Source organism: Sphaeramia orbicularis, chromosome 4, assembly GCF_902148855.1.
Source record: "Sphaeramia orbicularis chromosome 4, fSphaOr1.1, whole genome shotgun sequence".
Classification (NCBI taxonomy): Eukaryota; Metazoa; Chordata; class Actinopteri; order Kurtiformes; family Apogonidae; genus Sphaeramia; species Sphaeramia orbicularis.
Genome location: NC_043960.1, coordinates 15,938,997 through 16,011,085, shown reverse-complemented (window position 1 = coordinate 16,011,085; position 72,089 = coordinate 15,938,997). Strand labels below are relative to the sequence as shown.

The 72,089-nt window shown below is 36.2% G+C and overlaps 1 protein-coding gene across 1 annotated transcript; it reads left to right on the top strand.

Moving 5' to 3' along the window:
* Positions 1–42,430: 42,430 nt before the first annotated feature.
* Positions 42,431–64,252, top strand: LOC115417490 (regulator of G-protein signaling 21-like). Its single transcript, XM_030131441.1, has 5 exons — positions 42,431–42,456; positions 52,608–52,689; positions 58,511–58,566; positions 62,994–63,160; positions 63,430–64,252. The coding sequence occupies exons 1-5, from the start codon at positions 42,432–42,434 to the stop codon at positions 63,598–63,600; spliced, it is 501 nt and encodes a 166-aa protein (XP_029987301.1). The 5' UTR covers position 42,431; the 3' UTR covers positions 63,601–64,252.
* The last annotated feature ends 7,837 nt before the right edge of the window (positions 64,253–72,089 follow it).

The window sequence follows — 72,089 nt, the reverse complement described above, 5'->3', positions numbered from 1 at the left end:
CTGATTTTCACCGAAAAAATGCAAAATACAGAGAATAATATTACACTAAATGGTGAGAAATCAGTTAAGAAAGGTTTAAAAGAGAAAAATTTAATTGGGAACTACCACAAATGTAACAATGGGTCATTATGGGTTAAAAATGAGTGTGGGCCATGTACAGTAAACAAACATATCATCACGGTCAAAAAGATGTTGAACTGGGGAGACTCCGAGATCTGCGAGCTGCTGTCACTTCGGGCGGAGGACTCTATCCATGCTAACATTTGTGGAACGGTGAAATGTTGGCAAAATGCCTATTCTGGATTCCGCTATGCTTGAGGTATTTCCGATGTGGAAGTTATACGTCACGCTATACTCTGCGCTGTGTCACCGCCCCTTTGATTCCGGAACGCAGGGCCGCTGTGTAAAAGTCCAGGCTGTCTCACCTCTGTTACTCCTTTGGCTTGGCTGTGGAAATCGGTCAATGGTGGCAAAAAGGTGGGATCACCATCGCACCTTTTTTCTGGGATCTCTGTGTAGAAGCGGTTTATGACTACTCAGCTGTAACCACTGTATCCAGATTTCATTAACCCTTTCATGCACGAATTATGAGAAACTTAGTCAAGATTTTTTTCCTGAGTGTTTTTATTCCTTTTTAGGCACGAAATAACAATGCAATTGAATTTTTTTATGAACCTATTTTTCATGGAGTTCCAAAAATGTCCTCTCAGCTGGACACCATGTGTTTAATTTTTGAAGCAAAGAAACATGTATTTAAAACACAAGATCAGAAAGTGATATACTGTGTGAAAACTATGAAATAAAAACATTTTTAATGCAGCGAATCTGATGTTTTCTCACATTTTATCATATTTCCAATTTTTATAGCAATTTATTTACACTCAAACATGTTACTGCAGATCAGGTTTATCCAGAACAGCAAAGTTACAGTAATGGTATGAATGTCAGTGTATGGGATGACGCATGAGCGTCCACTGTTTTGGCTGGTATGGAACTACAGTCTACTCTCGTTAAACCGCCCGCCGTTATACCGCCATTTCCGCTTATCGCCATCCGCCAGCCCAGTTCCATGCACAAACAACACTTATACCATTGATTGCCCGACCGTTATACCGCCAGCGGTGCGGCGCGGCACCTCCGAGGTGCGCCACCGTGGCACCTCCGAGGTGCGGCACCCAGTGTTGTCTTTTCCGTGGAAACCGGGTCGAAATGGCTCTTTGAGTGTTAAAGGTTGCCGATCCCTGCCGTACAACATAACAGAATCAAGATTTATTTAGAAACGTAATTAGAACGGGTTAACGGAGGCAGCATAGACATCATATAGTAAAGACATGCACATTATGGACGCAACCCGTTGTAACGCCATTTTTGCTATACCGCCAATTTGGCCGTGAACGGAAGTTGGCAGTATAACGAGAGTAGACTGTAAAACAACAAAACCCATGAATATATAAGAGAACAGCTGTAGAATAACTGTCCACTGTGGTGACCACTATGCATGAAAGGGTTAAAAAAGCCAGTGAAGCCCAAAGTGAAGGATTATGGTTTAGCACCAGGACTAACTCAGCACAGATACTACGAATAATTTATTTAGATTGGGAAAGGTCAGAGAAACGGTTACGATTACCATTTTCACCTACTTGGCCATTTCAGCTTACATGACAAATATATTTTGCTCACTTAAAACTCACAATGCTGACTGCTTCACTTTTTTATCAGTGAAAACAGCTAAAGTAATTGGTATTCACCCTAACATGCCCTTCCCATGTAACTCTGTTTGTAAAACTAAATGAAGTTACCTGAGGGTTTACATCGTATTCCATAATGTGTTCGTATATTTTCATACCTCTTGTAGCTTGTTTGCTGATTTGCTTCACAGAAATTGACTTCTGGCATATGTATACATATAAATGACATGTTTCAGGACATTTGGGATATTTTCATTAATGAAGACAGCAGGGTGTGAGTTAGCAAATCTTGTAGCCAGCATATCTGAGGGAGTTAGGCAATCACTCTCCTATCAGGGGGTGATCTAGCCACTGTGACCAGATTACACGGGGGGAACCCAAGAGGCTCCCTTTATAATTACTTTGCTGATTGGAAAAATAAGAACCCTCTAACAAGCTCTGTCAATCAAGCATGTACGGTTTTCCACAACAATTATGTGGAGAAAAATGTTGAGCCTTTTCCCCATTATTATACAGCCTGCAGATCTTGTCAAATACCTACAGGTTGGCCAATTTACCAATTTCACAAACAAAACAATGGAAATACATAAACCCTGCACATTCATAAACATGAGTTTCAGCTTCAGTGAGTCCATCAGCCAACACACATGTGGAGGCGAGTGGATGAAATTGTGTTTGTCAGTGTATGTGTGCATGTTTGTGTGGGAATATAATCATGGGTGCATGGGTATTTGGGCATGTGCGTCCAACACAGTCTAAACTAAATCCAACAGAAAGTGTTTGTTTATTTGTGTTTCTCCCATTGTGGTTTTCGCTCATACTAATCCCTATCTGAGGACTTTTTTTTCTGGTCTGTTGTTTGGGGTGAGACTCAACTTGATAGCAAAGCTTGGCAGGAAGGAAGGAAGCCTCTTGCGCTCCTGCTGTCGTGTCATTGATGCATGCCATTAAGCGCCATGTGTCACATTCTTCAAACTAGCACATGCAGCTTTTAGAACGACACCAAACAATGCAGTGCAAATAGGGGCCAACCTGGAGGATGGTGTTCGGGGAAGATAATAAGGAAAACCAGATGCTCGCTGTGTAAGTGCCGGAGCTCTATCTGCAATTCACAAAGGATGAAGTTTGATGACGAACTTTACCACATTGTTGTGTTCAACATTCATCCGGCCAGCTGTGAACATGTAATTTGTCAAAGTAAGAATGACACCAGTACTTACAGTAATTATTACATATAGAGTTAAGAGTCACAGATAAGCCATGTTGAACTAAATATGAGTGGGTTTTACATGTATTTAACACAGAAAAGAAAATTACAGTTCCAGTCACTAGAAAACAAAATAATTGTATGGACATTGTACATAATGTTGCACATATGTGTAAGCGCAATGTGTGTGAACGTACCAACATTATATACACAATATTTCAGGTTTTTATACATGTGTCAAGACACTTAACCTTTTATAGGGCTTTTATAGAAATACTCTGAAATTAGAGGCGATTACTTTGAGACAAGAAGCTGAACTTCCCTTAACATTTCAGGAAATTAATGGCCACAATTGCACTGTTGAATTTACATAAATATACAAATGTCTTTTACATTAAAGGAGTGCAAGCATGTATTTAATTTTATGGCTACATCGTTCTGGTCAGCTGTTTATCGTTTGCTTTCTGACACGAATTCCTTGACACATTCTCCTATCAGTCGCCTACACTGTTGAATTGTCTATGAGGCAGCACCGAGCTGTTTTTTTTTTCCACTGCAGGGGAGCATAGAGGTCATTAGCCAAATGCATAAAATCATCCCACCTAAAACCCTCCCACGGACGTTCAGCGTCCCTGGGGGTGAATGGGTCAGTAGGTGGGCCAGGACGCTGGACTTTTGAAAGTTGGATTAGATAAACTGTTCGAAAGAGTAGGTATTGGTACTGAACCTGTTTTGACTGATAGCAATGTTGAAACATACCGACATCAGAGCCCGTTTGAGCTCAGTCTTATGTGGATATCAGTGGAAGAGATCGTTTGACAAAGTGCAGTGACTACATCAAGAGAAAAAAGGTCAAGTCATACACCTGCATGTGTGTGTTGCTGTGGGTTTATGGTATTGATCAAGGCTTTTCAACCTTTTTTGAACCAAGCCCCACTAACGGCATCATCAGCCTACCGGACCGGGGTGTGTGTGTGTGTGTGTGTGTGTGTGTGGGGGGGGGGGGCTATTTCTACAAGTACCACAACAGACCTATATGTGGAGAATATGGTGGGTTATAAAGCTGTGAGTAGGGATGCACCGATACCGATACGAGTATCGGCATCGGCTCCGATACTCAGTGTGTGTACTCGTACTCGTAAAAGTAATCTGATACAAATGCAACGATACCACTTACGGCTGTTTGGCATTCACAGTTCAGTGCAGCAGGTACGCGGCGGTGGAATAATGTGTGACAAGTGTGGAGATTTTTCAAAATAAATGACGGTGATAAAAGTAACGCTGACTGACAGTAATGTTAAAGACACAGACAGATACGGACGCAGCGTTCTGTCCGTCTTCTGCATACATTCCATCCATTTTCCAGGTGCTGCCGAATGCGTACCCAGACAGAGAATACCAGCGGGAGTACGGAGCGGTGCGGACCCCCGCAAGCAGAAGTGAAAATGAAACTTATCACTCATTTCTGTTTTCTCTACCTGCTGAAGCTTCACTTTTAATACTTACAATATTAGTATCACATTAGTGTTACCTCTGTCGTCTCCATGTTTGTTATTACTGACTTTCTTCTTCTTCTTCTCAAAAAGCTTTCCTCTTCTTCGTGGTATTTGTCCAGTATGGTTAATTCAGAGCGACGCCCCCTGGTGGATTAATTGAGAAACGCTCATTCCAACACATTAAATGTCAGTAGCAGCACTTTGTTCCAGTCAGACGAACGACAACGACAATTAAGCACATTTACAAAAGGAACTAAGAACTGGAATGGGATTATTAAGTACTCGTGTCAGTACTCAGTATCGGCAAGTACTCAAATGTAAGTACTTGTACTCGGTCTGGAAAAAAGTGGTATCGGTGCATCCCTAGTTGTGAGAAAGTGAAAGTGAGCCCACCTCACCTTATCATTGACAACCGGCTGGCCCCTGAACCCAAATCTCTAACCGGGGACAAATACACACACAATGTGCTGAACAATTTTCTCCTGTTACATTCAGTTTCCAGCACCCAGAATTTTTTTTTTTAAATACAGGGTTGTACTGTACATGTCTTGGCACTCTGTTCTCAATATTAAAATCAGACGTCAATCTTTTCAAAAGTTATTTAATTTTTCTGAGTTGTGTGTGGACAATGCAGGGATACAAATATCCTCAGATGACTCCTGAACTGATATGCACTTGTTTTGTGCCTCTGGACTTATGAAAAAAAAGTGACGCATTGTGTGATTGCGCCGTATGATAAATGATGATAAAAAGAAAATCAATATTTCCTAAATCTAACCAAAGCTCCGTCATTGCCTAAACCTAAAAACGTATTGATTTTTATATTCACTGTCCATGAAAAAAAAAAGACACAGAGCAGGTAAAACACTAAAATGTGGATTTATTTTTGTAAAAATGTTAATATGAAATAACGTTTTAGATCACAAATGTTACCTTTCCTGTATATATACAAATGTTCCTTCTTGTTGTGTTTTTTTTTTTTTCTCTTTTTTTTCCTCCATGAAATTATCCATCAATTCCAAAAAATACCCCCTAAAGTACACAATCACAGGCTAACACTCGCTAATACCCCTCCTCTGATGGGCTATAAATAGCAGCGCAAGGATGCTATACCCTTGGAAAAGTGAGGAAAGTGACAAAAAGAAGAAAAAAAGAAATCAGCTTTCTTCAGATGTGGGAAAGCATTGGAAGTAACATGGCCGCTCTGCAAAATTCATATTGTTTTTCACGCTGGCATATAAACAAATCAAAAGAACACAAAATAAGTGGCTGTGATGAAATTGGGCTGCAATGACATGTAATTTAGCCCGAGCAGAGCAACCAGAGATATGGAAGGGAGTGCTCAGCCTTTCGTTTTCATCCTCTGAGACAGCCGTTACTGCTGCTGCTGGAGCTACTGCTGCAGTGCTTATACTCTGGGCAGTTGGGAGTATAAAAAAAAAAAAAAAAGAAGAAGAAGAGAATAGCTGCACTATGGAGACTTCTTGTATTATTCATAGACACCTCTCAATTACTGTGAATGAGAATCAGAAGACATTCAGCATATAAAAAAAATAAAATGAAGATTTCCCTTTTGTATCTACCAAACACTGACTGGCATTATTATAGCAGCTTGAATAGCAAAAGACAGGAGCTTCACTTTCTTCAAATGAGGTGTAGTTTGAGTTGTGTGTCTCGGTGTGATTTGTGCAGAAGGACAATTTATAGTAACATGAGATACAGCTAAAAAAAAAAAAAAAAAAAAAAAAAAAAGCAGTGTTTGTCGAAATGTAGGTACTAGCAGTCATAAAGAGGTTGTCAGTCCTGCCAGTAGCACCAGTAAATGTACAGAAGGGAATGCACGGATATTACCAAACATCCATTTGTTAACGCTAAAATTGAACATCGAAGACAGATATGTATGTATGAGATGGGTTATTACAGGTGGAATGAGAGTACTTTTACCCAAGTATTCCGCTGTGTCTGACATATTTGTGCTTTACTTGGGTAGTGCCATTTTAAGCAACTTTATATTTGTGCTCAACTACATCCCAGAGACAAATATAGGATTTTTTTTACTCACCTACATTTGTCTGATAGCTTTAATTATGTCCTAATTCTCAGATTACACTTTTGCATTGCCTTTCCATCAACAGAAGAAGCAAATATCTTCAAATGTTTGCGATAAACTGACGGATTAAGTGTTCCTTAAAGGACTGAGAAAATTCCACTTAACTTCTTAAGCTCAGTAAACTCTTCAGAAACCCTCTTGGATTCGATGGAAAATGATTTGTCACAAAAACTGCTAACAGGCCTGTGTGATTCTGAAGAGCTGCACAAGACAGCAATGCTACAAACATTTGATGATCTGTATGTGTAGTTACCTGTAGTTAACCCTCGAAGACCTAAAAGACCAAAAGCATCTACTGATTTAAAATGTTTAATGACTTTCAAACCATACAGGGTGGGGAAGCAAAATTTACAATGAACATTTAGTTATTTTTTCTCAGCAGGCACTACGTCAATTGTTTTGAAACCAAACATATATTGATGTCATAATCATACCTAACACTATTATCCATACCTTTTCAGAAACTTTTGCCCATATGAGTAATCAGGAAAGCAAACGACAGTGTGTGATTTGCTGAATGCACTCGTCACACCAAAGGAGATTTCAAAAATAGTTGGAGTGTCCATAAAGACTGTTTATAATGTAAAGAAGAGAATGACTATGAGCAAAACTATTACGAGAAAGTCTGGAAGTAGAGGAAGCAACACAAAATGTACCAAAGCTTTTATTAAAGCTCTCAAATCCAAAATCCTAAAGGATCCAACCAAATCCATGAGGAAAATGGCAATTGAACTTGAGGTAGACAACAAGACCGTTAGAAATGCAGTAAAATATGATTTGAAGTTAAAATCTTACACAAGAACACCAAAACACTTGTTGACAACAGCAACAAATCCAACTTTAGCAGTTTTTGGGAATCATGTTTATGGCCGCCTTCTAGCCCAGATCTAAACCCTCTGGATTATGCTATTTGGGGCGTTTTAGAACATGCTACCAATAGAACATCACACAGCAATGTCGACTTTCTTAAAGATACTATTAAAGAAGACTGGGAGAAGTTGTCACCCGAATATTTGAGGAACACTTGCGCAAGTTTCAGGAAGCGTGTGAAGGCAGTTATTGAGAAAGGAGGAGGACACATAGAATAAAAACATTTTCTATTATGTAAATTTTCTTGTGGCAAATAAATTCTCATGACTTTCAATAAACTAATTGGTCATACACTGTCTTTCAATCCCTGCCTCAAAATATTGTAAATTTTGCTTCCCCACCCTGTAAATCCTGCCAATATATTGAAATAATTCAGGTAAAATTCAGTTTCATCATTAATAATGACTCATTTGGATGCTCAGAGGCTCCATAAAGAACATAGAAACACTGTCATATTCTGCAACATTTATCACCATGTAGTTTGACAAAAACTATGGTTGTTTTTATTTATATATTTTTCTGAAAAAAGTCACTTTTTCTTCAGTTTACTCTGTGTTAGTATAATCACCCTTGACTTTTCCTCTGAGCTCTTGTAAATATCTACATAATCAATAACTCAGTAGAGGAAAATACATGATTTGAACTGGAAAAAAAGCAAAATGCTGAGAATAAATGGTAATAAATCACATAGGAAAAGATGAATATAAGCCTATAGAGAAATTAATTTGTAAATTGCCACAAGAATAGTTCTATGTGTCTATGGTTGTAATTACAAATTGGTTAATGCAATACTTTTGAGATTGTAAATGCTTGCCTTTACATTCATTACAGACAAAAATAAAGACATAAAAAATAACTATTTATGAAGATCTACATAGTGAGTAAATGAAAAATAGGATATAGGGTGTAGTCACTAAAAAAATAAATCTAGGTCTTTTTTTTATTAACTTTCTTTAATGGAAGCAGTTTCACAGGCAAGAGCATGACAATGCAATGTGATAGAAAGGACATTCATTGTTTCATTTTTCTTTTTTTTTTTTTTTTATCCCTGGAACAAACTACAAAAAGACCTGAAACTTAAAGATCTGGTTTTGCTGGACACTTTCAAGAGGATGTTAGATGACTTAGAGGAGACATTTGGCTGCAGATGTTTTGTTTGATGCACTTTGTCTTCATCTCATGAGCATTTTTAGCAAAGTTGACTTTGGAAGGTTTGAGTTGATGTTGTGTTTTTTATGTACTGAAAACTTTTTACATTTTTATGTATGAAAGTTTGTGTCTGTAACTATTTAATGTACTGCTGCCCGTCTTGGCCAGGACACTCTTGAAAAAAAGATTTTTAATCTCAATGAGGTTTTCGTAGTTAAATAAAGGTAAATAAATAAATAAATAAATAAATAAATTCTCCCACAATCCCACCCTACCTGAAAAAAAGACAATTGTTAATGTAAATCCAATACTGACATGTGATCAGTACAGACTACATACAACAACTGTCTAATTAAGAAAAATAAGTAAATAAAATATGATAGAATTAAAAAAAAAAAAAGAAATTAAAAAAAAAGGGGGGGGGGGGGGGACTCAGTCATCACAATCAGGCAGAAATGTCAAGGTTTCAGTATAATTTAAGAGAGGTGAAATGACTTTAAGGAGCCGTTGAGGGAAAATCTAAGCTTTTCACGTCTAATGGACAGAATCAGCTCTTTGACCCACCTGTTATGAGATGGAGGTTGAGGGCGTTTCCAGTCGAGGAGTATGAGAGAGTATGAGGTCTTTTTGGTAAAATAAACATACATTGTAATACGGCAGTAACAAGAATTCAAAAACAACACTTTTACTGCACGGTGACTACAGCAGTTTTGACTGTACTTTTAATTACATGAGTATCTGAATATTTCTTCCACTACTGGAGGCAAAGCCTGAGACTGAATACATAAGAAGAAGCTTTGACTGAAAAATGTAAAACAACTGAAACAGAAGTTAAAAAAGACTGTTGTTACACATGCAAGATTTTATTTTATTTCATTTTTTTTTTTTTTTTTTTTTTAATCTCTTTAACAATTTTCTCAAACAAACTCTAAATAATTCAAAAACAGCAAAATCAACCTGGAGCATTGTCTTTTGGAAGCTGACTTTCACCTGTTATTGTTTCCCCACTTAAGCGCCACAAAATGAAAGATGAAGCAGTGCATTAGTCCGTTTGTTTATGACACGCTCATTCATCGATATCTGCATCCAGTATACGAACCAGAACACTGAAGCTCACATTGTAACTGGATGTGCCAAACTACTAACTGAGCATAATGAGAAAACAATTCAATACAACAATAAGCTCCATTTATTATATAGGATTTTCTTTGTTAACATGAGCAGCTCAAGGCATTAATTTGAAATTAAAGTGCACAGAGCATTTCTGAATATGCATGCCCGTAAATGTATCTACTGTGTTTTTAATGAGAAAGCCTGGAATTGAAATACAGTTCACATTTGGGAGCTCTGTATTCTGATGACCTCCATTAGGAAGGAGGAGTTCAATGCATTGGGATGAATTAAAAAATGGAAGTTTTTTTGTTTTTTCAGGCAAGATTCAGTGTGTGATCTTATGAGTCTTGAAAAATCTCAATTTCCTAAAGCGAGTCATGTATTCTGGGGTGAAATATTTCCGCAACAAACTTTATGTAGGTTTTGAAGAATAGCCATTTGCTAAAATCTTTATAAGTAAACCTAAAAAATAATTTATTTAGACATGCATACATATTTGTACTGTTCATTTGTGTTTCTGTTGTGTTTGTTTTGACACTTTGATATGTGTATGTGTATTATTGTTAAGAGATGGATGGAGTTTATATTTGGTTTTTAATATGTGTATTATTGTCATTGAATGGACAGAGTTTATTTTTGGTTTTTAATATGTGTATTATTGTCATTAAATGGACAGAGTTTATTTTTGGTTTTTAATATGTGTATTATTGTCATTAAATGGACAGAGTTTATTTTTGGTTTTTAGTATGTGTATTATTGTTGTTATGAAATGGACAGAGTGTATTTTTGGTTTTTAGTATGTGTATTATTGTTGTTATGAAATGGACAGAGTGTATTTTTGTTTTAATATGTGTATTATTGTTATGAAATGGACAGTTTATTTTTGATTTTTAATATGTGTATTATTGTTATGAAAAGGACAGAGTTTATTTTTGGTTTTTAGTATGTATAATTGTCATGAAAGGGACAGTTTATTTTTGGTTTTTAATATGTGTATTATTGTCATGAAAAGGACAGTTTATTTTTGGTTTTTAATATGTGTATTATTCTTATGAAATGGACAGAGTTTTTTGTTTTTAATATGTGTATTATTGTTATGAAAAGGACAGAGTTTATTTTTGGTTTTTAATATGTGTATTATTGTTATGAAAAGGACAGAGTTTGTTTGTTTTTTAATGTGTATTATTGTTATGAAATGGCCACAGTTTATTTTTGGTTTTTAATATGTGTATTATTCTTATGAAATAGACAGAGTTTTTTGGTTTTTAATGTGTGTATTATTCTTATGAAATGGACAGAGTTTTTTGGTTTTAATATGTGTATTGTTGTTATGAAAAGGACAGAGTTTATTTTTGGTTTTTAATATGTGTATTATTGTTATGAAAAGGACAGAGTTTGTTTGTTTTTTAATGTGTATTATTGTTATGAAATGGCCACAGTTTATTTTTGGTTTTTAATATGTGTATTATTGTCATGAAATGGACAGAGTTTTTTGGTTTTAATATGTGTATTATTGTTATGAAAAGGACAGAGTTTATTTTTGGTTTTTAATATGTGTATTATTCTTATGAAATAGACAGAGTTTTTTGTTTTTAATATGTGTATTATTGTTATGAAAAGGACAGATTATTTTTGGTTTTCAATATGTGTATTATTCTTATGACATGGACAGAGTTTATTTTTGGTTTTTAATATGTGTATTATTCTTATGAAATGGACAGAGTTTACTTTAATGTGAAATGCTGCTGCAAAATGGTCAGTCTATCTTTGATATGTATAGCAATTTTGTGTTTTGTGTAGGAATTTAGGGTCGGTTGACGGATGGGATAAGGGGGCGGGACATTATGAATTAAACTTTATCCCACTCCTTTTTGAATGTTGGACTTTTTTTTATATAATCCTTTTGTTGTTTAGTTTTAATGCAAATTCGAAATAAACAAACAAACAAACAAACTGGTCTCAGAAATATCCAGCAATCAAATCACGTTGCAACCCCTGAAGGTTTACGCCATAAACTCTCAGAATAATTCACGGCAGAAAAAGCACAATATGAGCATAACATCATCATAATTACTCATCGGTATTGCATCATTAATTAATTTTATGCACTTGCCTGCGTATTCCTTGTCTTGTGTCTTTCTAGTCAGAGTTTTTGTTATGCATTCTAGGTCGGTGCTAAGCTATAGCTTTCAGAATAATGGCCTTGCCTTCTCCCTGTTCAGTTGTTACTGAACTAATTTTCTATTCACACACTCAAGAAAGTCTTATCAGGGGAAAGTTGTAGGATCGTAGTGTAGTACAAAAGTTTTAATGATGAAAGTGCCAGCAGCAAATTGCGACATGATTCACTGGAGTCTGCGTGAGGCTTTTTGACAGATGAGACAACCATAAAAGAAAAAAAAATAAATAAAATAGACAAAATAGGCCGATTCAAGTCAGGCAACAGATTTGTACAGAAGGAAAGGAGAAATAAATGATGGTGGCAACTTATTAAATAAACTGCAAGGCAACTTAATTTTAGCCTTTAATAATTGTGGAGATGTGGGTTTTTGGTGAGTTACACAAAAAAAAAAAAAAAAAAAAAAAAAAAAAAAACACATGCAAAAATATATCCCTCTCTTTTTGACTTTCTAAATCCTCCATAAGGATGTTCTATTTATGCCACTCTATTATTTATGTGCCTGTTAATGGAATTAGTTTCTTTAATGCAGAGTCAGGGCTTTTTCTATAGACATCCATCAAACTCATGCAGATGATGTGAAAGACAAATGGACGCGCTGGCATTAACTATACATACACACCTACGACTAATATTTACACGTGGCAATGTTAGATAAACAGTTGCCTAATTGCACTATTCCACAGCTCATAAAGACTCTCGGTATCCATTAACGTGAGGTAATTAGTTGTAATTTGCATCATTAAAGACAAAACAATAGCATAATCGTTTATGAATACTCAATCAGAGGATAATTACTTAGTCTTGATGTGCATCTTCAGGCTGGAGAGATGCAAAAAAAACACCCAAAAGACAATGGGGAGTCTTTGTTGTTTGACTAAAAGAACAGCGACCTGCCCCCTTTTCTCTCTCCGCTGCCTCCACCCACCCACCAAACACTTCTTCTTCTTTAACAAACCCCGGAATTTGGCTATTTAATTGCTGTTGGCCTATTTTCTTTCCACTTCTTTCTGATCCATCGAGGGGGAAAAAAGGAAAGTGCACAACAAAGTCGGTGCTTTTGTCTTGTGTTTTAGCCTGTAAGACTTTGCAGAATGGCATTCCTCTTTGCTGCGTGTGGAAAGTGCGGATCATTAGCTGCTGAGAAGACATAATGAGGGGAGCGCTGCTACAGAGGAGTGCATGTCTGTGTGTGTACGTGGACATTCACTGATTGAATGCTAAGTATCACTGCATGTTAGCATTTTCTTTCACACAATCTCTATCTTTATCGTAGAGTAGATTGTATTTCAGCATGAAATGAATGAATACGTCTGGATTTTGTGGTTACTTCTTAATGCATTTGATGTTTTTGGGAGCTTTACATTAGTGATTCTCAACTGGTGGGCTGCCACCCGGACTCATGTAGTGAAAATGTTAAGAAAAAATCCTGTGCTATTAGTTTGAAGGTTTTTTTTTTTTTTTTTAACTCATAAGGACCCAGTCTGACTTTTGTGGCATTTCCCAAATGATTTTTTTCTGTCTATTTAACCTTTCCTACGTGATTTATCACCACTTATTCGAATATTATCCTCTGAATATTGCTTTTTTTTCGGTGAAAATCATCTGTTTTCCTATGTTTAATTGACTGATGGGCGACACAGTGGTTAGCACTCGTGCCTCACAGCAAGAAGGTCTTGGGTTCGATTCCAACACCAGTCGACAGGGGGTGGGACCTTTCTGTGTGGAGTTTACATGTTCTCCCCGTGTCTGTGTGGGTTCTCTCCGGATACTCCGGCTTCCTCCCACCACCCAAAGACATGCACTAATAGGTTAATTGGTTAATCTAAATTGCCCATAGGTGTGAATGTGAGAGTGACTGTTTGTCTCTATATGTTCAGCCCTGCGATGAACTGGCGACTTGTCCAGGGTGTACCCCGCCTTCGCCCTTATGTAGCTGGGATAGGCTCCAAGCGACTCCCGTGACCCTAGTGACGATAAAGTGAATTCAGAAAATGAATGAATGAATAATTGACTGATCTTGAAGATGTTCGTAAAAGCTCAGAGTAAAGTCAAAGGTTATTATAACAGAACAGAAAAATCTGAAGAAAAGGTGACTTTTTCAGTAAAATCTAGCTTTAACTGGACATAATACATGACATGAGAGACAGGCTCAGTCGCTGCCTGTCTTTAAATCACATCTAAAAACGTACTTTTTCTCACTGGCTTTTAATCAATGAATGAGATGTTTGTTTTTTTTGTTTTGTTTTCTATATTTCTTATGCTGTTTTTACCAGATTTTACTTTGTCTTTGTTTTTATGATGGTTGTATTTTGTTGTTCTTAGCCCACCTTGCACCCTGTGTTATCACTGTTTTTACTTATTTATTTCCTGGTTTTATGATTCATGTACAGCACTTTGGCCAGCTGTAAAGTTCTTTAAGTGCTTTATAAACTACAAAAGCACTTGGAGAGCACAGACCTCCACCAAGGCAGATCAGCCCCCCCGATCAACACCAAAATGTAATATTTGTTCCTTGTGCCAGAATCAACATTTCCTGAAAATTTCATCAAAACACCCCACCACCACCAGGAAAAACCCAATCACTTTTTAATTTCGTACGAGACAGAGGGGTATTATATAATAACTAGAAAAGTACCCAGAGAGTGCAGACCTCCGCCAAGGCAGATCAGCCCCCCCCCGATCACCACCAAAATTTAATACTTTATTCCTTGTGCCAGTATCAACATTTCCTGAAAATTTCACCCAAATCCATCCATAATTTTTTGAGTTATCTTGCTAACAGACAGACAAACCAACAAAAAATCCCCCCCATTCGCCACAAAAATTTTATTATTTTTTCCTTATGCCAGTATCAACATCTCCTGAAAATTTCCTGAAAATCCATGCATAACGTTTCGAGTTATCTTGGTAACAAACAGACAGACAAACCCCGATGGAAACATAACCTCCGCCATTTCACTTGGCGGAGGTAATAAAGTTGGTACGTTACAGTATGGTATGGTATGGTATTGTATTGTATTGTATAAACCAAGTGTGTCCATCCACTGTCATTGATCCAACTCCACTGGTTTTACTGGTGAATCAATGTTATAAAAGATGACAGTGTTTCCACGGTAACTATGGAGCCTCTCAACGTCCAAATGGGTCATATCTGCTGACCACGAAAAGATGACAAACTGTATTTTACACCAATTATTTACATGGATTGATAGGATTAGTGGATAAACAGTTTAGATCCATAGATGCTTTGGGTCTTTATGGGTTAATGCAGCAGAGTGCCATCTATTCACACTAATTAACAATAGGTGGTGATAATGCCATTATGCAAATTGACACCTGCCATTTTACAGCAAAGAAGAAGTCACTCAACCTTTGTTTTCATATGTTAATAGCGAAATGCAAGTACGACACTGATTACATGAGATATGGATTTTCTTACATTGAGGACAAAGGACAAAAACCTCCATGTGTTTTTTGCACGTCAAAGCTTGAAGGTGTCAAAACTGACGCAGCATTTGGAAACAAAACACCCCTCTCTCAAACAAGTGTGTATTCACTGATGCAGGATTATCACGGCTACTGTTACATTAATATTCATGAAACCCTGTGTCCATAAGATTCACTTTTTGGTTTTAATTAAAATGCAGCTAATTGAGTGTAAAGGGAATGTCTCCCTCTCTAGCATTGCCACCCACTGGTTGTTTTGGTTTCATCTAACTTGATTTTTTTTTTTTTTGTGCCTGTGTGTGTGCGTGCATTGGCTTATTGGAATATTCTGTACTATCTCAGGTTCAAATTGCATCATATTTTGATTAAATAAAATTGAGAATAATTTCATCGATTGGGGTCAGGGCTTGTCATTAATGAGTGATGATGTATCTCGAAGCCAGGCCAGTAGAGAACAGCTGCTTTATATATTTCAAAGGAGTGATATTTTGCTATTTTTTAAATGGAATTATGCATTTTAAAACATTTCCCTGTGGTCTACATGAACTGTAAATACTATACTTTGGTCTGGATTCTTCATTAATTCAACTCCACAGGTCCATCTTCAACAATATCTCTAAGTAATGACACCAGAAAGGTCATTTTGAGCGCTGGCCCTTTAAATGTAAATGAGCCACTTCACATATCACCTCCTCCAGGTTGTTGACTGTGCTGCTCTGTCCCGTTCAACCAACAACTGAATATTTTAGGTAATTGGCTTGAAATTTGGACATATTTTCAGTTTTTACTACAACCGCTGCTGCTGACAAACGATTATGTCATACTCTGAGAAATGTTCGTCAGAAGTCTTGACCTTATATGTGCAAATGTCGTGACGTAACTAGTTATAGACGTAACAAATTAAGCAGGAATTGAAGTTGTAGAAATCTACAAAATTTTTGCCAAAATGAATATGAAGATAGCTTTGCATTACCTGGAGGGTTTGAATTCAAAGTTTATGAACTGTTAGGGTCCAAATACACAAATAAGTGAACCAAAGACATATAAAAGTGGGTTTGGCAAAATATGACCCATTTAAGGCTTTGTAAGCCCAGTTTGAGGCCACAGCCAGTTCCAACTGGGTTACCATGGTAATGCTAGCACTGCCGAACTTCAGTCTGTCAGTATTGTCTGAAATATCGTGGACCAAATCTGTGGAATAATCTAAGACCTGAACTTCAATCAACATCTACTTTATCTTTGTTTAAAAAGCATCTGAAAAGGACCTTAATTCATGAAAAAATATAAGGCTGTATATCACTGGATTTATATTTGATGATTTGTAATGTGGATTACATTTTTATTGTTTTTACTTCAGTTTATTATTTCAGTTATATTGTATTTTTTAATTGTTTTTTGTGTATAGTTCATTTCGGGGGAGGTATTCATATAAGCCTTCTTTTCTGGCTTCTAACCTCTCCTGCACAATTTTGTTACTTGTTTGAATGTTGTTTTTTTTCCCATTGCTGTTTTTATTTTGTGCAAACAAATAAATAAAATAATGCAATGCAATGTTTGTATCAATGTACACATTCTATGTATACATCCAGAGGAACATCAGCTAAAAGCTAGTCAAAACCAATTATCGGACAACTGAACACAACTCAAATAAGCACATAAAATCAACAAAAATGCAAAACTATTCCGAGACCAGCGTGACGATGTCATCAAACATCAGATCAATGCGACAGACTTTGCACCGCTACGCTAACACTAAGCAGATCCAACACTGCAATTATTATTTCTTTACTGTTAAAACTCATTGCATGAGTGCAAAAAGTACAAAAACAAAAGGTTGCATTATGATGAGATGATTCTTACCTTTTGTTTTCCAATTATAGTTTGGTTTTACAGGAATGAAACATCAACCAACAGCTACTCCATTGTTTTTTGTTATATTGGAATGATTCTGACTACAAACAAGTGGTCCAGAGTTTAACAGGTTAACTCCAGATTTGCTACGGAGCCTGTGAAAATGTTGCACTTAAAGGGTTTCGCTCCCTATTATTATCACTGTATTCTGTGTGTTTATTGGAATGCACTTTGGTAACTTTTGAAAGGTTATACATAAATATTTATTAGGTTATTAAGTCTGAATTTCTCTATTTGACATCTCACAGGTATCACACTTTGGGTTGAGCATTATGAATTTCACAAAACTGTGCGTTGCAAAGTTAGAGCAAAAGACAATAGAGATGCACTACAGCTGGAACCAAATTAGAGATAAAAAAGTAGGGGTATCTCAGCATGTTTGTTTTTAATTTCAGATTCCTAGGGCGCTCTTCTAACTGCCTCACTCAGATGTTTACTTTTGACGCCCCCAAAATAAGCCTGTTCGAAAACCATACGCATTCTGCTTCCAACATCCACATCCTAAATTAACAACTGGCTTTCATTTTCAGCATTTAGTCATAATTCTTCAAGTCATGCATTGTTTTTGTATTCCTTTTCTCTTTGTTCTGATTATGAAATATGAGTTTTTGTGTATTCTATGGTAATTTATTATAAAATATGGGTTTTTAACACATTGAAAACAATTTCTGCCTAGAGACTGGCATTGTTTTTACTGAGAGTTTATATGACATTATGAGAAGGAGGATATTAAATCATGCACAACTACAAAAATGCCAAGCGTGACATGATAATGTCTAAGACTTATTTCTACTGTCTAGAGGTTTGTCTTAAAATTAGATGCTGTAATTGTAGGCCTGGTACTTAAACACGATCATTCATCTTAGTAAACCAGACAAAAACACTCCTTACTCATAAAAACTGCATGCCGTGCAGCTGCTGATCTGGAGCTACAGTACCATTTTTTTTTCCTGCTTTATCCCATTTCGAGGGCTGCCCACAGAGAAGAGGATCACTGCATATGCATAAAGTCCAACAGAGAGATTACCCCCAACACACACATAGTTATATACTCCAACTACCTCTGTACACATCTGTGCAGTGTGAACTCACTTTAAAACCCTTCAGATGAACATGAACTCCAGGTGGCGTTTCAGGTGTAAGTTCAGGACTTCACCCATAGTATGACTTTCACACATGGAGCAAAGGACAGGAAATGGATCCATGTGAGTCCAGTTGTACGGGGTAAAAATGGTCAGGGCAGTTGAAGCATAAAAGAAGGGTAACAAGATGCGCTATCACAGTAGTCGCTTTTTCATTGGACAAAACTTTACCGATATTTACTAAATGTCAAAAAAAAACAGAAGTGCGTAATGTCGTTTTTTCCATTAAATCACAAATGCGATGATTTGTTTATTTATTATTGCAATACGACATGAGAAGTCATTCCATAAACATGGCGACAAACGTAAATATGGTGTTGATTTACAGATACAGGGTGGGGAAGCAAAATTTACAATGCACATTTAGTTGTTTTTTCTCAGCAGGCACTACGTCAATTGTTTTGAAACCAAACATATATTGATGTCATAATCATACCTAACACTATTATCCATACCTTTTCAGAAACTTTTGCCCATATGAGTAATCAGGAAAGCAAACGTCAAAGAGTGTGTGATTTGCTGAATGCACTCGTCACACCAAAGGAGATTTCAAAAATAGTTGGAGTGTCCATATAGACTGTTTATAATGGAAAGAAGAGAATGACTATGAGCAAAACTATTACGAGAAAGTCTGGAAGATACTATTAAAGAAGAATGGGAGAAGTTGTCACCCGAATATTTGAGGAACACTTGCACAAGTTTCAGGAAGCGTGTGAAGGCAGTTATTGAGAAAGAAGGAGGACACATAGAATAAAAACATTTTCTATTGTGTAAATTTTCTTGTGGCAAATAAATTCTCATGACTTTCAATAAACTAATTGGTCATACACTGTCTTTCAATCCCTGCCTCAAAATATTGTAAATTTTGCTTCCCCACCCTGTATATTCATTATTATTATTATTATTATTATTATTATTATTATTATTATTATTATTATCATCATTATCATCATTATTATTATTATTATTATCATTATCATCATTATTATTATTATTATATATTACCCCTCTATCCTGTACTAAATTAGAAAATGATTGGGTTTCCTGATGTGTCCACACATACCGCGGCATGTTTCTTCTTCTTCTTTGCTTGTTGTAACGTACGTCAACATCCGTTTTTTTTAATTCACCTGACTCTAGTTGCAAAAAAACGGTCTTTCCATTACAGTTTTGCGTGTCATACCATTCATGCTACACCTGATAAACCACCTCTTGCCAGCACAAAAACGTTTAGTCTAAAAATGAGACTTTTGGCCAAATTGTTGTCTTTCCATTAGGTAAATTTTTATGTACAAGTCATATTTGCGCAATTTGAGGGTCAATGGAAAAGCAGCTACTGACAACTCACTTGGATTGCCATGACTAGTCCCTCTAACAAGTCCTTATGCTGTAAAGTATCAAGCATCAGTCGATTTTCACCCAAAAAAAGCTAGGTCATGACTTAGATTTAACTTAGCAAATAGTTCAGATCCTTCGATTGGACAATTTCTGCAGAAATGACAATGTTTCAGCTGGAACAGGTTCTTCAACCCTTGAACTGATGCAGTGGGTAGCTTCTCATTTCATAAACAACCATCAGTTTACTAGACTGGACTGTGTTTCAACAGAAACAGGTCATGTGATCTGATGAGTCCAGTGACCCTGTTCCAGAGTGATTGGTGCATCAGGGTGAGAAGACACGTCTATGAAGTGATTACCCATCTTGCCTTGTGCCCACAGTACGAGCCTGTGGGGGCAGTTTTAAGGCTCATTTATGTTTGATTTATGTATGTAAATAGATACGTCTGTTTCTAACGTTGTCAAGCGTCACTGCCTTCATACTTCCATGCGTCCAATGTGTTGGAATGAGTGTTTCTCAATTAATCCACCTGCTTGGAATTACCATACTGGCCAAATACCACGAAGAAGAGTACAGTTTTTGAGAACAAGAAGAGAGTCAATAATAACAAACATGGCGATGATAGAGGAGGTTTTACTAATGTTGATAATCAGAAGGGTAGTTGTCATAAATATGTTTGTAGTTTTTTATTAACTCACAGTCACTCTTTGAAAAGTTCCGCTATTTCTGGAAATTATTCGCTTCAAATCTCAACACTGTCTCCGCGGTTCCCAGTGGTACTGCTCCGTATTTTCCATCTGGGTATGCTTCTGCAAGCTCCCGGAAAATGGACAGAATTACATACGGATTGTACGCAGAGGATCTGTTTGCATCTTTAACATAGAGCATAAATGAGCCCTTATGATCTAAGGTTGCTTCACTTCTAGATTCTAATGTTATGCGTCCATAAAATTAGGTCAGCTGACTACCTGAATATACTGAATCAACATCAGTGGATTTTTTTTTCTTCCCTGATGACACAGACATATTCCAATATGACAATGCCAGGATTCATCAGGATCAGATTGTGAATTCAGCTTGTGGTTCGGGGACTGAGAGACATAATTTTGACCATTAGAGAGTCCAGACCTGAACCCCATTGAGAATTTTTGGGATGAACTTCAAGACTTCAAATAGGGGTCTGACTCCCCCATGATCACTTTCTTTTGCCTGTGCAGTGTACCTTTACTTGGGTTTGTTGTCAGGAAAAATGCTAAATGAATAAGCTAAGAATAATAAAAGGTTTAAGAAAAACACAAAAACTTGTCTGCAATGTTCGGTGTTCCACCATATCCCACCCCAACCACCTCCTTCTCTTGTTTACAAAAGCAATTGGCATATATCACCTTTTTTTTTTTAATCCTTGCACATATTCATATGACTGTAATAGTTATGCAAACGTGTTGGTTGAAGCCTTAAATAGAAAATAAATTTATTGATCTATGACTCATTCATCTATATTTGGCTTTTATTTAAGATCAGTACACTGTGCATACTTTTCTTAACATCAACATCAAGGTGTGATATCATTAATTTCACTCACTTGTGCAGAAAGAAAAAGTTGTTGAAGGCAACAGCCATAAAACAAAACAGTTAATTAATTTCCCAATCTATCTGCGCACTAAAATTTTGTCGTCAGAGTAGAGAAATTGTCCCCAAGAGAGTCGCAGAGGTGCCAGAGCCTGTCGCAGTTACCAAAAGGCAAAGTATGACACACCCTGGATATGTCACCAGTTCATCGCAGGCCTGACATATAGACGAACAACCATTCACGCTCACATTCACACTGATGTACAATTAATTTGACCAATTATCCTGTTAAAGTGCATGGGAGAACATGCAAACTCATACAGAAAGAACCCTTCTGATTGAACCCAGGACCCCTTGCTGTGAGGCGACAGTGCAAACCAATGCACCACTGAGCACAGATATGTCAAAATGAAAACATGTTAGACTGTGCACACCAACTGACATGCCTCTGAGATGCTGGAAGGTGCACAGCAAAAGCAGTTTTCTTGTTATCATTATTCATATTCTTGTTAATTAGAATAATGAGAAATCAAAGCTAAACCAAGTGTGTCATCAATGTTGAATCTGTTGTTTCTGAAAAAAAAAAAAAAACAAAAAAAAACAGTGGTGGTGGTCTGAGACACTACTTAGCTAAAACCTATACCACCATTTTAAACAACATTCCCATATAGTTTTTGACTAACAACCCTCCACACCTAGACTCACCTGAAAACTACCTCCCTGAAGAACCTGGACAATGATAGAATAGAGAATAGAATAGAATAGGCTTTATTGTCATTGTACTCCATGTTACAATGAAATTGGTTCAGGATGCGATCCACCCCTTCCTCAACAATCCTCAAACTCACACACAATACCCACTAATGACCTTGACCCCCAGAGCCACACCCTGTCTACAACCTAACACTTAAATTCCTTAGGATATGGATTAACACCTACACAGACCACTCCCCTTAATGGTTTATAAATCCAAATTTCCCTACCAGCTATTATAACTGAAGAAGTCTCTTGGATGAGAAACAAAACGTTTTCAAAGAGCTAAACCAGTCCAGTTGAACCTAGAAGAAACACCAAGAAGAACAATGACCTGGTCAAATGAGAATTTACACTCAACTGCCCCAAAAGCTGTGGTAAAGTACAATCTCCTGTTCCTTTTCATATGTGAGCTCACCTGGATGTTAGGGAGCGTCCAGGCTAATGTCCAGGTCCACTTCTGCAGAAATCTTCCGCCTGTGCCTGTCCACACATACTAATGACTTGTGCAATGTTCGGAGAATGTCCAAGGTTCAGGATAGCTGAATCACTGCCCTGAATCATGCCCACAGATTAAAAATCAATATGCAAGCATACATAGTTACACAAATGGCCACCGCCTACACACTATGACTCTCACCACTTCTTGTGCATCTCCCCATCCATCATCTTTGCATTTCCTTCAAACTGGACCACCATATTTGCTTCTACCCTCCGACACCACCCAAAAAAAACACTACCGATGCTAAATAACAGCACCTTACTATGGGTCATAAAAGGCCGGTTGTTCCAACAACCTGCGACCAGGTTTTCCACAGGAGGACAAGCTTTCTTCCCCCCTACGCACACACTCACACATATACACACACCTCCCCCTCCTAACCCAGATGGTCCGTCTAAGCCACAGAGCTGTGAAACACTGAGACCACAGAGCATCAGTCCAAGGGATTCTGGCTTCCCAGCTGAGCTTTTAACATGAGCAACAACGGCCCAGAGCCGCTGCATATGACACTATGTGCCAGGAAGAGACAGAGACAAAAAGACGGAAAGAAAGACAGAGAACCGAGGAGACACAGAGCAGACACAGAGACACAGCTCCCCACAGTGGAGCTGGATAGCACAGTCTACAAAACACTCTGGAAGCATTACAAAAAATGATAATGCTCCGACACAAATACACAAAAATAATACAGACGTCACCTACATCTCATACTCTCACTCCTGCTCTGCTGCAGCTGCTGTACTTGACTAGGATCCTCTTTTAATGCTCTGCACATGCATTATTCATCACATTACAAAAGATCGGCTCATGTATTACTACTAAAAAGGGGAGAAAAAAAAAGTGGGACATGTATGGACCCTTGAGATGCACTTTCAGAGCCTGCAGTATCAAGATCCCCCCCCCAAAAAAGTAGCTCATCCATTTAAATATCTAACCTATCTGTGTTGCTTCCTGTTTTTGTCACTGACTCGACTGACTTTTAATAACAAATCAAATGCTTCGTGCGTGGGTGGTATATTTACAATTCAGTAATGAGTGGCACAGTCCTGTGAGCATTTTGTCAAATGAAATGTAATTAGAGAATAGGGTCAACGGAGGCAAACAGGGGTGAAGGAGGCTAATCAACTCTCAGAGTCAGTCTCCATCAGTAATCAGAGGGACAGCAACAGAGAGCAGCAAGGAGATTAAGTAGATTAGAAATTGAAATCCCCAACCAGCTATGTTATAAGTGAAGTCAATTACAGTCAAATCAATAATTCAATTAAAATTTTGCATTCAGTTACACAGTTCATAAATATATTTCATTTTCTTGACCTTATTTATGAAGAAACATGCATATACAGTACGTAACAAACAATGTGTGGGTCTGCATGAACATGTGTTATGAATATACTAGAGGGAATAAATATGCCGTTTACTTTTATACAAGGTTCAGAATTTCTCATTCTATCGTATTTGCCAAGTTACAGTCACATAAAACGGTATTTAACTGTATGTAATATTAATTCCGACACATATAGGTACACATTCACCATCCTCATCCTTTTTAACTCATTTTAATCATGCGCATAACTTATTGATACAATTCCCCAAAGACAACTTAATGTGAATCTTTATGACAACAGACTGGTCAACTGCTCTGTAGGTTTGCATGAACATCCGGCATTTATTAATAATTTATTAATCATTTACATATAGCTGTCCCCATGGGTATGCTACACAGAAAAGTGTGTATTTAATCCTACAGATGGGACAGGCATAGTCAGAGTAATGGCAAAGAATGGTCTATTTATTTAAGAGGTGATTGGCTGTGTTTAATCCCACAGAGGGAATGAGCAAAGTCAGACCAATGAGACCAATTGCGGAGAATAGTCAATCATCTATTAAGTATGCATGAAGTGCATTAGTATGATTCAAATGAGATCAGCCTGAGGTGAAAATCCAGTAAACTAACTTGTTTCAGGCTGTCTGTTAACAATTCTAATACTCATGAATTAGTCGTATCATACCAGATCTTTTTATAACTCCGTCTTGAGGTTGATGAAGCATTGTTGGTTTATCACATAAGGTGTTGTTTGTTGCAGTGGAATCAGGGCTTAAAGCTTAATGTTGGATCCAGAACCTATTTCATTGGATCTGGCACCTCTATGAAGAAATGGCCCAAATGAGAAAAAAAAAAAAAAGAAAAAAAAAGAAAAAGTTTGTTGTTATCTGTTGTGTTAATCTTTATTCCCTATCGAAGTTACACAAAAATCTCATGTTCAAATGTATTTTAAGGTAAATTTTAAAGGGGTCATATTTTGCTAAACCCACTTTTATTAGTCTTTGGTTCATTTATTTGTGTATTTGGACCCTAATAGTTCAAAAAGTTTGAATTTGAACCCTCCAGGTGCTGCAAAGCTATCTTTATATTCATTCCGGCAAAAATCGAGTGGATTTCTACAACCTGTTTTAATTCTTTCTTAATTTGTTACATCTATAACTAGTTATGTCACAACTTTTGCACATATAAGGTCAAGACTTATGATGAATGTTTCTCTGAGTACAACATAATTGTTTATCAGCAGCATAGGCTGTGGTAAAAAATGGGAAAATATGTCCAAACTTCGAGGCGATTACCTAAAATGTTCAGTTGTTGGTTGTAGTAACGAACACAAGTTGTCGAATGCAACAAAGCAGCGCAGTCAGCAACCTGGAGGGGGTGGGGTCATGTGCATTTAAAGGGCCAGCGCTCAAAACAACCTTTCTGGTGTCATTACTCAGAAATAGGGTACAAGATGGACCTGTGGAGTTGAATTAATGAAGAATTCAGACCCAAGCATAGCATTTACAGTTTATGTAGACCACAGGGAAATGTTTTAAGATGCATAATTCCATTTAAAAAAGCAAAATATCACTCCTTTAAGGGAAACACGGACGTAATGGGGACAGCTTAATGTAAAAAACCTTAATGTCTAAAAACAAACAGTTATCACCAAATTCCGTGTGGACATGCTCACTTTCACCTCTCCTAAAATAAAAAAAAAAAACACTTATGGATGCTATATGCATTAAATGTTTTTCTCTCCATAGGTGTACATTATATTTAAAAAAAAGTTTAACGTAGCTTAATGTCCAAAAACAGTGATCAGTCATCGCCAAATTATGCATGGACATCTCTAACCATGTCCATTTTCACCTCTGCAAAAATAAAAACAAAAACCCCCATATTGTGGATGCTATCTGTGTTAAGCCTTATTTTTGTGTTAATAAAACACTTTCCCTTCAACACTGCACGTTTGAGTCCAGTCATTCACTCCACCTTGACAATTTGTATACGAGAGAGACAGACAATTTATTAAATCGATTTGGTGATGATTGATCGCAGTTTTCGGACATTAAGCTACATTAAGCTTTTTTTCATTAAGCGATTTACCTCCACCCCTGTTTTGAGTCACCAGATCCACCCCCTCTCTGTGTTCTGGCACCTCCCACTTTTACTAATTAAGAACTGAGTTGAATAGACAGAAACATTTTCCATTGATTGTATTCTCAAATTCTTTCAAATGGAGAAAACAATGTACTTTTGCTATTTAGACTTCAAATCAGTATAAAATATAGGTTCATATTTACTATTCAGAACATCATGCAGATAAGTCAACATGAAGAAGTGCATTAGAAAATGCAACCTCTCTTAATGTTGCTTTTACATAAATACTTCATGTAGTTTAATTATCAAGGTCTTAGGCAAAGGTGAGTCACAGAAAAGACCTTCATGTATATTGTCTAAACAGATGTTTTCCACATACACAACTGCAGTATTAAATCCCCAATGTGCTGTGTGGGTCTCACAGGCACTTTGAGGGAAAATGTCCTTCGGCAGCTCTTACAAGCTCACAGGAAAAAAAAAAAAAAAAAAAAAAAAAATTAGGTATAATCTCTAATAAAGCTGACAACAATGCAAACAATGAGAATTAAGGTTATGGTTGTTCCTAAAATGTGACTTACACATGCGTGCACTATATGTAAAGCTGTCAAGGTTATACACAGCTGCACAGATTACATGTACACAACTTACACATGTGTATAGGAAATGGTTGGAGTCGCTACTGTAAGGATTTTTCGTGCTCGTTGATTGGAAGGTCGTTGCTTATTGGGTTTTGAACAGCTGCTTTAAAATCATGCGATCACGTTTTCAATCAACCAGTCAAAGTTTATTTCTATAGCACTTCACAACAACACGAAGAAGACCAAAGTGCTTTACATCTAAAAACATGATTAAATTATAATAGTATATCTATTATAATTATTATTATATTGTCTTCTATAATAGGCCATTCAGTGTTGCCGATGGACTTCATTCATTCCATGAAGTGAACACTGTTAGCATTATTAGCATAGTGCAATTTCTCCTTACTTTTTGTCTGTGACATCTTTCTTCTTCCACAAGACGAAGCCCGAGAGCTGACAATGCCAGTATCTTCTTATTACTAGCCATCCATTAAACGAATACAACAACAACCCTTCTTGACTACTCAACACTCTCTGCTGACAACAATGACTGACAGCGAGCTTTGTGTTTTGGTCTAGAGAGATGTTCCGTCATTTTCCAGTTTTACATCTTGTGCAAGCGCAGAACATATGCTCAAGTCGGTAGTCCATTTGGTGTGTTCTTCACACTTTTTGACCGTGTTGGGGAGATGGGAGCTGACTGATCAACTGGTCTACGTTTTCTGGCGACGATCGGCCGTCAGGTTGGTGTGCCTTCACCTTAAGAGTGTCTCGGTGCTGAGGGTTAAAAGCCAGTCTGATCAGGTGTGTCTTTAACCTGGACTTAAACAAGGACAGGTCAGGAGGCATTGAGTTCCACAGTTCTGGAGCAGCAACAGCAAAGGAACGATCACCCCGCTGTTTATATCAGGACCTGGGGATGTGTTGGCCTGTTGATAAATCCTAGCTTACCAGCCGCTGTAAAACTATAAACTTCATCAAACATTTGCATAAAATCATTTGACAGTTTAGTTAGTGTAGCCTATTAGCCACAAGTACCTTTGAGATTTCTATCAAGAAAAATAGATTTTACTCACTAAAGTCTGACACAGCAGGTAAATGAGCTGTTGTACACACCTCATTAGAGCCCTCTATTGGCCCTAAACTCTTATGAACACAGTAATAATTTAGAAAAAGAACCACCAGTACACCTACCAGAGGGTCCAAATTTAACAAGATCAGAATAACTGTAAAACAAAAGGTTTCTGCAAAGACGTTCATTGGCTGTATATGAGAAATAGGTGTTATTGGAACCATACTATTCACAGTGTTAGATACTTTCACATTGACTTCACTTTTGAGCCCTGGGAATACTCAGTCAGCATCTTAAGCAGATACCACTGATTACATTAATGATTCCACCTCCACCTTATACCCACAAAATTTTAATTACATACAATATTTTTGCACACTTATGTATATTTCTTTAATTACCATACTGATATTTTGTCAAGTACATATTGTACAAATAACTAGGGATGCACCGATACCACATTTTTCCAGACCGAGTATGAGTACTTACATTTGAGTACTTGCCGATACCAAGTACCGATACGAGTACTTAATAATCCCATTCCAGTTCTTGGTTCCTTTTGTAAATGTGCTTTATTGTCGTTGTCATTAGTCTGACTGGAACAAAGTGCTGCTACTGACATTTAATGTGTTGGAATGACCATTTCTCAATTAATCCACCAGGGGGCGCCACTCTGAATTAACCATACTGGACAAATACCACAAAAAAAGAGTAAAGTTTTTTTGAGAATAAGAACAAGAAAGTCAGTAATAACAAACATGGAGACGACAGAGGCAACACTAATGTGATACTAATATTGCAGCGTTTTCGTTCGTAAGGTTTAAAAGCAAAGCTTCAGCAGGTAGAGAAAAGAGAAATGACTGATAAGTTTCGTTTTCACTTCCGCTGGCGGCGGTCCGCACCGCTCCGTACTCCCAGTAGTATTCTCCGTCTGGGTACGCATCCACCAGCACTTGGAAAACGGATGCAATGTACGCAGAGGACGGACAGAACGCGCTGTCCATATCTGTCTGTGTCTTCAACATTACTTGCAGTCAGCGTTACTTTTATCACCGTCATTTATTTGGTTAAATCTCCACACTCTTCACACTCCCCAGACATTATTCCACCACCACGTACCTGCTGCACTGAACTGTGAATGTCACACGACCGTAAGTAGTATCGGTGCATTTGTTTTGGATTACTTTTACGAGTACAAATACGAGTACACACACTGAGTATCGGAGCAGATGCCTAATACTCGTATCGGAATCGGTGCATCCCTACAAATAACTGTTCTAATGTGTCCTCAGAGTGTTTATTGGTATAAGCTATTCAGAGTTCTATATATGTTAGTATATTTAGAGCTTTATATATGTATATATTTATTTTTCCTGTTGTATTGATGTTTTATTTCTTGTTACTTTTTATTATATATGAATGGAGCGACTAACACCCAGTAATTTCCCCCTGGGATTAATAAAGTATTCTGATTCTATTCGTGTCATCATTTATTATTATGTTATTTCTTTATACGCAAGTAAATAGTTTAAGTTTAAGCAAATAGTGAAACTACTGGAAAACATGAGCATATCCCGCAGACACAGAGCAATATAAACATCTCTCCACATTTAGTCTCTGATTAAGCTTTAACTCCAGAAGGAAAAACTGTAGCTTGTAGATGTTCACTATTCTCACCAGAAAGTCTCTTGCTCTGTGTCCCTGCCTTCTGCTGGTTGGTAATTTACAGTGGGCTTTTCGGAGCTTTTCACTGAGAACAGCTGCTTGCTGCTGTTGGACAATTCATTAACTGCACACAGTGTGAAGCAGTGGTTTACTAGCCTGTCACCAAAAAGGATGCCGGCAGTGCATTTCCTTTAAAAACAAAGACAATATTATTTAAAGCTGCAGGAGCTGAAGTAAGGTGAGAAAAAAAAAAAAACAAAAAAACAAAACCCTGGGATTAAATATTAAATATAAACACAGATGACTGACATTGATTCATACCACTATAGTGAAGTCCACTGACAGATTCTGAGGAGTGTATATAATTACTTGCAGTTGTCAATCATGTACTTAACTTACCTACCTGTCTGGAAACATCTGAGGGGACACTATTTCCTGCCATGGGGTGGATATTCTACAGCCTAACAACAGAACCCAGAGGAAATGTACATCATGTCTCCTGTTTGATAGTATACAATGGAATAATAGTTTTTATTAGTTTATAATCACCTGAAAATAAGAGCTGTTGTGTTGGTATAGAAAAATCTCTTCCCATCTAAAGAGGGCACTGCAAAAATCTAAATCTTACCAAGTGTATGTTTCTCATTTCTAGTCAAAATATCTCATCCCACTTAAAATAAGACAATCACCTTAAGAGTAACATTTCAGTGAGATATAAGAATTTATTTTTTAGACAAACAGATCTTGAAAATCTTATTTCGAGAAATTTTAACAAGATAATTTTCATTTGTTCCATTGGCAGATTGTTTTGCTTGAATAAAGCAAAAGAAAAAATCTTGAAAGAAGCAAAAAAAAAAAAAATAAATCTACTAAAGTGTGATGACATATTTTGACTAGAAATGAGAAAAATACACTTGGTAAGATTTAGATTTTTGAAGTGCATGTATTTGAGAGACCTGTCATTTTTATTTCCCCCCTCTATCAGGAAAGCTATGACAGGTGAAAATCTTCCAACACGAGCCCGTATACATGACTATACAAATCCGATAACTGGGATTCATCAGATATTTGTAATAATTAGATCTGATGCGTTCACATGCACTTCAGAAATGCGATAACTGAAAAACCCTGGTTTAGACGTTTCAGTCAGTTATTTGGTTTCTTTCGGAGTTCGTAACCCTAGTGATGGTAGACTCAAACTTCCTATTACTCTAAGTAAAAATCATCATGATAAGATTTCTTGAAATAATAGTTTCAAGATCTGTTGTCTAAAAATAAGTTCTTATAACTCACTGAAAAGTTACTCTTTAGGTGATTATATCTTATTTTAAGTGTGATGAGATATTTTGACTAGAAATGAGAAAAATAAACTTGGTAAGATTTAGATTTTTGCAGTGGGAACATATTGTTCATGGAGTCCACCCTGTTTCTGAACTGGCTCAGAATGACCCTATTCTTCTCCTCTTTTCCCATTTCGTACCGGATGACAACCAGTGCTAAGATTCATTACCAGTGTGGACCAGAGCCATTACTGCCCTTAATAAAAAAAGCTCCAAACAAACAAAACAAATACTGGGTTTAATGAGGGCCATCGTGGTTTTCGTGGCCGCTTGAAGAGAGCTGTAATCTACAACTTTAAACTGGGCAATGAAGCAGAAAAAAGCAGACAGTGTAAATCTCACACACACCAATACCTACTGCCAAACTTTAATATTCTTCTGTGCAACTTTAATTACATGAGGAATATAATACCAACTCATATTTAACATAGCTGAATTTCCAGCACTGAAAAACTGCCAACCTGGGTTTGAGTCAATTTGCTTAGAGCGATATGCATTGATTTGACTGGCAGATGAGAGGCAGAGCACATTCAGGAGAACCGATCAAAAACAAACACTCCAAATGTGAGGACAAACTGCCAAATGCACAGAGCCGGTCTATATGTAGAAACAGCTCCATGTAAGGTCTGCTCTCATTCTACACTTGCACTCAATTTGTTCCAACAGCTTTAATATCCCACATTGTCCTAAAAATCTGCCAAAAGAAGGTATCCCAGCATGGAGATGGAGAATGAACCTCATACTTTATAGATCACTTTATGGATTCATTTTAATTATTGAATTGAACTCTTTGGTTTGAAAATGAATGGCGTAATTCAGTGGTTCCCAACCTTTTTTTGGCTCGTGACCCCATTTTCACATCACAAATTTCTGGTGACCCCAGACATTCAAAACAGACTTTTTTTCTTTTTGCTAAAACTAATTTGTTTTTGATCATGTAATAGTTTGCTCTACTATGTTGTAAATAAACATTAATTTCATATGATATTTAGTCTGTGTAATGTATATTATTATGGACGGAGGCAAAAAAAAAGCCAGGTTGAGATTACAGCACAAAGTGAGAATTTTATTTTCCTTGATCAGGATATGTGCAGTCAGTCCAGCTTGTATTTACAAGGCTGAAAATTAATACTGAACAAACAAGAACTCAAACTATAAATTATGAAAGAGCTGCAGCATCTGAAACCGACCACAATGAACATTTGACAGATAAACAGTACCACAATGCTTCAGTTTCAGCTTCAGTTTGTCATGTCTTTTATGGGTTATGAATGTCTCTCTCAACTCACAATATATTTTTCTTAGATTATTTTTTTATTTTTATCAATTACAAATTTCAGGTGACCCCATTTGAGTTTCAGGTGACCTCACATGGGGTCCCAACCCCAAGGTTGAAAAACACTAGTGTAGTGGTTAGAACTTCCACCTCACAGCATAAAGAGTTAAGTTCACCAGTTTCCTCAAGGTCTTCCAGTTTCACCCACCATTAAATCCTTTCAGTGCTCTTTACCACGATCAGTGTTGTGTAATCCATTACAGATTACTTGTTACTAATATTTAGAAATAATTCTTTACAATATTACTGCCTCAGAATTGTAATGTGTCACATGGCTCCTGTTTATACTGTCATCATAAATGGCGCTTGCGCAGTACAACCACCCCCTACACACACACACACACACACCCATACAAGATATAGGAGAGCCTGGGATGTTTTTATGCTCCACACATCTGGGACAAACTACCAGAAAACTGCAGGTCTGCTGAAACTCTCTGTTCTTTTAAATCAAGGTTAAAGACTCATTTTACAGCTGCCTCTGATTACAGTAGTTTTTTCAGCTCTAATGCCTGCACTGACACTCACAATTTTAACTGATTGATTTGACATTCAATTTTTAATTTTAGTTGAGACTGTTTTGAGCTGTTTTAACTGTCTCTTATTCCTGTTTTAATTACCTTCTTTATTTTTTTTTATCTTTTCTGCACTCTCCTCTTGTGTAATGTTTTATTCTCCATGATTTTAATGTAATTTTATGCCTTTGTGAAGCACTTTGAATTGCCTTGTGTACGATTGGTCCTTTATAAATACCTTTGCCTTGCATAACTTTGCACCTTGAAGTACATGTGGACTGATAGCTCAGTGAGTAACACTACGATGTACGATGTTCGAATCCCAGCAGGAACACTTGCATTTTTTTTCAACATTTTACATGTTCAAACAGGGGGGCGCTGGTAGATAAATCCACAATCGATAAAGAACTGTAACTAGTCATAGAAACGTTAGCTTACCTTGTCATTGCTGATCACAGGGATCATGCTAACTAGCTTCTATAAAGTAGAGTTAGGGTTAGTAATGAGCATACGTCCATGTGGACAATGAACTCTACTGCCGTCTTCACCCATTGGCTGAACACCAACAGGAAATAGAACTTTCCAGATGCATTTTGATTCCTTAAGGTCTCATGTTTTTGCGGTTTTTGGGTTTTTTTTTGTGTTTTTTTTTTTAAATTAAATTCTGGGTGGAAAACGTGTTGTATGCAAGTGCTATTAATGAGTAAAATATTACTGAAAATTGATTAGTTGCCTAATGTGTTAAAGTAAAAAGTAATCTGTTACTGTAATGCATTACTTTTGTAACACGTTACTCCCAACACTAAGCACAATACTGATTAGGATCTAGAGTTGGTCCTTGAGTGCCTTCAGTAGCAGCTCACTGCTAATGCTAGGTGTAGAGACCAAATTTCGCTACAGGGACAATAAAGCGAGTTAACCTTTAGCTGCTTTTATTTTGGTATTTTTTTAAATGTTACTCCCCAATACCAGTCACAGAGATTTTTTTAAAGTAACTAGTTCAATTATTTTGATTGGGATAGATTTAGGCAAATCTAGAAGTGGTTATGTTTAGGGATCTCGAGGTCCTTTTGCACATTTCCAAAGCAGAGCTGGTTTTACTTTCTAACCACATGCTTTGTGTCATACTGTAAAAGTACCTGCATAACCCATTTCATCTCGTAGTTACCTGGGCTTTCATTGGCCATCACTCTTGTTGTGGGGCTAAATCTGTGGGCTTCACACCCTAAAGAACTTGTTCAGTACCCAGCACATGTGTGGTCATAAATATGAAATATGTTTGAAAGTATCTGAACACCTCCAAGGTGTGAGTCAATCAGTCTGGGGGGTGGCTGAATTTATAATCCCCTCACGTTCAGCTGTTGCAGGAGCTTTTCCAGTTACAGTATAATCTATCCGGAGGTTGAACTCGGTCATTTAACATATAGCTCTGGTTCTGCCAAAAAATGAAGACAAAGAGGAAAATGCAAATGACAACGCACAACAGGATGTTATTTTGTTGAGACGACAAAAAAGCTGTTTTCTATCATCATTAGGTGATAAAATTTCAGATAGGCTGCAGCTGAATTGATGATGAATACCACTCCAATCTCGTATCTGACAGGTTTTTGTTATGAACATCATACTCTCGGCATCTCCAGTGGGGTCATTACAGATGCAAATCCCAGTCGCAGCAGTGTTTTATGACACCTGTTCTTGTTTTCCAGGACAGCTCCGGAAAGTGTCCCGTCGAGGACTTGCAAATCAAGACGGAAAACGAGAGATGGGCGGACAGGTAGGCATGCATAGCTGTCAGCGTTGTCCCTTGTCTCCCTTCACTCCTGCTCCTCTTTCCTCCCAATCACAGCTCTGCCATTTGTGCTCCCATCATTCATTTTCATAGCTCCATCCCTCTCCCATTCTCTCTCTCTACGTCAGACGAGGACATTGCACCCTATCTTTGCCTGTTACTTCTGCATCTGCTCCTTTTTGCCACTAGTTGTCCCTGAGGAATTTAGAGCTTGGGGGATTTCTATGTGAACTGGGTCAAAGAGCACCTTCATTTCTTTCCACGGTCCCATTCATAAGAAAGAAATAGGTTCCTATAACTTGTTTTTTTTTTTTTTATAATGCTTCTGCTTTAACTATGTGGTTGAAACCACAGAAAGCTGAAAAATTCTACGGCGTCTGCCAAGCAGTGTATAAGTGATAAATTCAGTGGCCTATAAAGCAGGAAATGTAAGTAACAAAGGGTGCTGTGCTATTGTTATCAGATTGAATCGTAATACTTTCTGCTGCAGAAAAGAAGACCCAATCTTCACAGACATCAAGGTGTAAGAAATTTCTTATCCTAAATTTAAGAGTCATCTTCCCACCCTCTTTTCAAATGCACGCATTTTTCTGAAAACTGCATGACAAAAACTGTGCATAATTTAGCTTGAACTTTAACAGCCACTATTTCCATTTAAATGTGGTTGGGTGTCAGAGCAGGGATATTCATAGTCATTCATTCCTGCATGAATTTTACATTTTGCAAACTAATGATTTACTTGAAGCTTGTTCTTTCTGGAAAAGTTTGTGTTGTCGCCGGCCTCACAAATCACAAACTTTTATCTAGTAGAATATGGATACTTATGTTTCAGAACATCAAATAAGACATTTCTTCATGTGTGTTTATTAGCGTCAGGGGTGCCGATGGGGGGGGGGGGGGGGGGGTAAACATGACAAATTTATGGGGCCCAGTATTTGTGGGGGGCTCATAGAGCAGTGGATATAGAAGTTGTGAATATTTCGTGTAAGACCCGCTGTGTAAGAGAGGTGTAGAAGTTGAAAGACAAACATTGAAAGCATGTTAATTTTTTTTTTTTTTTTTCGTTTTCATGGTAACGTAAGTTACGTTTATGGACCACACCCCCACATACATACCCACCCCACCCCCCTAGGTCCGACAGATTGAGAAGACAGTCAGTTTCTGTAGGGTCCACAACAATTCTGCTTTCATGGGGCCCATAATTGGTAGCGGCGCCCCTGATCTGCGTTATAGTATTTTAACCCTCAAAGACTTAAACAGGCTCCAGCGACCAAAAGCATTTACTGATTTAAAATAATTAGGGCTGGGCAAGTTAACGTGTTATTACTGCGTTAACGCATTCATTAAATAATGCAGACAATTTTTTTTTTATCTCACGTTAATGCCGTTCTATTATTGTGCTGCCTTTCAAGCAAGTCTAAGTTCATTTATAAATACGGACTCTTATTTTGAAACTCATGCTTTTATTTTGGCGCTCCACAGGCACCAAGCGCCGGTGGTCTGTGTGCTGAGAGAAGAAAAGTGAGCGAACTTTCCTAGTAATGTTGAATCAAACTTTGTGTAACTCCTGCAGAAGCAACGCCTGCATCTATCAATCATTCTGTTGTTTACTAAATAATTTCACATGCAAACATGCCGTTAGAAACATGTTTATGACGTTATTTTGGATGTGGTTATTACAATGTGTTAGTAACATGTTTAAGCTAATTCGTTTATGCTAGCAGTCGGAGATGGGTTGCTAATTCTTTATGCAGGCACATGTTAAGTTTATGTAAATTCATTGGTTGTGTTTAGGTATAATATGCCAGCCTTTGAACTAACATTTACTTATTTACCATGTGATTGTTGTATTAGTCAATTTAAGTTTATAATAATTACATCTGTGCATTCTCCGTGAATATGCATGTCATTAATAGACATAACTAATTGAATTATTTTGTCTTTATTTTATCAGTTAGTTCCTTCTTATGTCCGAACTGACTACAGTAACACCAAAAGGACAAAACATACAGGGGTTGGACAAAATAATGGAAACACCTTAAAAAAAAAAAATCAACAAAATATAATTTAATATGGTGTAGGTCCGCCTTTTGCGGCAATTACAGCCTCAATTCTCCAAGGTATTGATTCATACAACTTGTGAATTGTTTCCAAAGGAATTTTAAGCCATTCTTCAGTTAGAATACCCTCCAATTCTTTTAGAGACGATGGCGGTGGAAATCGACGTCTTACTTGAATCTCTAAAACTGACCATAAATGCTCAATTATGTTGAGGTCTGGGGACTGTGCCGGCCATACGAGATGCTCAACTTCATTAGAATGTTCCTCATGCCATTCTTTAACAATTCTAGCTGTATGGATTGGGGCATTATCATCTTGAGGTGAAGGTGTTTCCATTATTTTGTCCAACCCCTGTACGTTAGTGCAACTTATTCCGACCACTAGAGGGCCCCCTTTACTTGCTTTTAACAACTGAACATCACATATTATTGGACTTATTAGTGTTAGTACTCATTAGTGGGCTTAAGACTCCTGTCAATCACTCGCAAGCGGAAATAAACTGGTGGGGACGTAAACATGGAGAAAAGTACCGGTCTGTTCCATGAACATTTTCATTTTAAATGTCTTCAGATGGTGGGTGGGGTTGAGAAGGTCAAAGTTGTTTATAAGCACTGCAATGTGGAATAATTTTTTTATCACCTGAGTACTTCAAGTCTGAAATATCACTTAAAGGCAATACATGCTGTTGATGCTGGCAAACCCCCCCCCCCCCAAAAAAAATATAACTATGCAATTAATCGCAGAAATCCACACGATTAATTGTGATTAAAAATTTTAATCGCTGCCCAGCACTAAAAATAATTAATAAATCTTAAACCATTAATCTTACAAAAACAGATGCATACAGTTTTTAGTTAATGCCTGGTACAACTAAAGGTACATTTGTTTGGACAAATATAATGATAACAAAAATAGTTTATAAGAGTTTAATTTCAGAGCTGATATCTATCCATTTTCCATGGTTTTCTTGATAATAACCAAAAACACTTCAGTTCTTACAACAATATCTATGGCATTGTACTGACAAAAACAGTGCTTTTAGGCATTCCATGTTTTGTTTTCTGTCTGTTTTAGTCACATGATACACACAGGAGTGAGTACATGATTGCATAACCATTGTTTTTGATGACTTTTGATGGTCTAATAATTTTTTATGCGACTGTAATTCAGGAAAAATGCAGTTTCTCAGCTTTTCATTCTCATCAGATATGACCCATTTAGATGTTCAGTGGGTTCAAGGTGAACATGGAAACACTGTCATCTGCAACACTGATTCACCAGTAAAATCATGTAATTTCATAAATGGCAGTGTTTGTAGACACTTGTTTTAATGTTCAGTTAATGATGTATTTTGCAAAAAAAAAAAAAAACAACTCACTTTTTCTATAGTTTTCTGTCTTGATATAATAACCTTTGTATTAACTGAGTTTTTATGACCATCTACATGATCAGTGAATTAAATATGGGAAAATATTTGTTTTTTGCTGAAAAAATGTAAACTACAGAGGACAATATTATAGTAAATGGGGTTGAATCATTAAGGAAAGGTAGAGAAAGAAGAGAAAAAATTAAGTTGCAATTCACCACAATGAGTTTTAGGTCTTTAAGGGTTAATTGCTTATTGCATGTTTTTCGTTTGGGTATATGAGCTAAAATCACGTAGGTTAGGGTTAATGAAGGATATCATTACTCGGTTGAACTCAGATAAAAAAAAAATCAGCAAAGATGCGACAAAAGAATAATTCATACTGCATTTAGTAATCAGCTTTTTTCTGTTATGTAAAAACCTAAAAAGTAACAGGGTTTGAAATATATTATTATACTATAGATATTTTAATCTCTGATGGCAAAGTCCTGGATTTTGTAAATTTGCGCTCCACCCAAACCACATCCCGTCTGTTGAGGAAAGATACAAAAACTTCTGCAACTTCTGAGTTCATTAAAACTCTGAAATATAACAAATGTTGATGCGACAGATACTTTTGGCTCAGAAACAGAGATTATTTGTCTCCATGCGTTACAGAAACTGACAATGACAATATTTTTTTCTAAGCCGTTAAGAGTCATCAGATGAGAGTTTTTGAGCATACGTCCTCAGGCAGAACTTGTTTTCTAGTACTGCTGACAAGTGTGTTATCTCAAATCCTGCCTGTATTACTGCTCTACATGCACAGACTTGTACTGGTAGGTAATGTCAGGTAGTGAACAGGAAGGATTGGCTAAGGAGCAAGAGTGTGTTTTGGAGCACATATTCCCACAGCAGCGTTCTTTTTTTGGCAACAGAAAGCCCATGTAAGTATAAGCTCCAGATTATTTTATATTTCAAGATTTTGGACATACTACTCGTCTAGCGCTGATGCTTTTGAAACAGTTGAACATTTCGATGTTTTACTTCCCCCTAGTCTGCTTTTGTTCTTCAGTAATGACTGACTTTCTCTGATTTTTGCTTTGCCAGAAAGCCTGATGCTAAAATAAAACTGGGATGCGTTTTTTTTTTTTTTTCTTCTTCTCCTCGATGGTTCTCTCTTGTCTACAAGTTTGCGAGCAAGTGTTTCTGATGGGGCTTCTGTGATGTGTGTGTGCAGTTTTTATTGGAAGTTTCTCCCTCTGTGTTTCTGAGTTTCTCTATGCTTCTCAGCATGCCTCCAGCTCTCTTCCCTTCCTCCTTCTCTAAGAAAACATGAAAAAGGTCCAGAGACTTGTGAGAATTCTTTGAGCTGAATGTGCTATGTGCTATATATGATGCAATCCAAAAAATGAGTGGCTGTGGAAGGATATGTTTTTTTTTTTTTTTATTGTCGTTGCCTTGTCCCTGAAGTCTTAGGTTTATACAATATATATATATATATATATATATATATATATATATATATATATATATATATATATATATATATACACACACACACACACACACACACACATCACATCACATCACTTATAAGTATAACCTCCATTTCAACAAAAGTTGGGACATTGTTTCTAAAATACAAAACAAAGCTAACTCTGCCAATTGCTAATTTGCTTGAACCTTATTTAACTAGCAAACATGCAAATGAATGATTAAATTATTTCACTAGCTGCTTTTCCATTGGACATCTGTGTGAAACTTTACCGATATTTACAAAAAACGTAGTAAAAACAGAGGTGCATAATATTGGTTTTTCCATTAAATCACAAATGCGATGATTTGTTTATTTATTATTGTGAGCTGTCATCAGGAGTCATTCCATAAACATGGGGATGAACATAAATATCTGTTGTTTTGAATCTAGAACGCTTGTTACCCCTCTATTCTGTACTAAATTAAAAAATGATTTGGTTTCCTCCTTTGTCCACACATACCGTGACATGTTTGTTTTAAAACTCTTCTTCTTTGCTTGTAATATCCGTCAACATCTGTTTTTTTTTGTTCATGTGACTCTAGTTGCGCAAAAAGGGCTTTCCATTGCAGCTTTGAGTTGAATTTGTTGTTTTTCCCATTTGACAAATTTTTATACACAAGTTATATTCACGCAATTTAAGGGTCAATGGAAAAGTGACTACTGACCATTCATAGTACATTGTAAGTATGGATAAATTTAAATGTTGATCTCTGAAACACACACAATAATTTGGACTTAGACAAAGACTGAAGAGTGTATAGAATACATGAGTTACACTTTTAGATTTGACAGTTATCACGTTAGTAACAGGATAGATTATTACGACTAGACATAAAAGGTGCACCAACCAAAGGCTGATGAACTGTCAATATTAGTAGAGATATTTTTTGTAAACATTTTTAAGAGCAATCCAAATGAACTTTTTTCACAATATCTCTTTACACACTTACACAAATGTGACTTAAAACTGGCACAAATGCTCTGAAACTCTTTCACGTCTGACCTCTAAGCAGGTGGCGATGCAACACAAAACATGTTTCTGTCATGATTATAGTCACATGGCCTGACAAAAACTCTGGAAAACTGTTGTCATTTAACCCTGTAAAGCCTGAACCATTAAATCATTGACAGAAAATTCCACTTCTTTGAAACTTGAGTCTTTATTGAACCAAACATTTTTTTTTTTTTTTTTCCAAATATCACTTTCTCTGTATGAATTTCAATTTTGTATCATTTGATACATCGGGTCTCAATGCTCAAATATTATTATTTTTGAAAAAACATAATATTACACAAACATGTCTAACAAATTAGTAATTCCTTTTCAACATTGCCAAAGTTCTGCCTCTTTCCTCATTAATGACAGTCTTGTAGTGCCACTGGAAAGGCCTCTGGTGAATGAATTCCTCCCCCCTGGTGGATTATATGTGTATTGCATGTATCTAATTGTATACATCAGGTTTTTCAAGAAAAAAAAAAGTCACACTGATCATGTAGAGGGCTCCAAAACCTCATGTATCAAATATGATACGTATGGCGTTCTAGGGTTGATACAGTTTGCTACTTCATCCAAAAATACACCCTCAGTCTGGATTATGCAATGGAGATGCTCTCACAGGTTGATTGACCAACAAACAGGGGAAACTTGCTAAATCTAAATGAGCATTCAGAGAGAGCACAACCACCCAAAAAAAGAAAAAAAGAAAAGAAAGCCAGAATCTGCGATAGTCTGACGGTGCATTGGTGTCCACAACATGACCGACTTTAGATATGTGCAAAGGTGTCACTAATCTGAAGGCATGCATTAGAATTTTTAGAAAGACATATGCTACTGTCAGCTCCATTTATTTCCAGAAAGTACGTGGTTACTTACTTACAGGACAATTGAAGGCCTCATTCTGCATGAGTGGTGTGTGTTCATAGTCACAGTGGGTTTGTGCTCATCCTGCCTGCAGTCCACATCTGTCTCCTATTGAAAATGTGTGTCACATTATAAAGAGAAGAATCAGATGATGGCAACTACAGACTGTTGAACAGCTGAAAGCTTGTAAACAGCAAAAACTCCTCTTGGACAAATGCAACGATTAGCATTCTCAGTCCCTAATATATTAGAACTGTTACAAGAAGGAGAGTAATAGGCATGTTTCTGTCCCAACTTGTGTGTGTGTGACTGGTACAGGCATCAATTTTACATTTGTTTATATACTCTAAATAGTTGAGCTGGTTAGTGAAAACATTGACAAATCCTTTCCTTGTATTTATAACTTTTCTGCAAAATTGAGTTCCAACATTCAGAGCAGCACTTTCAAGCAGTGGCGATTTCTCATAGACTGCAAGGGAAGCCCGGCTTCCCCTAAAATTACGAAAATTAAATGGTTAAATATTTACGGTTGTGTTGACATTTTATTGACTACAAATGTGTTAGAACACGTTCATCTCACAGATGAGTTTGTTCAGAATCAGCTTTATCACAAACCAACAGACTCGATGTTGTTCACTTCTCATACATTCCTGTTGCGCTGTTTTCTCATACATCTCTGCTCAGTGCATTTGTCCGTAGACTGCTGGTGTCTCTGGGCTTCAATGGGACTGAGTGGAGCAGTTTTTTTCATTGCGTCAAAACTGGACAGTAATTGGATAAATGCCACAATGTCGTCCCGCCCCCAAACGCTGGGCGTCTCTGGGGGTGAATGGAGCTGTGGGCGGAGCTCGGCCGGGCTGGACGCCAGAATCCCACGTGCTGATTGGAGGATCAGTCGAAAGGCGGAATCCCGTTTGACAGCTAGTTTCAGATCTCCTCCTTCACTGACACAGTTCAGTTTAATACTGTCGCACATTTTGCTGTGAAATGAAGAGAGAAACCACTACGAAATTACTAGTTCATTTCTTGCATTGTAAATAAAACACACTCATTGGACTTCCTTATTTCAATTTAACATAATTTCAGCGTTTTCTTGTTTCAGTTACATAATTTAATCATTTCTTGTTCGACTTTAATATCGTTTTGTAGATAGTTAAATCAATCAAACTGTCGGCTAGGTCGGAGTGAAAAGAGCATCTCTAGTTTAAAAAGGCTGAAGTCTTACACCCACAACACAATGGGCCAAGGCAATCTAAGCAGCCCAGCTCTGCTGGACATTGAGAGGACACTGGTTCAGTCCCTGGAAAAGACGCCTACTTGGTACGATAAGGTCACTGACCATTTTCTTTAAAAGGAACGGAGGGCCGAATTTATGTTTAAATAATCTGACAATTTTTATTTTTTATGTAAACCAACAATGAGCTTCCCCTGTCTGAAAGATGAGCAGCCGCCACTGCTTTCAAGGTACTTTTTTCAGTATTATTCAGCAATAAATCAGAAGGACATCACCAATAAAAGGATTTAATGATGTAAGTAAGCTAGCTCTGCTCTCAGACAGAAGCCCGAGTAGTATCTAAAACCTACCGTTTGTTGATCGATAAAAAGAGCAAGAGCCTGCACCAGTTTTACCGAAATTTACATGTTACCTACACCTATTCCTTCTTAAACCAAAGACCCAGTTCTACTTTTATGGCAGTTCCAAAATATTTGTGTCTTCATATTTAACCTTTCTTAAGGGATTTATCACCATTTATTATAATATTATTCTCTGTATTTTGTGTTTTTTCAGTGTAAATCATGCATTTTCCTATATTTAATTCACTGATCATGTAGATGTTCATAAAAGCTCAGATTACAGTTGAGGATTATTTTATCAGAAACAGAAAACTGAGGAAACAGTGACTTTTCAGCAAAGATGCCAATAGATGAACGTAAAAACAAGTGTGTCCATCCTCTGTCATTGATCCAACTCCATGGGTTTTACTGGTGAATCAGTCTTGTAGAACAGGCATGTCAAACTCAGCCAAATTTGATCTGAAGTGGGCCACACCAGTGAAATAATAACATAATATATAAATTATGTCAACTCCAAACTTTCTTCTATGTTTTAGAGTGAAAAAAGTAAAATTATGCGATGAAAATGTGTACATCTACCAACTATCCTTCAAAACAATGCAAATAACATGAACAAAATGAAATTTCTTTAGAAAATTCCGTGCGATTTTAACAATATGATGTCTCACTTTATCCTTAACGTATGTACATTACAACTTACAAATCACAGTGGATTAACAGATACACAAAACCTTTCATAGCAGGCAGAATATATTGGTAAACTTTCACTTCAGACATTTGAAAATGTTCATTTTTATTCAGGTTATTTGTGTTTTTGTGAAATGATAGTTTGTTTTAGTGTAAATACAATAAAATGACATGAAAATGTTTACATTTACAAAGAGAAAAATTTGGAGTTGTGAATATTTATAGTTATCGATTGTATTTTACTGATTCGACCCACTTGAGATTGAACTGGTCTGTTTGTGGAACTTACTTTACTTACTTAGTATTTTATGTATGTATGTACAGTACAGGCCAAAAGTTTGGACACACCTTCTCATTCTTTGCATTTTCTTTATTTTCATGACTATTTACATTGTAGATTCTCACTGAAGGCATCAAAACTATGAATGAACACATGTGGAATTATGTACTTAACAAAAAAGTGTGAAATAACTGAAAACATCTCTTATATTCTAGTTTCTTCAAAGTAGCCACCCTTAGCTCTGATGACTGTTTTGCACACTCTTGGCATTCTCTTGATGAGCTTCAAGAGGTAGTCACCTGAAATGGTTTCCTAACAGTCGTGAAGAAGTTCCCAGAGATGCTTAGCACTTGTTGGCCCTTTTGCCTTCACTCTGCGGTCCAGCTCACCCCAAACCATCTCGATTGGGTTCAGGTCCGGTGACTGTGGAGGCCAGGTCATCTGGCGCAGCACTCCATCACTCTCCTTCTTGGTCAGATATCCCTCACACAGCCTGGAGGTGTGTTTGGGGTCATTGTCCTGTTGAAACATAAATGATGGTCCAACTAAACGCAAACCGGATGGAATGGCATGTCACTTCAGGATGCTGTGGTAGCCATGCTGATTCAGGTTGCCTTCAATCTTGAATAAATCCCCAACAGCGTCACCAGCAAAGCACCCCCACACCATCACGCCTCCCCCTCCATGCTTCACGGTGGGAACCAGGCATGTAGCATCCATCCGTTCACCTTTTCTGCGTCGCACAAAGACACGGCGGTTGGATCCAAAGATCTCAAATTTGGACTCATCAGACCAAAGCACAGATTTCCACTGGTCTAATGTCCATTCCTTGGGTTTCTTGGCCCAAATAAATCTCTTCTGTTTGTTGCCTCTCCTGAGCAGTGGTTTCCTAGCAGCTGTTTGACCATGAAGGCCTGATTCACGCAGTCTCCTCTTAACAGTTGTTGTAGAGATGTGTCTGCTGTTAGAGCTCTGTGTGGTATTCATCTGGTCTCTAATCTGAGCTGCTGTTAATTTGCGATTTCTGAGGCTGGTGACTCAGATGAACTTATCTTCAGCATCAGAGGTGACTCTTGGTCTTCCTTTCCTGGGGCGGTCCTCATGTGAGCCAGTTTCGTTGGAGCGCTTGATGGTTTTTGCGACTGCACTTGGGGACACATTCAAAGTTTTTGAAATTTTCTAGACTGACTGACCTTCATTTCTTAAAGTAATGATGGCCACTCGTTTGTCTTTACTTAGCTGATTGGTTCTCGCCATAATATGTATTCTAACAGTTGTCCAATAGGGCTGTCAGCTGTGCATCAACCTGACTTCTGCACAACACAACTGATGGTCCCAACCCCATCAATAAGGCAAGAAATTCCACTAAGTAACCCTGACAAGGCACAGCTATGAAGTGAAAACCATTTCAGGTGACTACCTCTTGATGATCATCAAGAGAATGCCAAGAGTGTGCAAAACAGTCATCAGAGCTAAGGGTGGCTACTTTGAAGAAACTAGAATATAAGAGATGTTTTCTGTTATTTCACACTTTTTTGTTAAGTACATAATTCCACATGTGTTCATTCATAGTTTTGATGCCTTCAGTGAGAATCTACAATGTAAATAGTCATGAAAATAAAGAAAACGCAAAGAATGAGAAGGTGTCCAAACTTTTGGCCTGTACTGTATGTATGTATGTATGTATGTATGTATGTATGTATGTATGTATGTATGTATGTATGTATGTATGTATGTATGTATGTATGTATGTATGTATGTATGTATGTATGTATGTACTTCTTTATATATTTATTTAGTTCTTTATTTAGTTTTTTCTTTCTTTCTTTAGTTTTTTATTTATTTACCATTTACTTATTTGTTTATTTATTCATTTAGTTCTTTACTATTTATGTACTTAGTTATTTAGTTCTTTATTTATTCATTTACTTATTTATTTATTCATTTAGTTCTTTATTCACTATTTATTTAGTTCATTTGCCATTTATTTAGTTCTTTTTTTATTTTATGTTATTTATTTATTGACTTATTTACTTAAGTTATTTGTTTAGTTCTTTATTTAGTTGTTTATTTAGTCATTTAGTTCTTCATTTACTTATTTATTTAGTTTTATTTATTTATTTAGTTTTATTTATTTATTTATTTATTTATTTAAGTTTGTTAGTTATTTATTTATTTTAGTTTGTTAGTTATTCATTTATTTAGTTAGTTATCCATTTATTTATTTGCTTATTTTATTTAGTTAGTTATTCATTTATTTACTTAGTTCCTTATTTACTTAGTTCTTTAGTTCATTAGTTAGTTCTTTCTTACTTACTTACTTACTTTCTTTAATTACAAAGAACAAGATGCATGCACCAGATTTAGCAGAAAAGCTAAGTTCCATCTGTTTTCCTGGACAAATGACTAACATAAGAAACATCTCAGATTACAAAGTCATAATATACTGGAAGAAAACCGTTAAACATGACAGATATTGGAAAGTCTGCTCAGATTGAACGGCTTCAGCCAAATACATAAAACAGGGCTTATATTCTAAAAATACACCACCTTTCCTAGAGCAAGAATAAGATATAAAAGATAGAATGACAAGGAGAGAAGAAGAGAAAGACAGGAAAAAAAGTAAAAAAAAAAAAAAAAAAAGAGTTAATCATTTGATGTCTATATGGCCATGCCTGTGTATAGAGCGGCGGCTCTGGCCTGTTTTTCTCAGTCATTGGGACAGCTGTCACAGCAGTAGGAACTGTGTGACATTCCAGTGAATAGTGTTGGCTTCTTTGGTGTAGGGGGGTGTGGGTTTGTGGAGCCTGGAGCGCTCTTGTTCCAGGTACTGGCGGTGCTGATGACTTATTGGCTAGGTCAACCTGTTATTTCCAGCTTGATGAAACGTCACAAAGAAGAGTGTGATTGTGAAGCAGGCTTGTGTCGTCTGTATAATCCAACCTCTGATATAAAAATAAGGATTTGACAGAGTGTGTAAGTCACTGGAGTGCTGAAAGTGTGGGTTTCAGTTTTGGCAGATGGCAGGCATGGGCATCTGAAACAGCAGCGGCACAGGGCATTCACTATCTACTCCATAACTTCACTGAAGTATTGATCATAAACTTACTTCACTGAATGGTTTTTGGCACGCTGAAAAACGAGTCAATAGGGATGTACCCCTGAAAAGAAAACACTGTAGAAGATGACGGTGTTTCCACATTCACTACGGAGCCTCTGAACGTCCAAATGGGTCATATCTGATGACCATGAAAAGATGATAAACTGTATTTTACACTAAGTATTTACATGGATTAATAGGATTAATGGACCAATAGGTATTAAACAGTTTAGATCAGTAGATGGTTTTGGTCACCAGTGGATGTTTGGGTCTTTATGGGTTAATGCCGCTCCTTTTTGCTTAAATATTGTTGTGACATGATTATGTTGCAGCATTATGGTGTTGTTGTGATACTACAGTGCATTACCTACCCCCCCAAAAATCTGGGTTGTCTTAAATTTTGGGAACATACAACACAGGACAATGGACAATAGGGAATAAAAATAGTGGATAGTACGAAAATAGGGTGAAAGCAGAATAAAAATTGTCTTTGTTTTTTTAAGTAATTAATTAAGTTGTTTACTTAGCTATGTTTGTATTTATTTATTTATTTATTTATTTAGCTATTTATTTACTTATTTATTCACTTAGCTATTTATTTATTCACTTAGCTATTTATTTATTTACTTAGCTATTTATTTATTTACTTAGCTAGTTAGTTACTTAGCTAGTTAGTTACTTAGCTAGTTAGTTAGTGAGTTAGTAACTTAGCTAGTGAGTTAGTTAGTAACTTAGCTACTCAGTTAGTTAGCTAGTTAGTTAGCTAGTTAGTTAGTTAGCTAGCTAGTTTTCCTTTAGATATTTATTTATGTATTTATTTATTTATTTATTTAATTTTTTTAGTTATTTATTTATTCATTCATTTATTTATTTTTTATTTACTGAAATATTTATTTAGTTTAGTTATTTATTTACTTATTTATTTGTTTATTTTTTTATTTATCTTATTTTTTATTTGCTTATTTATTTATCTACTTATTTACTTATTTATTATTTAGTTAGTTGGTTATTTATTTAAACAACTAACTAAACTATTTATTTAATTGTTTCGTTAGTTAATGATTTACTTATTTACTTATTTATTTATTTTATTATTTACTTATTTATTTAAATAACTAACTACAAAACTATTTCTTTATTTATTTATTTAGTTTGTTATTTAGTTTAGTGAAGCAGGCTTGTGTCGTCTGTATAATCCAACCTCTGATATAAAAATAAGGATTTGACAGAGTGTGTAAGTCACTGGAGTGCTGAAAGTGTGGGTTTCAGTTTTGGCAGATGGCAGGCATGGGCATCTGAAACAGCAGCGGCACAGGGCATTCACTATCTACTCCATAACTTCACTGAAGTATTGATCATAAACTTACTTCACTGAATGGTTTTTGGCACGCTGAAAAACGAGTCAACAGGGATGTACCCCTGAAAAGAAAACACTGTAGAGGATGACGGTGTTTCCACATTCACTACGGAGCCTCTGAACGTCCAAATGGGTCATATCTGATGACCATGAAAAGATGATAAACTGTATTTTACACTAAGTATTTACATGGATTAATAGGATTAATGGACCAATAGGTATTAAACAGTTTAGCTCAGTAGATGGTTTTGGTCACCAGTGGATGTTTGGGTCTTTATGGGTTAATGCCGCTCCTTTTTGCTTAAATATTGTTGTGACATGATTATGTTGCAGCATTATAGTGTTGTTGTGATACTACAGTGCATTACCCCCCCCCCCCCCCCCAAAAAAAAAAAAAAAAAATCTGGGTTGTCTTAAATTTTGGGAACATACAACACAGGACAGTGGACAATAGGGAATAAAAATAGTGGATAGTACGAAAATAGGGTGAAAGCAGAATAAAAATGGTCTTTGTTTTTTTTTTATTAATTAATTAAGTTATTTACTTAGCTATTTCTCTATTTACTTACCTATTTATTTATTTACTTACTTACTTACTTATTCATTCATTCATTCATTCATTCATTCAGCTATTTATTCATTTATTTACTTAGCTAGTTAGTTACTTAGTTACTTAGCTACTCAGTTAGTTACTTAGCTAGCTAGTTAGTTTTTTTAAAAAAATTATTTATTCATTTATTTAATTTTTTAGTTAGTTATTTAGTTATTCATTTATTTATTTTTTATTTTCTTTTTACTGAAATATTTATTTAGTTTACTTATTTATTTACTTTATTTATTTAGTTTGTTATTTACTTATTTATTTAGATTTTTATTTATTTATTTGTTTGTTTTCTTTATTTTTTATTTACTTATTCATTTATTTATTTACTTATTTATTATTTAGTTACTTATTTATTATTTAGTTAGTTGGTTATTTATTTAAACAACTAACTAAATTATTTCTTTTCTTTATTTTGTTAGTTAATTATTTACATATTTATTTTGTTATTTACTTATTTATTTAAATAACTAACTAAAAAACGATTTATGTATTTAGTTAGTTATTTCTTTATCTAGTTTGTTATTTAGTTTAGTGAAGCAGGCTTGTGTCGTCTGTACAATCCAACGTCTTTGATATAAAAAATAAGGATTTGACAGAGTGTGTAAGTCATTGGAGTGCTGAAAGTGTGGGTTTCAGTTTTGGCAGATGGCAGGCATGGGCATCTGAAACAGCAGCGGCACAGGGCATTCACTATCTACTCCATAACTTCACTGAAGTATTGATCATAAACTTACTTCACTGAATGGTTTTTGGCACGCTGAAAAACTAGCCAGTAGGGATGTACCTCTGAAAAGAAAACACTACCTACAGTACGTGAGAGGTTTGTGTCAGGACTGGAACGAATTAAAACAGTATGAGCCAGCACGAGGAGATAGTTGGCAGCATAAGCACAAACCCAACAATGTAATGGGGAGAAAGTAGCAGAGGGAACTGTAAAGGAAAGGATATAGTATTAAAAAGTAAAATTACAGATATAATTTGTTTGCAAATTATATGTTTTCCTCCTTTTTTCTGTCTATCTCAAATGTTTATTTCCATCTGAATTCTAAGAGGCTGTTATTAAATAAATTGGCAGAAATCTGATTCCATATTGGCGCCGTATCTATACACTGCGGGTGCAAAAAGAGCCATGCTACAATATTTGCCACAACAGAGAAGTTATTTCCTTGTTGATGGAAAGGAGATGAGCAGCACCCACGGCTTCCTCCGATGCAGGGCTTGGCTTAGCAGAGAGAAAAAAAAAAAAAAAAAAAAAAAAAAAAACTGTAATAGTTTTTCATTGTGTGCCCACACCAGCTGTCTATTTAGTTGGGAGTGTGAATGCAATTACTTTTCATCACATTTTTATGGTTATCTAACGTAATATTCAAAGAAGAGCATTCATTCATGTGATTATCATAATCTATATGAAGATTGTAGAGTCTGCACATTTCTGGGGAGTTGCCACCGCCTCAAGATAAAAATTAGTTTTCACTTTATATACACATTAATTCAATATTCTCATGCACATTATAGATTATGTGAACGGCCTGTGCATATTCATCTCATGCAGTGAGTCTGTAAGCGCAGATATGTTAGTTGTATTTATTTGTTCTACTTTTCAGCATGTTCACTCGCTGTACTTCCTTGTATTACATTCACTTCTGTGACTTATTCTGATCTGATTCTCCGCTGTTGCAATGACCCAGCTTCCCCCAAAGGGATCATTAAAATTTTATCTAATTTAGGCTTTTGGAATGAGTAAACTAATGACTAGAGGATAGTGCTAGGCTGTTAGCTGCCAAACACTACAGGCTTCTGACTTATTGCAGAAGCTTCACAATGCAGCTCAGAGAAAAAAAGATTTTAGTCTAGGTTTCTGGGACTTCAACATGGGTTCTGTACTTTTTAGACTGAAAAAAGTTAAACTCTTGAAGGATGCAAAGTTATGATTGTGTTCTTTGGTTGTTTGTTTTATTGAATGGCCTGAGAGAAATATTTTAACCCATACAGACCCAGTACTACTTCTATGTCAGTTCTCAAATGAAATGTTCTCTATATCTAACCTTTCTTAAGTGATTTATCACCATTTATCATAACGATCTTCTGTATTTGCATTTTCTGTATAAATCAGATATTTTCTCGTATTTAATTCACTGATCATGTAGATGTTCATAAAAGCTCTGATTGAAGTTAAGGGTTATTATATCAAACATAGTGCTGGATGATAAAAAAATGTTAATCAGATTAATCACAGGGTTACTGTGGATTGATTTCGATTAATCATGATTAAATATCATTCATTTTTAATCTATATTAATCGCGTTTCATTTTGCATGAGCAAACAGACTCGAGAAAGAAGGGAATATATATATGCAGTTAATGTGTTTGTCGCAAGCTGGGCGACGTGTTAGCTGAAGTGCTAGCAGAATCCCCGACTAACGTATGCTTCACGTTAATGTGGTATTTGAAGATGGAAGTACTTCGGTGAAAAGGAAACTCCTTCCTGCAGAGTGTGTATAATACTTTATGTCAGTCAACCGTTCCATCTTGTTTTTTTTTTTGTTTTTTTCACTTTTCCATCTTTATGGGTTGGTTCTGCTGCCTGTCACTACCAGATCAACTGCCCATATTTGTGCATGAGCGATGGTAACTCTACTTGGACAAACTGCCCCAAATGCATTAGCAGAGACGTTCAGAGTCATTCTGTGCTGCAGATGGATTAATTGCGTTTATTTTTTAATCAGATTAATCATGATGATGGATTAATCTGCGTTAACGTGTTAATTTTGACAGCCCTAATCAAAAACAAAAAACCGCAGAAAGTTGCTTAAAGTGAAATCTCATTAACTGAACATAAACCAAGCATTTCCATCCACTGTCATTGATTCAGCTCTATGGATTTTACTGGTGAATTAATGTTGTAGAAGATGACAGTGGTTCTATGTTGACTATGGAGCCTCTGAACGTCCAAATGGGTCATATCTGATGACCATGAAACGATGACAGACTACATTTTACACCAGTTATTTAAATGTATTGATAGGATTAAATGATCAACAGGTATTAAACAGTTTACATCGGTTGATGGTTTTGGTCGGTGATGTCGTGGTCTTTTTTTATGGCAATCTCAGGTTCCCCTATACTGGGGTGTAACACTTGTCATCGACTGAAATGCAATTTTTCTCCCAAGTTAGACAACAGTAAAGTGGTTGCATCATAAAAGTACACCACTGGACTGAACACAGCTGAAACACAAACCGAGCTGCAGATTCATAGGCATAATTCTTTCCATGCATGTCAATATGAAGATAAGAATAAGGTTAAGATAAGGATAAGGATAAAGATAAGAATAAGGATAAAGATAAAAATAAGAAAGATAAGATAAAAATAAGATAAAGATAAGATAAAAATAAGATAAAAATAAGATAAGCATCAAGATAAGATAAGAATAAGGATAAGAATGAAGATAAAGATAAAATAAGACAAGATCCACTGTGGGGAAATTTCAGTTAATAGCAGCGAAATACAACAAGCAGAGAGCAAGACAACAAAGAACAAAAATGTAATATATAAGAAATTTGCCTTTTATATAAATATTTATATACATTTTAAATTAGAAACAGAACCTGTGGGGGAGGAATGACCTGCGGTATCACTCCTTCTTTCCTTCTTGTCCTGGGGGTGTAAAAGTGGTGCTGAAGGAGCTACTACTACAAAAAAAAAAAAAAGACGTAATTTTACCCACTGAAATAAATTGAAAGTAGTCGCTCAGACAATGTAAAAGGAAATAAACTCATTAAATTATTTTTGTTTGAACATCTCTCATTCAGTAAAGTAGTCTGACTTACTGATATTTGTTATTTATATAAGAGGAAATGTCAGCTAAGATGCGAGTTACTGGAAAAAAAAAACACTAGATTGCAACTCCAGTTGAATTTTGTTATAAATATGATGCCGTCTGCCTGAAATGCAAAATGTGTCTTAATTCAGTTGCAACGAAGCATAAAGTGTATTTTCTTCTTTCTCTCAGCTTGGCAGGAGGTGTCAGGAGTGGATGGTGGATCCACAACCTCCAGGACTTTGATACCAGAGTGCAGCGTTCACATCCTGAGGCATGTAGGTGTTTCTCTGGGTAGAGTCGGGAAAATATTGTGGTGGTTTGGTTTGTGGACAAGTCTGAAGGGTTTAAAAAAAAAAAAAAGTGAAATCCACGGAGCAAGAGAGATGAAACCCACTAAAAAGATCATCTGTGCATAGTTTAGCTTTACGTCCAGGATCAATATTTTTGTGTCTATATTAAAATAATTAGACTTTAATTATAATATTTCAGTTTGTCATTTAATTTGTCTGAGGGGAAAGTAAACATTGATCTTGTTTACGCGCATACTAATATTATGATCATTATCTGATTTCTGCAGTCATCAGATAATTCAAGTGATCATATAAACAGCAGAATTTAATGTACATTATCAGATACAGCAGTAATCTGATTATGAGAAATATAATTAACACCTGGATTGGTCCCCAATATTCTAATGTCTTCAAGCATGTAGAAAAACTAATCTGATATGTTCCATTGTTTTACATCTGTGGAAGTGTAAAAACTGGATTTGTTGCTGGTGCTACTTGTGCTGTTTATATTTTGTTTATGTTTTCTTATATTTTTCATTTAATGGGTCTTGTTTATTTTATTTTATTTTTATTTTTTTTGCTCAGTTTACTCAATTCTTGTTCGAGTTATTATCATCATAATTATCACCATGGTTGTTATTATTAGATGTAGCGGCAACAAAAAAAGCCAACACCTTCTTTGCCACTTCTTGCAGGATGTGAAGTTTTCTGAGTGGTGCGTTCCAATTATAACACTGGTCAACAACAAATTTATCGTTTAAGTTTTTTGAGCTGATTTAGGATAATTTTGGTGTGCTGAATCCAAAAATCACACTAATTTTGCTCAGGTCAACTTTCTGAACTATGCTACATATTGGCTTTTTAACATTTTTGCTTACATTTATGGGCATTTTCACATCATATGATACAAAATTCTTTCATATTTCTTGCAATAAACGAGTTCTGAAGATTTTACTTTTGCCAATTTATGATTAATGTTTTTTTTTTTTTTTTTTAATATTACAGGTGAATGAAATGGCTTTGACTAGAAGATCTTGCAAAAATAAGCCTGACGTATTCTGTGCTACATCTGTGGTGAATACACCATTGTACCTAACAGGAATCAAGTCACAAGTTTCATAAAGTGTGCTTACCAATCTTACTTTGGTATTATTATATTTTTTGAGAAGATCAAATTTTTCAAAATCAAATTAGCAAAAAAACCTGACCTGATTGAGAAAAACAGATGTCATTTTTTTGATGTAGCAGTGCAAAATGGGCCTAATTCAGTTGAAAAAACCTAGACAACTTGCAAAAAACATTTTTTTTGTAACCCAGTGTAATCCGAAACTAGGAAGATTAAAAAAGGCAAACGAATTATAAAGCAATCTTTCTCTTTATTCCAATAAAAAGTGGACAGTTAAAGCGTTCTTTGCCTCTATATCCAAATGAAGTTTCCATATTAACTAAACAACAACTCCTAAGATGACAATGACGGTCAGAAATACTGCTGCTCCTTGTCCTCCTTAACTGAAAGTCTCTCCCTTCAGAACATGTGCTTTCCAGGTGTCCTCACGTCACTTTACTACACTTAGCTGCGTTTTACAGCAGAGGGTCAGCTTGCACGAGCGGGACAGAACTAATAAAACACAGATTGGCTGATTATTTACAAATACTACGCTAAATTAATATTATTTATGAATACTACGCTAAATTAATATCGTTTACAAATACTACGCTAAATTAATATTAGAAAAAGATTACATGCAAAACTATCTTATGATCCTAATATAAAGACAAAATCAGTGGATTAAAATTTAAATGAGGCACAATATGCAAACTTATACCTAAATTACTTTGTGGCTAACATTAGTATTGTTGACATTTTCTTGTGAGGATCTTCGCCACCTTCTTTTTCTTTTTTCTTCTCCCCTTCTCCCTTCCCCCTGTTTCATCATGTCAGGCCCAGCATCAAAACGTGGTTCAACAAAACTAGGAAAAAAAAGACAGTAGAATATCAAGGGGAGCCTCATACTGTATACTTTATGAAGTTCCCTTTGGCAAAGCAGATTTGTTCAGCCCAAAAAAAGACAACCAGACTACCATTCTGCTGTTATTATGTTGGACAAGACAAGTTAAAAAAACAAACAAACATTTAATTAGAGTAATAGGAAGTTTGAGTCTACCATCATTACGGTTACGAACTCCGAAAGAAACCAGGATTTTTCCATTATCGCATTTCCGAAGTGCATGTAAACGCGTCAGATCTGATTACAAATATCTGATGAATCCCAATTATCAGATTTGTATGGTCATGTAAACGGGCTCAGTGTTGGAAGACTTTCACCTGTCATAGCTTTCCGAAAAGAGGGGGGGGAATAAAAAAATGACAGGTCTCTCAAATACATGCACTGCAAAAATCTAAATCTTACCAAATGTATTTTTCTCATTTCTAGTCAAAATATGTCACCACACTTAAAATAAGACATAATCACCTAAAGGGTAACTTTTCAGTGAGATAAGAACTTATTTTTAGACAATAGATCTAGAAAATCTTATTTCAAGAAATCTTACCAAGACAATTTCCACTTGTTCCATTGGCAGATTATTATTATTATTATTATTATTATTATTATTATTATTATTATTATTATTATTATTATTATTATTATTATTATTATTATTATTATTATTATTATTATTATTATTATTTTGCTTAATTCAAGATTTTTTTTGCTTAATTCAGGATTTTTTGCTTAATTCAAGCAAAAAAATCTGCCAATGGAACAAGTGGAAATTATCTTGGTAAGATTTCTTGAAGATTTTCAAGATCTATTGTCTAAAAACAAGTTCTTATATCTCACAGAAAAAAGTTACTCTTTAGGTGATTATGTCTTATTTGAAGTGTGATGAGATATTTTGACTAGAAGTGAGAAAAATACACTTGGTAAGATGGTGTTATTAATTTCATGACATTCTATTGATTTTTGGATCATTTTTCTTTTGTTTGGATTGTTGACCAGAGGAACTAATTAACTGCACTTGGAAAAATGCCCCTCTAAAAACAAGTTAAATAAATAAATAAATAAATAAAAATTGGTGAAAGTGAAAATTATCTTAATTTTCTTAATTATTTTAGGATAAGCGCTATTGTCTAAATATAAGTTCTTATAAAAAAATTGAATTAAGCAAAAAAAAAAAAAAATCTGCCAGTGGAACAACTGAAAATTATCTTGGTAAGATTTCTTGAAATAAGATTTTCAAGATCTATTGTCTAAAAATAAGTTCTTATATATCATTGAAAAGTTACTCTTTAGGTGATTATGTCTTATTTTAAGTGTGATGAGATATTTTGACTAGAAGTGAGAAAAATAGCCTTCGTAAGATGGTGTTATTAATTTCATGACATTCTATTGATTTTTGGATCATTTTTCTTTTGTTTGGATTGTTGACCAGAGGAACTGATTAACTGCGCTAGGAAATATGCCCCTCTAAAAACAAGTAAATAAATAAAAAATTGGTGAAAGTGAAAATTATCTTAATTTTCTTAATTATTTTAGCATAAGTGCTATTGTCTAAATATAAGTTCTTATAAAAAAAAATTGAATTAAGCAAAAAAAAAATAAAAAAATATGCCAATGGAACAAGTGAAAATTATCTTGGTAAGATTTCTTGAAATAAGATTTGCAAGATCTGCTGTCTAAAAATAAGTTCTTATATCTCACTGAAAAGTTACTCTTTAGGAGATTATGTCTTATTTTAAGTGTGATGAGATATTTTGACTAGAAATAAGAGAAAGATACTTGGTAAGTTTTTGATTTTTGCAGTGTGGACCCAGTAGGATTTCAATTCTCTATTTTTCACCTCTTCAAATCCTCGATCCCAGTTTGTGACCTAGAAATCGATCGTGTTGTGCTAACGTCACTTGAATGATGTCTCAACTCCCTAAAATGTACATGGAGGGGTGAGGAGGCTGGCCTGACAGGTGATGACCTCGGTCATAGCTTAGCAGAAGTGTTTTCAGGGAATGAACCTGTGAAATGTAAAATGAGGCGTGACACAAGGGCATGACACTCACGTTGAAACTCCTCGCCTCAATTCCTTGCCCCTCCCACCAGCCAGCAGAGGAGTGGAGTCATGGAACTGAACGGATGTGTGACAGATGTCTGTAATTCAGTTCCAATGTGCCGCTGTGTTTTATGATCTGACAGATGGGTGTTCATGTAAATTTATGATTAACTAACTCAATTCACAACATGGCATAAGGTGTCATAAGCCAATGTAGGCATGTCATGCATGTTTTTGGGTTTTTTTTTTAATAAATGCACAAGTTTGATCATGAATTTGATCATTTTAAATAACTAATACAACATCAGATTGGAGTAAACTTTAACCCAGTGATTTTCAACCTTGGGGTCGCCTGAAATCGGATCCTCCGGCTCAGCGCAGGTGTAATTTTTTTGGGTCTACCACTTGACTTTTGTGTTCCATAATGCTCAGGATCTGTCAAAAAATGTAGAATGACTGTCTTACTGCGTCCAACCTCAGCAGCAATGGCACGCTGCGAGAGGCCTTGCTTATGCAGCTCGACGATCCGACCACGTTCAAGAAGAGAAAGCGCCTTAGCTTTAGCCATCAGGAGGGCATGACCGTGTGAATGCCCGACAGAAAATGAGAATTTTGAGCAGGTTTTAGCTTTTATAGCCTGCGGTCTTAAACTTTTGATCAGCTGATAAACAGCCTGTTTCAGTTTACTTGTCGTTTTCAATAAATTACTTTTTCCAAGTGCTTTTTGTCTCACTCCCCGTTCTTGCTTTTGTATATTGTAGCTCTACTTAAAACCTCATTAAGATGCAAATGTGCAAAAGGTAAATTCTAGCTATTTTTCAACTGGTCTTAAGATTTTGATCAGGTATGTATTTTATTTGTATGTTGCAGTTTTACAGTGAGTCTCAAGTAAAAGATTTGGAGAGAGGTTTTCGGCGTCCGGCTTTTCTTGGGAAACCTGTTGTCTATCTGCCGAGCTAATCGCTACACGCACACAAGCAGGGGCAGAATAATATGAGTTATAATAAAACGGCATTAACATGAGATTTTTAAAAAATTGTTGGTGTTATTTAATGAATGTGTCAACGCGGTAATGCGTTAACTTGTCCAGCCCTATTAATAACTGAATGTAAAAACCATCATCTCCATTCACTGTCATTGACTCCATGGGTTTTACTGGTGAATCAATGTTGTAGAAGATGACGGTGTTTCCACATGTTCCATAAAGACCCGTTGCTACTTATGTGTCAGTTCCCAAATAAATTTTTCTTTATATTTAATCTTTTTTAAGTAATTTATCACTATTGATTGTACTATTATCCTCTGTATTTTGTGTTTGTTTTTTTTCCAGTGTAAATCGGGTATTTTCCTATATTTAATTCATAGATTATGTAGATGTTCATCAAAGCTCAGATTAAAAGGTAACGGTTATTATATCAGAAACAGAGAAACACTGAAGAAAAACTGACCTTTTCAACAAAGATATAAATAACTGAACATAACAACAAGTGACTCCATCCACTGTCATTGATCCAACTCCATGGGTTTTACTGGTCAATCAATGTAGAAGATGACACTGTTTCCATGGTAACTACAGAGCCTCTGAACGTCCAAATGGGTCATATCTGATGACCATGAAAAGATGACAAACTGTATTTTACACCAAATATTTACATGTATTGATAGGAGGTATTTAACAGTTTAGTTCAGTTGATGGTTTTGGTCTTCATGGGTTAAATGTAATCATCCCCTCAGTGTGATACTTTGATTTTTCAGGGCTCCTGTTGTGGCGACGTGGGGAGAGTCACTGGACCAGCTCCTGGAGTGTAAAAGTAAGCTCACTTCCAGAGTTACTCCTTTCATTCTCTTGACAAATGCCGTCTGCTCTATTGTCTGCCTTCTCCTTTTCACTCGCGCAATTCTCTCCAATTCTGCCTAGCAAATCATCCTCGACTGCCCTTGGGCTTCTTTAGGGGGATCGAGGACATATTCTTCTCTCAAGTTCATCAAATCCATTTGGAGATATATTCAAGGAGGACGACACTGCCAGAGATAAGAGGTCTAATCTGAGCTGCCAGTGTAGATAGGGTGATTCCAGCCAACTCTTATTCATTTATAAAGCCAACGCTGGCTGATGGCTTCCACCTGACCATATTCCCGGCCTCTATTTGAAAACGACTAAAAAGGGCAGATGGGTTCTTCCTCTCTATTTCTACTCTCATTGCCGCACTGAAATTAATTCAGCCTATCTGTAATATTTTAGCCTGTTGTCTCTGCATCAAGATTAACTGTCCTCCAAAAGATAAATTTTGTCCCGCATCCCAGTTGCTCCATTTCCTTTTGAAGAAATCCAATGACACATATGATAAATAGGTACTCTATGGCAAATAAATAAATGACTGTGCATGTGGCAGTTGCAATATGATGGCCTTCATATACCTATATATCTCATGTGATTTCAGAGCGTTTACTCTGTTATGAATGAGACCAGGTTATGGACCATGAGTGATTTGTTGAACGCGACACGCAGCCTATACATGCATTTTGTTTCCTGTCAATTACTGTCACAACTGCGGCTGCAATTTACGTAAAGCTACTTGTATGAATAACGCACCTATTCAGTTAGCTGTTTTGTTTGTGCTCCAAAAAGAAGTGCTAAGTGTTTCGTACTTACGCTAGCAAAACAAAAACGTCTTAAACAAGAGTAAGCGATGCACGGAAGAGAATAATGAGAAATATAATGTGCGACTGTACAATAGTGAGGTGTATACGCTGGAACACAGGGTTTGTAGTTGAAAGGGCCTCCAGTCATTTATAGAAATAACTGACAGTTTGTCTCTGGTGTTTGACTTATTGTATTTCAAATACTAAATAAATGTAAATTCAGTTTGTTAGTCTTTGCCCAAAAATGTGTTTGCTTAATTAAATTACAACTACTGATCATTATGTTGAATACGCAGGGGTTCCATCTAAATACACTGTCTGGCCAAAAAAAGTCACTCACACAAACACTATTTCATTGCACCACCTTTGTCCTTGATTACAGAATACATTCGTCATGTCATTGTCTAAATGTAATACTTTTAGCAGAGTCGCAATAAATGTCTCTGATTTCCATCCATGCATAAGTCTTCGTACATTTATACTCTCTGTGCAGGTATGGCCTGTAGAGTAGAAGCCACAAATATTAAATATTTAATGTGTTTATGGAATATCATGTGGTCATGAACTAAAACAAAACATAATCTGCATCAGCATATTCTTACTCATATTTTAAGATCTCATTAAATCATTAACTTAACATTTGCCAGTTATTAACCCTGTAAAACCTGATCCATTAAATCATTGACAGAAAATTCTAGTTCTTTGAAACTGGATCGGTCCTTCTGAACAGTTTTTTTTTTTCCCCCAAATATCAATTTCCATGTATGAGTTTCAATTTTGTATCATATTTGACACATCGGGTCTCAATGCTCAAATGTTATTATTTTTGAACAAACAAAAACATAATATAACACAAACAAGTCTAACAAATTGGTAATTCCTTTTCAAAATTGGCAAAGTTCTGCCTCCTTCCTCATTCATGACAATCTTGTTGTGTCACTGGAAAGGCCTGTGGTAAACGAATTCCTTCCCCCTGGTGGATTATCTGTGTATTGCATGTATCTAATTGTATACATCAGGTTTTTCAAGACAAAAATAAAAAAAAAAAAATCACACTGATCTTGTAGAGGGCTTCAAAACTCATGTATCAAATATGATACGTTGGGCGTTATGGGGTTAATTATTTATATTGATAACAGGATAATAAATTTGTTTTGTTCGTTTGTTTGCCAAGTCTATACTAACATTTCATCATACTGTATCAAGGAAAAAATATAGTGGAGGCAAGCTGTAACATTATTTCTTCATTTTATGTTGTAATGATAATGTAATATATCAGTGCTATTGCGTAAAAGCACCATCTAGCCTGCAGTTGTAGCGACTGCAGTGGTTTACTCAGCGTTGAACATGCAGCTGCTTCACATCAGATTTTCTTATAGCAATGGTAATCACACAACTATGAGTTCTTTTGTAGTCTAAGCCTATAAGCTCTTTACCCTGCACCACTGCATGGCAAAAACAAACTGACAGCATGCCACTCACGATAACAATGGCATAAAGGCAGCGTATGTGCCAACAGAACCATTTCCCCCATATAATCATGAGTACACAAATGAGCTTTAGGTTATATTTCATATTGTTTGGCTTGTGTTCTATGGCTGTGAGAAGCGCTGCCGTTGCTGTAATTACTGTATATTTGCTTCCAGGCTCTGTAATTAAACAAAAACAACAGCAACAGCAAGAGCCTCGACAACCTCTGATTGTTTTCAGTTTCATTTAACCCTTTAAACCCTTAGCTGAAAATTGTTTGTCTGGACTTTTTTTTCTTTTTTTGACAATAAAACAGTTAGAAAATATGCTGTGAGCGAGTCCTTTCACCCATTTTTCCAAAGCACTTACAACTTTCAAAATCAATCAGCCATTTACAATTTACTGCATGTTATAATACTACTAAACATCTTCTGCAGCTTCTTGTACAGGCATGAGTGAAATTATTGTAATGACCCAATAAAGTTTATAAAGCACGTCTTCTCAGATTTCAGAAACCACTGGAATTTTTCCAATTACACAAACAATGAAAGAGTTACAACCATCCAAACTGCATATAAGCAGGGTGTGTCAGCGATGACACTTCAGGTTTTAAAGAGTTATTAACTTATGTTCAGCCTTAAAACTGATTTTAAAGGGGTCATATTTTGCTAAACCCACTTTTATTAGTCTTTAGCACATTTATTTGTGCATTTGGGGACTGAATTTGAACCCTCCAGGTGCTGCAAAGCTATCTTTATATTCATTTTGGCAAAAATTGAGTGGATTTCTCCAACCTGTTTTAATTCCTCTTAAGTTGTTACGTCTATAACTAGTTATGTCACGACATTTGCACATATAAGGTCAAGACTTCCAACAAACATTTCTCTGAGTAAGACATAATTGTTTGCAATGTTGGGAAAATTACTTTTTAAAAAAGTAATTAGTTATAATTACTAGTTACTTTCCCAAAAAAGTAATTGAATTAGTAAAGGAATGACTCCCTCATAAATGTAATTTGTTACCAGGGAAAGTAATTATTGCGTTACTTTTTTGAAAAACCTTCAAATATGTAAAAGGAAACTGATTTTACCGTGTTTCATGAGCCAATTTCATACAGCAGACAGGTACTGAATACCATGACTGTGGTGAGGCTGGGGTCCACCGGGGCCTGGCTGGGGTCCACTGCATGAATGCATATCTGCATTTATAGGAAGAAGATGCTCCTCCAGTTAATCCCACATCTCCACTTTTTTCAGTCGCTCCTCCCTGATCCAGCGGTAAATGTCTTCAGTCCAGTCAGTCGGACTGTCACTGATAACTCCTCCCCTAAATTAGCCATGCATGTAGCTGCACTCCCCATTCAAGTGAATGGGGTGTGCTGGGACAACTCAAACTCAGACATGTCATTCATCGTTCAGGTGAAGGCAGTGTGGACAACTCAGACTCATGGGTGAAGCATGAAGGCAGTGTGGGTAATCTGAATACAAGAGCGGCTCGAAAACAAACGGCTCGCAACGAATCGGTTCTCATCATTCACTTAAAAGAGCCGTTCAAAAGACTCAACTTGTCCGCAAACGTCACACCTCTCGTGCCTGGCTGAACGAGCCAGGACAGATAACAGCTGTTAGATATCAGTGCATAGTAACGCACCACATTTCACTGCCAGTACTGGCGTTGTAACGGTTCAAATAGTAATTCATTAGATTACTCGTTAAAGGAAAACAATAACAGCGTTAGTAACGACACTATTTTTAACGCCCAACACTGATTGTTTGTCCGCATCAGTGTCCATACTGGAAATATGTCCAAACTTTGAGCAGATTACTTAAAATGTTCAGTTTTTGGTTGAACGGGACAGAGCAGCACAGCCAACAACCTGGAGGGGATGGGTTGTGAATTGGCTCATTTGCATTTAAAGGGCCAGCGCTCAAAACGACCTTTCTGCTGTCATTACTCAGAAATAGGGTTGAAGATGGACCTGTGGAGTTGAATTAATGAAGAATTCAGACCCAAGCAGAGCATTTACAGTTTATGTAGACCACAGGGAAATGTTTTAAAATGCATAATTCCATTTAAAATGAACCAAAGTATCACTCCTTTAATACAGTGTCTTTCTGTTCTGTAGCAGGTCAGCTGGTGTTTGAGAACTTCTTGAGGACAGAGTACAGTGAGGAGAACCTCCTATTTTGGCTGGCGTGTGAGGACTATAAGAAAATTACCAATGAGACTGAAATGACGGTTGCAGCCTCAAGGATCTACAAAGAGTTTGTCCAAGTTGATGCGCCTCGACAGGTACGCCTTTGTAAAGTCAGACGCAAAACTAGTCCGACCTGTGTTCAGCCTGAATTGCCATTTTGCTTCTAGTATTTTCACTGTCACTCTACTTTTCACTCACTTTTATTCTGAAACACATTGTTATTTAGCAACCGTCTCCCCCCCATGTGTGTCTCACGGCGGCACAACTTGTTTTTCCTGTTACTGCTCACTCTCCAAACATCATAATATACAAAATTTACCCAAACGGCAGGAGTGAAATAAAAGTTTCTGTTTTCTGAACACAGATAAACATTGACTGCGGAACGAGAGAAGAAATCAGTGAAAATATCTCACAGCCGGGGCCAAATTGCTTCAACAGGGCACAGAGATTGATATATGGTCTGATGGAAAACGACTGTTATCCGCGATTTCTGAAATCAGAGATCTACCAAACTCTCCTGGAACAGGCTGAATAGCAATGAAAGCAATGTTATGAAATGAAGCTTGTCTGACTCCTCTGAATGATTGGTTCTACACTTCAGACTGTTCTGCTTAGAAAGTGACTGTTAACCAAACAGAAGGTTCGTCTGTGTGTAGAAGTTAAAATGAAAGTCGATACAGAACTGTCAGTGTGAGGGCTGATAAGATCCAAAAGTCAAACATGTTGTAAATAATGTATTGAACAGTTTTTGAACTTCTATTCAGAACTGCTTTATGAGAAAAAAAAAAAAAAAAAAAGAAACAAGTAAATCGGAAAAAGGCTGTTGTCAAGTTTAGAAGTTAGATTTTTTCATAGGAAAGAAAGTAGTAGTACCGGATGTGTTCTTGGTAAGTTTTGAAATAAAGTAGAAAATGCAGGCAAATGTCCATGTTTGTTTGTTTCCTTTGTAAATAGCATTGGTGGATTTATTATTATCTCCACCAAGGAGGAAATAAGCTGCTGTTTGCTTACCTGACAGTTAGATTACATAAAAAAATTCCACTGATTCTCATGAAATTTGGTGGAAGGGAAGGGCATTCTCATGAAAGCTATAAAATCCCTCCATCTGCTCCCTTTTTTATTTACAATTACAAAAAAAAAAAAAAAAAAAAAAAAAAAAAAAAAAAAAAAAAAAAAAAAAAAAAAAATTAGACCACCTTTGCTTTCTTCAATTTCTTGTTCATTTTAATGCCTGGTACAACTAAAGGTACATTCATTTGGACGAATATAATGATAAGAACAAAAATAGCTCACAGTAGTTTAATTTCAGAGCTGATATCTATCCATTTTCCATGGCTTTTTTGATAATAACCAACATCACTTCAGTTCTTACATCAATATCTATGGCATTGTACTGACAATAAACAGTGCTTTTAGACATTCCATGTTTTTTTCTCTGTCTATTTTAGTCACATGATACACACAGGAGTTAGTACTTGATTGCATAACCACTGTTTTTGATGACCTAATAATCCCCCCCCCCCCCACGACTCCAAATCAAATGTGTCATCTTTAACGTATTTCCTACTCTTCCACCAAATTTCATGAAAATCAATTTTTTGAAAATCAAATTTTTTTGTACGTGTGTGTAATGAACAAATCCACAACCACACCAACACGATAACAGATGCTACTTTGTTTATGATTTCACCATCTAATTATATGTAACAAAGAACATATTTGAGTGCGGGTATGAAAACTTAAAATGTATTATCTTGTTGCATTTCCAAATGAGTTTCAAACTGTATAATTCAACCGGTATAAATATATTTTTGCTGGATGTAAATCAAAATGTAAACTTTAAAAAGCCTTATGCTCCTTTCTGTGTAATAACTTATTTTTCCCAGTAAATATTTTAACAGATTGAGACTGTCTTGTGTTTTTTGTTCGACTTAGTCCTGCATCTACTTCAACTAATTATTATCATTAACACGAACTAGTTCATGAACATAAAATGTGCTTTTTGGGTTATTTTTAGATTCAAAAAATTCACGGCTGCAGCTAAGCGTTTTAGAAACAAATGTACTCATAGCATCTGCGGATCGTTCACCGGTATTGTAATTGAACACCTGAACAGCGCTGCACCTGAGTCTGTTTACAGACTTCAGCTGCTCTTGAAGCCCCATCATAGGGGAAATGTTGCAAAACAAAGTACCTGAGCCAAACATTAGCCCCATGATCTGTGAGAAGGTAATCATCTTCTCACAGAGGAAAGGTAATTTCTATACTTCTCCCTGAAGAGAAAATGTTGACGCCGCTGTGTAACTTCCTACCTGTCCTTCAAGCTAATTGAAACCATTAAGTAGAAAGCACTCAGACTACATGGCTCCACAGATGTCGTACAGGTCTCTAAAGCTGATACTCATTTTAGAGGATATTTAAGTTTTTAGTCTACTTAAAATAGACATGATTATAGATGATAATGTTGATTAAAACCAGTCATGACAAGTTCTTTTTTTTTTCTCTCGCTTTTTTGGACTGTGCCTCCATCTAGCAGCTTTTTTCCTGCATTTACCTCAACTAAAACATCTGCTCCCATTTCTGTCATTAACTCTCCCAAAAGTATCCCTGTTTTTTAGCCTCTGCAGTTCATTTTCCCAGGCCTCTTTCACAGCCAGACTTTGTTCAGACTGCAGACAAATCAGGTTTGTTTTTCAGAGACTGTCTGCGCTGTTATTCGCAAGTGATCAAACTGGATTTGTGTGTCTGGAGATCAGCAGTCTATCGACACTCTATGGGTTGTTGTGATAATGATGGAGGTGTGAGTAGATGCTTTAGTGATGCAGGGATTCTCTTTCAGCTCCACAGACTTTTTTTTATTTTATTTTTTTTTTAATAGTGTTGTCTTGTATTGTGGTGTATAGTGTATTGTAGTAACCACATAACATATTTCATTGTGGTAAGTGCTAATTACTAATGCAATGCTAGGTGTAATATGATGAGTGAATGCAAAGACTGAATTTGCCTACAGGGATAATAAAGTGGGCTAACATTTAACCTTTACTTATTTTCTATAGTCATATGGTGCTTATGTCTGACTCAGTGGCGGCTGCTCGTCTTTCAGAGAGGGGAAGCTCATTGTCGGCTTACATCAAAAAAAATTCTCAAGTTATTACCTCCACCAAGGAGGTTATGTTTTTGTCGGCGTTGTTTGTCTGTTTGTGTGCAAGATAACTCAAAAAGTTATGGACGGATTTGGATGAAAATTTCAGGAAATGTTGATACTGGCGCAAGGAACAAATGATTAAATTTTGGTGGTGATCGGGGGTGGTGGTGGGGGGCATGGGGGCCCACTGATGTGCCTTGGGGGAGGTCTGCACTGTCTTTTCTAGAAAAGCCCTCGGAGAGCACAGACCTCCGCCAAGGCAGATCAGCGGGCCCCCGTGCCGCCCCCCCTCCGATCACCACCAAAATTTAATCATTGTTCCTTGTGCCAGTATCAACATTTCCTGAAATTTTCATCCAAATCCCGGGCACTGATCTGCCTTGGCGGAGGTCTTATCGTACCAAGTAGGCATCTTTTCCAGGGACTTGATAGCTAGTTCACTCTGACCTAGCCAACAGTATGATTGATTTAACTATCTACAAAACGATATTAAACTCGAACAAGAAATTATTAAATTATGCAACTGAAACAAGAAAACGTTGAAATTATGTTAAATTGAAACACGGAACTGCAATGAGTGTGTTTTATTTACAGTGCAAGAAATGAAGTAATTTCGTAGTGGTTTCTCTCTTGATTTCACAGCAGAATGCGCGACGGTATTGAACTGAACTGTGTCAGTGAAGGAGTAGATCTCAAAATAGCTGTCAATCAAACGGGATTCAGCCTTTCAACTGATCCTCCAATCAGCACATGGAAGCCCAGCCGAGCTCCGCCCACAGCTCCATTCACCCCCAGAGACGCCGAACGTCCAGGGGCGGGACAACATTGTGGCATTTATCCAATTACCGTCCAGTTTTGAGGCAATGAAAAAAACTGTTCCACTCAGTCCCATTGAAGTGCATGGACACTGAGCGTCTATGGGCAAATGCACTGAGCAGAGATCGAATGAGAAAACAGCACAACAATAATGTATGAGAAGTGAACAACATCGAGTCCGTTGATTTGTGATAAAGCTGATTCTGAACAAACTCGTCTGTGAGATGAACGTGTTCTAACACATTTGTAGTCAATGAAATGTCAACACAACCGTACATATTTAACCATGTAATTTTAGGGGAAGCTGAACTTCCCTTGTAGTCTATGAGAAATCGCCTCTGGTCTGACTGGACCCTTTCTGCGTCGAGTTACATAGAGTTAATTCTCCTTTTGGTGCCTCTGACCTGTGTTGATGAAGACCTGGAGCTGCTCTCTGAGTGCCTTCAATTGTACATCATTGGTCTTAATGTGTGCATTAACAATGTGCTAATTGCTAATACCAATGTTATGTCCTGTCTGTGGTTAGGATGGGTATTTATCCTATGGGGACATTTACATATTATTTTATTAGTATATTCCAGTACTTTTGTGGTTTAGGTTTATTTTGCTAAACCTATTTCAAGTACCAAAACGCCTCGTCCACATGGGTGAGGGAGTATTTTCACAAGAGATTTGAAAGTTTTCACGCATTTGATTTCAAACTTTCAACATTTAGGCTGAATTATATCTTTCTACAGTGCTGTAGGAAAAAGTGTACATAAAGCAGAGAATGTCCTGAACATTTTGACATGAAACACTTGGGTATTATGTTATTTGGCAGTATCTTTAAAAAGGTGAATTTAAGAACGCATTTAGAAATCAAAAAAATAACCTTGGAGCTTTTTTACAGGATTGCTATAAAAGATGGCTTATTCTGGTAGAGTTGTAAACTACATTCAACTCAGTTTCATTTATATAGAGACAATTGTAATATGGTTATTTCAAGTCATTTCACAAATTCAGATCAAGGCCTTTAAAAACTAAATCAAGAGGAAACCCAATAAATCCTTCAGATCTGAGGCGATATTGGAGAAGAAAAACTTCTTTTACAGAAAGAATAATCTCAAACAACTGCAGGCTCCAGGTAGGCAGCCATCTGCCTCCACAGGCTGTGGTTAGTGGACAGAGGGAAAAAAAATAGAGAACAGTGTAGAGGAAGAACAAACAACACATGCTCAGCCTACTGTTATTGTACAGATGTGTCAAACAGTCATGTGTCTTGTACCTGATTTACAGACTTGTTCGTGCACGGCATCAGACGACCATACATGCACGACAGCAGCAGCTCAGTTGGTCCAACATCACCTTAAATGACAGAATTAACACCAGTTATGGACAGCTGACTAAAGTTTATAAGAAGAAAAGTAGCCATCTCATGTTACATACTACGTTAATTGTGACTTCAGAACGGAGAGGTCAAACATATTTATGAAGTTTATTTTGATAGGGACAATGCAAATTACATAGTATAACTTCTACCTGTTACAAACATGCTGTAGTAACTGATGATTCACACGATTTACAGACGATTTTTTTTTGTCCGTAATTGTATCTATATTTGTTCCTTGATTACCATTTAGTATTAACTCCGTATCTGTTTACCCATTTGTTGCGTTTGTCCCTTGGCTGTTTATTGTAAAGCATCTTTGAGGACTTAGAAAAGCACTTTATAAAACCAATGTATCATCATCATCATCATCATCATCAGATTATTGCTATTGCTAGTTTTCATCTCTAGTCCCTAGGCTTTTAGCAGAGGAAGAAAGAAAAAAAGAAAAGTAAAGAACATTTAAGGTTGCATAAAATAACATGCCACACATACATACAGCACATGTAAATATTTAAAATGACATAAAATTACAGTAAAATCAGAGCTGTTAAAAATGCTTGCATCTCTGATTTTACTTTAGCCAAGCTTTTATATCTTGTGCTAATTTTATGTCTGTATGCAGTGTGTTCCACATTTGAGAGCCTTTTATAGAGAACGTTGACTACCCCATGGAGGTCTTTCATATGAGATTTTGCAATTACCACTGGTTGCACCCCTGGTGTTCCTGCCATTATTTTGTCTCATGATATATTCACATAAAATCTCTGGTGCCAAGTTCTGTAAACTTTTAAAAACCAGTTTCAGGTCTGAGAATTTAATTTAACTTTAATTAATGGCTCATGGATCAAAACTGGCTCACCAAAGGGTCCAGTCTGATCTGTGGGATGACTTTGTGAAATGCAAAACTACTGAGATATTAACAGTCAAAGGCGTCAAAATTATTTTAGTTCATATATACACTAAGCAACTTTAAAAACACATATTAAAAATTTGCAAGAATTGTCCTGAGATGTACTCAGATGCTCCAAACAGCTTCTCAGACACACAATACTGTTGTTCTGCCTGACTGATTGTGCTTTTTCCTCAACCACTGACCAATTTAAGTTGCACTCACAAATGTACAAACTGGGTAGGGGAGTGAAATACTGGGATGAGCTTTGTACACATGTGACCCTTCTTATAAAAACCCTGAAGTAAAAATGGGGAAAATGTCTGTGTCAAAAATGTCACGCTTGAGTGCAGCCTTGTAAGAATGAATGGTACTGTCAAATGTGTACAGCCTGACTGAAGAAACCGATTCCTTGATTCAAAATCTTGTATGTTTCCCAGAATGTGTGCAATAACTGTAATTGGAAATATAGTCCATGATTTAAATATAAAAACAGCCATGAATTTCATTGTGCATTTTTAAAGTTACTTATTGTACTTATATACATACATACATACAACACAATTTGATCAATGCAGTGTTAACATTATTCCTATTACTTAATGGTTTGTGCCTTTGTAGATCAATTGCAATATGTAAGGTGTAATGAACATGTGGAAATGATAAGCTGAGAAAAATTATTGCTAAAATAAAAAAAAATTTTCTGCAGATATGTCAGGTTGTTCATATAAGACTGTAGATGTAAACATTTTCATCATGTAATTGTACTTTTTTGGTCTAAAAACAGAGAAAAAAAGTTGTCGTTGTGATTATTCATAGGTTCTTGTCATATTATTTTACTCGTCTGACCCATTCGAGGCCATATTATGCTGTATGTGGCCCCTGAACTAAAATGAGTTCGACACCCCTGCGATAAAATCTAGGTCATAAAACATATACAATGATGATCCCAGTGACAGTGTCCCAAAAGTGAAGTCAAAACATTTCCATCTCCTCCTGGTGGCTGGCTGCAGTATCTGCCGTACATCCCACCCCCTCTGTATCATTCAAAGAGTTAACAGCCAAACCAAGAGGTAAAAATATACTTCCAGCAGAATGATCCCAAATGTGTTTCAGACTTTTAGGTAGACATTTTCAAGCTGTTCAAACAATCATGTGTCTCAGTAGTAATTCAGAAAAGTACTCTGATGTTGTAAAAATGGGTAATTGACGGCTGCAAGGACCAATCACTGTCAGATGGATTAGATGATTCCATGTGTCTGGCTCATAAAAGCGGCATTACCACCCATGAGACCACTGGATTTTAGTTTCATTTTCACACAGCTGAAGGAGATTGCATCCACCTTTATTCCCTTTTTTAGACTACTGTGAATTCAACTCAATATTCCACTGTTTTTGTCCTGAGGTGCAGACTATTTGTGTTATCTGGTTACCTGTGATCCCTGATGTTCATGAATCATTTTCAAAGCCCTGTTTCAGTGACAGTGTTATTAACCCTTTCATGCATGAATTATGAGAATTAGTCAATATTTTTTTCTTGAGTGTTTTTATTCCTCTTTTTTTAAGTAATTGAAATTTTTTTTTATGAACCTATTTTTCATGGAGTTGCAAAAATGTCCACTCAGCTGGACACCACGTGTTTAATTTTTGAAGCAAAGAAACATGCATTTCAAACTCATCAGAAAGTGATATACTGTGTGAAAACTATGAAATAAAAACATTTTTAATGCCGCTAATCTGATGTTTTCTCACATTTTATCATACTCAAATACTAGTTATTACTCATTTCATGAAGATAATATCCTCAGACCCAGGAAATTGACAATTTTATCTTTTTTACACTAAAAAAAAAAAGATGTCTTGATTGGAAACTGCATAATGCTTGACACTTTTTTTCCCAGATACATTTTAAAAATTATTTTTATTTATTGATTGATTTTTTTAATGGAATGTCCTTTGCAATAGATAGTATTTTTTAAGTTAAACTGTCAAACTTTTGTCCCCTACTGAGGACAAAATGTATTGCTGGGTCTCAAGAGGATGTGCAAAAAAAAAAAAAAAAAAAAAAAAAAAAAAAAAAAAAATTTGTTTCAGAAAACTGTTAATGACAGTCTAATTCATCTATTTACACTAAAACATGTTACTGCAGATCAGGTTTATCAAGAGCAGCAAAGTTACAATAATTGTATGAATTGCAGTGTTTGAGATGATGCGTAACAGTCCTCTATAGTAGTTGATATGGAACGAAAGCAATGAAACCCATGAATATATCAGAGAACAGCTGTAGAAAAACTGTCCACTGTAGTGACCATTATGCATGAAAGGGTTAATTTCATGACATTCTATTGATTTTTGGATCATTTTTCTTTTGTTTGAATTGTTGACCAGAAGAACTGATTAACTGCACTAGAAAAAAATGCCCCTCTAAAAACAAGTTTAAAAAAAAAAAAATTATGCAAGATATTTTTGCTTGAATTAGGCAAAAAAAAAAAAAAAGTAACAATAATAAGTCAACGGAATAAGTGAAAATTAGATTTCTTGAAATAAGATTGTCCAGAACTATTGTCAAAAAACAAGTTATAGATATATACAAGTTATATCTCACTGAAAAGTTACTCTTTAGGTGATTATGTCTTATTTTAAGTGATGAGATGTTTTGACTAGAAATGAGAAAAATACACTTGGTAAGATTTAGATTTTTTTCCAGTGTGCGGCATCAATAAAATAATCTACAAACCTGAGATTGGAAGTATTTGTGTAATTACTATTCTGCTAGTTGTGTTAAATGTCACTAATTTGAACAGT

Bases quoted from the DNA above. Each gene is read 5' to 3' on its own strand.
- LOC115417490 (XM_030131441.1), top strand. From the start codon at position 42,432: ATGAGCAGCCGCCACTGCTTTCAAG. The intron at 42,457-52,607 runs GTACTTTTTTCA...TCTTTCTCTCAG, and splicing joins CAGCCGCCACTGCTTTCAAG to CTTGGCAGGAGGTGTCAGGA. The intron at 63,161-63,429 runs GTACGCCTTTGT...TTCTGAACACAG, and splicing joins AAGTTGATGCGCCTCGACAG to ATAAACATTGACTGCGGAAC.